A 72,089-nucleotide genomic window follows, 5' to 3' on the forward strand; every position below is an offset into this window, starting at 1 on the left:
AGTTTTAAACATAAAATTAATAGAAAATAATTTTATATAATTAACATAACGAGGTAAATGCTTTGTAATGTTACATAACACAAAGCTAACAACAGTATATAGCAGATCTTTTTGTATTAAAATAGTCAACCATTAAACATACTAACCTCTATACTGTTATTTTATACGGATAATAATAAAACAGATCCACCATTGTTATCAGAGAGACAAAACGCCTTCTAAACCTAAAATGATTCATTTGGTTTTATTATAGCATATTGATGTTATATCAACTGAACTGTATACTATGTACATACTTTTTAGTTTGAAACAAAATAAAAAAATATTCTTTATGGAAAAATAACCATGAATACAAAACCATCCATTGATGCTTAATTATTACAACATAATTCTCTGTACATGTGCTTAAATTTCGAATGTCTTTGATTTCATGTAATTTTGATTTGTTAAAAATTTCTATAAGTGGTGCAAGCTTCCTGAGCTTTATTATTTCCAAACAATATAAAACAATTTTAACACACGATAAAATATTATACGAGACTATATACTATATAAAAAATCAACAAAAACAATGAGATCATATAATCGTTTTGATATAAAACAAACGGATTAATGTGCAGGATTTCCCTTAAAACACTTACATTAGATTAATAGTAAGTATATCATTGATCTAATAATTATGTAATAAAAACACTATCAAAAAAATAATAATATATTATGTCCATTGATATATGATATATATATATATACTGTATATATATTAATATATTGTATCTAATAATCCTATATGTGACAGCTCTATAGTCTATGAATAGATTTTGTGTCACCATGGCAATCTTTCTACTGTGTTTACTGTAAGTCAGACATTTAATTATGATTCCAATCTTCCAACGGATTACACCAACAACCAATCATTATATCTACTCTAGCTGTAAGATAGTAGCCCAAAATTTCTAGACCTATAGTATCATCTTTTCTGATGGGAAATCATAGGCCGGATAAGTATGTTCTTTCTATATCGTCCCATGCTAGCAGCTGTTATTTGTTTTGTATTACCTACCAGCCTTTAGGGTTATTTGATCTACCTTGCTACCAACAAAGTTTGTTCTAACTGCTACCAGTTTGTAATATTATTTTATCTACCTACCAACCTTCTTTTTGTTCGAACTGCTGCCAGTCTTTAAGATTATTTAATTTACCTACCAATTTTGTAGGTCTAACTTCCATCCCTTTATGATTTTTAGCAACTTTTTCATACTAAAGTATTGAAAACTTCCAATCCAAAAAGCAGAAAACAAATTCTCTTGCAATTATTTGGAGGTTATGCCTCTAATTTTCGTAATTGTACTGAACTGCTAAAAATAGGTCCTTTAGGGTTTGTTTTCAGTCTTTTGTTCCAGCAACAATGTCTTTATTGTAGATAATAATCGTCAAGGTTTTTGTCCTCGCTAGTAATTTTTAAAAAAGTATTAATTATACAACAATAATATATAACAGTAATGAGGCAATAAGACTGATAACACATCAAATCTACGTGTATAAATAAAAAATAGAATATATTCTACAATTGAGGATTTGTTCAATTATAATAAAAAATAACATTTGTTTTGATATGCATACAGACAATTATAATTTTGTGTTAGAGCCACACATTTTATTTATTTTAATTGAAATTTTAAATAATATTTGTTTTGATATGCATACAGAGAGTTCATAGTATTTTAAATGAAATTTTAAATACTTTTTGTTTTTATATGCATACAGAGAGTTCATGGTCTTTTTGAAATTTTAAATAACATTTGTTTTGATATGCATTATGTAAATCATTAATGTTTATACAGTAACAAACTACAGTGTATTATCATACATTAATTGACTATACATTATTCATTAGTCAACCATGAAAATGTAATTATTTTATCTTATTTGAATTAACATATACAAAATACTAATTTGATAAAGCAACTACAATAAACCAGGCAATAGTAGCTAAATCTGTATAACAAACACCTGTCTAAAAGATCATCAATAAGCTATGAAGTTCTAGCATTAAATTGGCAAAAATATATATTAATATGCTTTGATACCAATTATTATCTCCATAAAATTTCCTTAATTACATAATCTGATTTGTAAACGAATTCAAAAATTTGATTTTTAATTCTTGAGATGTCCAGATTCAAATAAGATTTAATTAAAAGTGCATGATTGTATTTATCACATAAAAACACTTTAAGGATATTTCACTAATCAAATATTTGTGAATCTGTGCAATGTCCACTATCATAGCAATTCCAACATGCAAACTTTAGAAACAATTTGAAAATGAAATACTGCGTCATTGTGCACATATTATATAGAGCTTCTGACATTTGATGTACGCCATTTTTTCAACAAATTAATGCTATCACTTTTATGATATCAAAAGATGTCTTCTATCTGTATGATTGATCAAACTTTAAAATTTAAATGATTTAAATGATTTTTTTTATAATTTGACAGCATATTTAAAGATAATCTGACATATCATTAATGTCTGTACACATGTATAAGATTAAATCCACATTTTTCATTCCTTTTTAAAACATTTGGGGTTTTTTTCGAAATAGAAAAGCACTTTTTTCAAATTTGAGGGGCTTTTTCTTGGTTGCCTTAATAGCATCTAGACTTTTAAATTTGACCTTTTAAATCTTAATTTACCAGTTGAATAAAATTTGTGGGATACCTGATTTTTCTGGTTATTTTACTTATTATTACATTACACTAGGCCAGAAAACAAACTTTAACCCTGGAATCATTTCATCTTCATTTTCTCTCCACTCACTTGGACCTCTTTACCTGTAATGTAAATATTTCATTATTTTAACTGTAATGTAAATATTTCATTATTTATGTACAGAAAATACAGGGAGAAAATGAAACATTTACATATATTAATGAATGGTATTAGAAGATTGATTTGTTTAGCATCCTATTAACCTCCAGGGTCATTAGTTAAGGACATACCAGGTTTACAATATATAAGTGGAGAAAAAAACCACTGACCAAAGGTCAGTACCTGGCAACTGCCCCACATGGGATTTAAATTCGCGACCCAAGCCCTCCCATGACATTACATTGAGAGCACAAGCTGTACACAATGAAAGAATTAATAAAACGATATTTGATACAATGTTCCTGATTGCATACCATATCTGAATAATCCAACAAGATGATGGGTAAGCATTTTTATTCATACATAGGTACTCAAGGAACAGTCCAATCATTGACCTTCAGTAGCAGTGAACTGCTGAACTCTACCGTCGACATTACGGAGGTCTTCCCTGCTACCTAGGGTCAAAGCATCCTCAATATTCCAGGGGTTCAGATCACTTACGATCTCTACACCCTGGACTATCTCATAGTAAAACTGGAGGCAACAGAATAGAACAGGTAATTTTGTCATTTTATGTACAAATTTGATGTAAAAAGAGCCGTATAACGGTACACTCTGGTTGACTGTGTGGCTTTGATGTTAGACGTTGCCCTCTCTGTAGTCTTCAATGGAAATCCTTGCTAGCCTGTGAATGGTCAAATGTTTTCCGCTGAGCTGCCTTCAATTTCACTATGAAATAGTCCAGGGGTGTAGAGATCGTAAGTGATCAGAACCCCTGGAGTATCGAGGATGGGGTCAAAGATCAAATTAGATTTAGACTTGTGATTCCACTCCACTATAAACCTCTATTATACACTCCAATAAAAGATCTAAAAACTCCCCATTCGAAGTCACCTCAGCATGACCCCTGGCAAAGAATCGGAACATTTCATGACATACTGTTAGCCGTTGATACTTCGGAGAGAATCAACCATACCAAAGATTTTATAGCTGACTCGCTGATTGGCTAACCATAGGAGTCGTGGTGAGGCAACCGCGAAGAGAGTTGTAAGATCTTGTATTAAAGTGTATCATAGACCATCCTAGTGGAGCAGAATTACAAGTCAAATTTTATTAGATTTGGTCAAAGATTTGACTGTACCCTCAGTACCATGATAGTATAATTATTCAGAACAAACCCCAGAGGATCCTGTTGAAGAAGTCTCCTATCAGGTAGAGGAAGGAGAAGAAGACCAGCAGAGTCCCGATGAAGATGACACGATGATGGCCGTGCATCACCTTGAGGACGGGGTAAACCCAGAAATCTGATACGTAGGCAATCCACAGTATCCTAGTAATTAAAGTATTTTTATTATGGTTTCACGGACCCATAAATTAGACAAACTGTATTTGATCAATTATGTGCACAGTGCTAAAAAATTGAGAAAATCGATAGGACACTTTATTGGACCAAATTTGACCTTTACAAAATAATTGCACAAATGCAGACATAAATCAATTTGTAACAGCGATAAAATAAAGAAACAATATGGTGGTCATATCATAAAATTCAAATTAAGTGAACTTGAGCTATCAAAAATAGGGGAAGGCACTTACAGGTACTGGGCACATTGGACAAATACAGTACCGTACTCTAATAGCATCAAAAGAATATCATAATCAGAATAATATCTATGAAGTCTGCATAAAAGATGAGCAACTGCAGAGTAGATTAATTTAAATTTTTGTGTTACTGCTTGTCTTTTGAACAGCTAAACCACAGGTCATAATGCAAGTTGCTGGCTTAAGCTACATTTTGGCTTTTAAAAAATCCTGAATCAAATAAATCCAGTTCTTTAATATTCATTTTTTGTCATGGAATCAATAACATTGTTTTTCAAACTTACCAGATCAGATAGGCTAAGGAAAAGGTACTTAGAATACCAAGCCCGATACGTTTCCGTGGAAACTGGTGATACACCACAGCTAACTCCACTAAAAGAAGAGGGAGAACAAATGTGTGCTGAAAACATAAACAAATGATTATATGCTGGTGGCAATGTGTGATGTTAAAGGACAAAAAACATAAAGAAATGAGTATATGCTAGTGGAAATGTGCCATGTTAAAGGACAGAAAACATAAAGAAATGAGTATATGCTGGTGGCAATGTGCCATGTTAAAGGACAAAAAACATAAAGAAATGAGTATATGCTGGTGGGAATGTGCCATGTTAAAGGACAGAAAACATAAAGAAATGAGTATATGCTGGTGGCAATGTGCCATGTTAAAGGACTGAAAACATATAGTGACATGATACCAATCTTATACATATTTCACCAGGAGTGAAAAAACAAATTTTAAACAGGGCTCCTTGTGATGCTTCGATAAAGTGTTTCAAGATAACGTGGACCGAGTTCAGTGAGTCCTACCATAGGGAATTATGACATCAAAGAAACTACGTCAAAACATAACACCTCATTTACGCGAAGGTGGGCTTAATTGATATTTCCAAACTACAGCAAAATAAGACATGAAAGGAGGTAAGGACTAATCGACAGTCACAGCAATTTACAAACATCGTTTTTATATTTAGAAAAGTCAATTGTTACATGGTATATTACTATAAGTACTACATATGTGTATTATTACTAATATATTACTATAAGTACTAAACATGTGTATGATTATCAATATTTTACTATAAGTACTACATATGTGTATTATTATCAATATTTTACTATAAGTACTACATATGTGTATTATTACTAATATATTACTATAAGTACTACACATGGTGTATTATTACTAATATATTACTTTAAGTACTACACATGTGTATTATTACTATATACTATAAGTACTACATATGTGTATTATTATACTAATATATTACTATAAGTACTACATATGTGTATTATTATACTAATATATTACTATAAGTACTACATATGTGTATTTTTATACTAATATATTACTATAAGTAATACATATGTGTATTATTACTAATTTATTACTATAGTACTACACATGTGTATATTACTACTAATATATTACTATAAGTACCACACATGAGTATTATTACTAATATATTACTATAAGTACTACAAATGTATATTATTACTAATATATTACTATAAGTACTACACATGTGTATTATTACTAATATATTACTATAAGTACTACACATGTGTATTATTATTACTAATATATAACTATAAGTACCACACATGTGTATTATTATTACTAATATATTACTGTAAGTACTACATATGTGTATTATTATAATATATTACTATAAGTACTACATATGTGTATTATTACTAATATATTACTATAAGTACTACACATATGTGTATTATTACTAATATATTACTATAAGTACTACATATGTGTATTTTTACACTAATATATTACTATAAGTAATACATATGTATATATTATTACTAATATATTACTATAAGTACTACAATGTATATTATTACTAATATATTACTATAAGTACTACAAATGTGTATTATTACTAATATATTACTATAAGTACTACACATGTGTATTATTACTAATATATTACTATAAGTACTACACATGTGTATTATTACTAATATATTACTATAAGTACTACACATGTGTATTATTACTAATATATTACTATAAGTACTACACATGTGTATTATTACTATATATATTACTATAAGTACTACATATGTGTATTATTACTAATATATTACTATAAGTACTACATATGTATATTATTACTAATATATTACTATAAGTACTACACATGTATATTATTACTAATATATTACTATAAGTACTACACATGTATATTATTACTTATATTACTATAAGTACTACATATGTGTATTATTACTAATATATTACTATAAGTACTACACATGTGTATTATTACTAATATATTACTATAAGTACTACACTGTGTATTATTACTACTATATATATAACTATACACAAGTATACACATATGTGTATTATTACTAATATATTACTATAAGTACTACATATGTGTATTATTACTAATATATTACTATAAGTACTACACATGTGTATTATTACTAATATATTACTATAAGTACTACATATGTGTATTATTACTAATATATTACTATAAGTACTACACATGTGTATTATTACTAATATATTACTATAAGTACTACATATGTGTATTATTACTAATATATTACTATAAGTACTACACATGTATATTATTACTAATATATTACTATAAGTACTACACATGTGTATTATTATTACTATATTATAAGTACGTATACTACATATGTGTATTATTACTAATATATTACTATAAAGTACTACACATGTATATTATTACTAATATATTACTATAAGTACTACATATGTGTATTATTATTACTAATATATTACTATAAGTACTACATATGTGTATTATTACTAATATATTACTATAAGTACTACACATGTGTATTATTACTAATATATTACTATAAGTACTATATATGTGTATATTATTCACTAATATATTACTATAAGTACTACATATGTGTATTATTACTAATATATTACTATAAGTACTACACATGTATATTATTACTAATATATTACTTAAGTACTACATATGTGTATTATTATATATATACTATAGGTACCACACATGTGTATTATTACTAATATATTACTATAAGTACTACATATGTGTATTATTACTAATATATTACTATAAGTACTACATATGTGTATTATTACTAATATATTACTATAAGTACTACATATGTGTATTATTATACTAATATATTACTATAAGTACTACACATGTATATTATTACTAATATATTACTGTAAGTACTACATATGTGTATTATTATTACTAATATGCTATAAGTACTACATATGTGTGTTATCATTCGCAATATATTACTTACTAAAGCATGATTTAACCACACAGGTATGAGTTTATCCAAACGCTTGGGATAGATAAGTTCACGGTCCACTGCATAGATACCCCAAAATGTACAGACGACAAACTGAAATGAGACAACAGGATTAGTGATGCATTTGGTGACATTGGTCCTATGTTATTATGGTTATATCAAACATAAAATACAGTGGCAAATCTAGTGGGGCTGGGGGTTCAACCCCTACCCCCTCTTCTCTCCCCATATCCTCAAATCAGCAGTAAAAATCATGTCTAATCACCATTTTTTACCCTCATGGAAACTCACTACTATCCTAGGAATTTGGAAACCATCCTTGACATTTCATTTTTACAAAAAAAAAAAAAAAAACACACAAAAAAAACCAGTACCTTTTTATAGATTACTACATGATAATTATCAATATTGTAAAAGACAAACAAAATTGAAAATTTTTTTTTAATGAATGATTTGATAGTTACCCTTTTCTCTTAAAACTTTGTTCAATGTGTACCTTTTTACAATTTTGTTGTTTTGTTCTTTGCCTCTCATTTTCCCCCTAAAACATGTAACCTCTATTTCTATGTCATTGAAAAAATCACTGCATACATTTGTATATACAGGAGCTATCCAAAACTTTACAGATATTTTACAAAGGATTTAGTAGTAAGGAAATGTGGAGGTGTCCTTATCTTTCAAATTGAAAACATACCACTCCTGCTGGAAATGTGACTGAGGCCAAAAGGATGTCGCGAAGTTTTTGTAGAAAAGATTTCCTGCCTTGAGGTTCTTTTGACGGACGGACATCACTGCCACAAAAATCATTTAAGGTAGCGATTCCAAAATACAGAAGCTGAAAAACCTATAAAACAATTCAAAGAAAATATAAACTACTTAATTGATCTATTTACAAATAAAATGAATAATGACAGCAGAAACATACTGTACAACCATATTTATTGTAAACAGTAAAAACCTGACTCAGCGACCACCTGTGTATAGAGATCACCTGCTTCATAAGACCACTTTTCTAGGATCTCAAATGACCAATTTAACAAAATATTGTATAAAGCCCATCTGGCTATAAAGATAATTTTGCCTCTGTCTCTTGATTGGACTTTGTAATCAGGTGTTTCTGATGACAAAAAAAAAAGAGAGAAAAAATCAATCATAGTATTGTTCTATACAAAAATCACTATTAAAGATACCTTAGGCCATACAAAAAAATATTTGTGTTTCCAGTCAAGGATCCTATAAAATCATTGCCTACTCAAAAACTTTTTATATGTTTTGTCCTCAAGCAAATAAATAACAACCTAAATTTTGTTTGGTTTTGCACACAATCAGGAATTTTTGTACAAATTCCGTAAATTTAAGACACCAATAATCCCCTGGGAATCACATCCAACGTTTATATAAGGTCGAATAAAATCTATTTCAGTTTTTCTTCACTGCAAGAAACTTGGATGAAGAGAAAAAATATTTAAAAAAAAAAGAAACATTTTTTTTTTTATTTGGCCTTAAGTACACATGTTGAATAATTTATTCAAATATTTTAAAATTGCTAAGAAAAGAAATTGAAACATGAAAATCTTACAATATTTACATGGCTAACATAAATTCTAACGTTAAAAGGAACATCAATATCATTTACTAAGAGTTGCCTCCCTTACCTGGTTATCGATCTGCATGAAACGGTCTCTATAATGTACCGACGAATTGGGTATCAGTGATAGAGTATCAGAATATCATTATCAATGAACCAGACTTTGCAACCCGAACACTAACCAAGTATTCACGATCCTGGTTTTACTCTACAGTTATATGCACAGTTGCACATTACATTACTAAACTAAAGGCCTAAACAGAAAATAACTTCCTGTACATGTTTTACAAGCCAATCCTACCACGTTCCAGATGGTCAGGAATTTAAACTTCCCTCCGTAGCCTGCTCTTCCTTCCTCTATGTTTATCAGGTCGTACGTGAACACGTACAGATAATACAGGTAAACAGGCAGGTGATAACATATCGCTTTGGACACCATTTTGACCCCAACACAACATAAAAAGCAGTCATGTGATCGTCACGTGATATACGTACAAAGTAACAGGTTACTGCCCCTGAAATGTTTCTATCTGAACAAGAAAGAAACATGTATCAAAAAAAAAAATGAATAATTTTATAAGTGTTTTATGTTTAAGTTACAATACGTATTCAAAGCGTTAAATTTTGCAATTCGATACTATCTACATACAAAATGTATATACTATATGTAAATGGATAATTACACGGTAAACAAACAATCTGCAAACAATCTGATAAAAACAATTACTAAATCTCAATTCATCATTTTTTTTCAGAAATTATAGACAGTCTGTCTACGTACGAGTTTTAGCGCACGAATTCAATCTTTTTTATCTTAATTTAATCAACGATATGTGTAACTGAATAGTGTAGGTATAACATCGTTTAAAAGAATTAGCAAGAAATTATAACTTAAACCAACTAGGAGAGTCTCATCTTCACTGTACATGTACGTCCTTGCTTTATTTTTTTTAATTATTTTTTTTTTCACTTTAAGACATTATTGCTTATTATTATTTTATTTAAAGACAATTATCACCTTGATTTGTTTAAAATTCCCGAGTCAAAGTTAATATGTTACCTGGATACGCAATGTAGTACATATATATACCTGTAATTATGCTCTTTCATAGCCAATCTTCAAAACATTTAAATACCACTCTGAATATAATCTTACACACTGAATATAAGCTGACAATCTTAGTTTAACCTGACAACTCTGAATTTTACCTAATACGTTGAATATAATCTAACACTATAAGTTTACGATTTTCACACTAAAATAATCTGACACTCTGAATTTAATCTTACACCCTGAGTTTACCATTTTCACACTGAAAATAATCTGACACGCTGAATTTAATCTTACACTATGAGTTTACGATTTTCACACTGAAAATAATCTAACCCATTGAATTTAATCTTACACTCTGAGTTTTCGGTCTTTACTGTGAATACAAATGCAACATACTGAGGTTTTGGTTACAATTCTTAATATCATGGAACCTGACCAGACTGAATATAATCACTGATAATCGTGACACACTGAAAAGCTCAAAGTTGTTGGTGAAAAGTACACAAAAACGTGGAAATTCAGAGTTTTATATTCACCAGTTTATAAACTTAATAAATAAAAAAAAACAGCTTTATTGTAAAACCATAGCTGGATCTTATTTATAAAATTAAGATTAATCCGATCATGCGACAGTAAACATTTTGACTCGGAAGGGACTTCCCAATAATCTTGTTCTCATTTATGTAACTAAATATCGCATTGTTAGGAAATGATAAAGGTAAACAAAAATGAGAGATTAAATATCCTTTCTATAAATAAATGGACATCTCTATTGAACCATGAAACACGCGTCATTCATGGACTACTAAACGAAATACTGTCGAGTCATGTCCAGGACAGAGATGACCCTTGTCAACCCGGATATACTCTCATCTTTTACTGCAGGCGATGGACAACATATACAAATACTCCTAAGTATTTAATCCAACCAATTTCATTTGATGAAAAATTTCGCAAAGCCATTCCAAAATAGCCTACGGTAAATGTACCATGGATAGCAGGTGTGATGAATACTGGTCGGTTGTTTAGTATGTTTACGTCCAACGTATCGAAGGATACTGTAGCCAATATCTATCTGAGGTCAGCGCTACATGTATCTGGTGTGTTTTGGGAGGCTGCGGTATGCTGGTGTTATGTTTTCTTGTATTAGATGAACTCTTGATCATTTTACACAACAACAACACCACTGAAGCATACGTGTACCGCCAAAGATTACCCCGTCACACTCAGTCAAATTAAAATGATAACGAACAACGCCTTTGATAAAAATCAAAAATATTCACGAAATATCAAACCCACTTTTTCACACAAAAATGTAATATGATACGTTTATCCTAAGAAACCAGCTGAAAATTGTTTGTTTATTAATGTATTATCAAGTATCTGTCTGATCAACCAAGCATAGAGTAAGCGTCAATATAAGTACACTTTAATATTTTATGAGAATCGAGTACTCGGTATTTAATCACAGGAAAAATGTTGAACTGGAAAGGATCCTCCAAATAAATGCAGTAACTATAAAATGTTTAATCTATGGGAAAGAGGGCGCTGATACAAAATTTAGAATTCGGGATGAAAATGGAATGATCCGGTTTAGCATGCTCATCTGTACTCAATAATGTTATGGTGTCTTGATATCGTAATGCATATGGTTACATTTTATTGCGCATTTAAAATCGCTAGTAATTCGAGAGTTATGACGTAAATACACCACCAATGAAATCAGTCATTTATTTTCATGTAACCACAAGCTTTGATGACAATCGTCAAGGTGAATGAAGTTAACACAAGATGAGCTTGTACACATTGAAACACATAAGGGTGTGACGGTGGACATTAACATAAAATACAGGATCACTTAACTACAGAACTGAAGAAAACTTACTGACGTATAGTGATTGACTATATAGTTATTATGATAAGCTATAAACAAAAGTAAGACCTGGTGCGTCTCTGAGAAACCAAATATTTCAAAAGGAAATAATTCCTACAAAAATATTCATTGTTGCATTAGACTTACATTTTCACGACATTACAAAAAATGTTCCATTTTACAGATATCGACTGGATTGACTGTGGTTTGGAGCCGCGGTGGCCGGATGGTTAAGATGTCTCGACATATCACCACAAGCCCTCAGCCTCTGGGAAACGAGTTCGAATTCCATGAGGGACAGTTGCTAAGAACTGACTGCTGGTCCGCGATTTTTCTCTGGATACTCCGGTTTTCCTCCACCATAAAACCTGGTACGTCGTTACATGACCCTGGCTGTTGATAGGACGTACAACTAAGCAACCCTACTCAATCAAACAGATATCGAGCAGTCCCAATATGCCCATATCAACCAAGTGATGGTGTATATACAACTAATATTTCACAACACTGAAAATTATACATATTAATCATCTGGACCCAGTTGTTCAAAGGTAATTAGTTTACACATCGAAAACATCTGATTACATTTTGCTTATTTCATCGAAAAAATTCCCGATGTCATAAAGTAGATAAGTTGTATGACCTTTTACGGCGCTTAGTCTGAACTAGCATACTATTGGCACATGTAGAGATATACACCCATTTTAGTTACGTACGGATTAAATTCACAATGACATTTCTCAGAACAATAAAAACATTGTCATTGTCATTATGTAACACATCTTTATTTCTAAAGTTAAAACACGGTAAATCGGTTATTGGTTTAGATGGTATATTTATTTCATTTCAGAATATGCCATTAAAGTTAAGTTTCCACTCCACAAACGGCCATGAAGTTTACGACACTGATAATGCGTAGAGGTCAGTGTGATATTCTGTATTTGTGTTTGAGTAATCTTCCCTTGTGGGTAGGCATTGATTGTGACGTCATATGTATGCAAGCTTAACGTCATACTTTTCGAAGACAACGACGTAAATTTGGTTCACAAGATAATGACGTCATAATGGATACCTACGCGCAAGGGAGTTAATTCTGTAATGTGGAAAGACGGAATACATTGATATGTGAAACTGTCATCACCAACTCCCGGTATTTGATCTAAATAGCTACAGCGAAGAATCTTCGGAACGGCCATAATAACCATTTAAATTGGCTTTGGAAAATACAGGAAAAATAGAATTCAAGTGAATACTGAATTCCAAATACTGTACATAAAAGATCAAAGAGACCCAAAATATAGGCGAAAATGCAAAATTTAATAAAAAAAAAGAAGTCTTTTTTACTCCATTTTGGCGCTGTACTGGGTTATAACTTAATATAAATGGGTTACAACCTTGACAGTAAATCAGTCGCGCTATATACATTATCTATACAATGTCTTTCACCTGTGAAATATAATATATCCGCCTGCGGCGCTTGACCCTGAAAGAGGAAGTTCGTTTCGCACAATGTTTCAGAGAATGCGACCATACCTCATTGTTATGCAAACATGTCCGGCTTGGAATGGTTGGAGGGTACATCATTAAAACAAAATGTGTTAATTAATGTTGATGCATGTTATTTAAACCAACCACTGCTAAGCTTATAGTATTTGATTCAAACATGCATCAGGAGTGCCAATACTCTGTCAAAGTCTTATGGTGTCAAGAAACTGTAGTAGTTATCAGGAGTGCCAATACTCTGTCAAAGTCTTATGGTGTCAAGAAACTGTAGTAGTTATCAGGAGTGCCAATACTCTGTCAAAGTCTTATGGTGTTAAGAAACTGTAGTAGTTATCAGGAGTGCCAATACTCTGTCAGAGTCTTATAGTGTTAAGAAACTGTAGTAGTTATCAGGAGTGCCAATACTCTGTCAAAGTCTTATGGTGTTAAGAAACTGTAGTAGTTATCAGGAGTACCAATACTCTGTCAAAGTCTTAGTTAAGAAACTGTAGTAGTTATCAGGAGTGCCAATACTCTGTCAAGTCTTATGTGTTAAGAAACTGTAGTAGTTATCAGGAGTGCCAATACTCTGTCAGAGTCTTATAGTGTTAAGAAACTGTAGTAGTTATCAGGAGTACCAATACTCTGTCAAAGTCTTATAGTGTTAAGAAACTGTAGTAGTTATCAGGAGTGCCAATACTCTGTCAAAGTCTTATAGTGTCAAGAAACTGTAGTAGTTATCAGGAGTGCCAATACTCTGTCAAAGTCTTATAGTGTTAAGAAACTGTAGTAGTTATCAGGAGTGCCAATACTCTGTCAAGTCTTATGTGTTAAGAAACTGTAGTAGTTATCAGGAGTGCCAATACTCTGTCAAGTCTTATGGTGTTAAGAAACTGTAGTAGTTATCAGGAGTGCCAATACTCTGTCAAAGTCTTATGTGTTAAGAAACTGTAGTAGTTATCAGGAGTGCCAATACTCTGTCAAAGTCTTATGGTGTTAAGAAACTGTAGTAGTTATCAGGAGTGCCAATACTCTGTCAAAGTCTTATAGTGTTAAGAAACTGTAGTAGTTATCAGGAGTGCCAATACTCTGTCAGAGTCTTATGGTGTTAAGAAACTGTAGTAGTTATCAGGAGTGCCAATACTCTGTCAGAGTCTTATAGTGTTAAGAAACTGTAGTAGTTATCAGGAGTGCCAATACTCTGTCAGAGTCTTATAGTGTTAAGAAACTGTAGTAGTTATCAGGAGTGCCAATACTCTGTCAAAGTCTTATGGTGTTAAGAAACTGTAGTAGTTATCAGGAGTGCCAATACTCTGTCAGAGTCTTATGGTGTTAAGAAACTGTAGTAGTTATCAGGAGTGCCAATACCATGTCAAAGTCTTATGGTGTTAAGAAACTGTAGTAGTTATCAGGAGTGCCAATACTCTGTCAAAGTCTTATGGTGTTAAGAAACTGTAGTAGTTATCAGGAGTGCCAATACTCTGTCAGAGTCTTATGGTGTTAAGAAACTGTAGTAGTTATCAGGAGTGCCAATACTCTGTCAAAGTCTTATGGTGTAAGAAACTGTAGTAGTTATCAGGAGTGCCAATACTCTGTCAAAGTCTTATGGTGTTAAGAAACTGTAGTAGTTATCAGGAGTGCCAATACTCTGTCAAAGTCTTATGGTTAAGAAACTGTAGTAGTTATCAGGAGTGCCAATACTCTGTCAAGTCTTATGTGTCAAGAAACTGTAGTAGTTATCAGGAGTGCCAATACTCTGTCAAAGTCTTATGGTGTTAAGAAACTGTAGTAGTTATCAGGAGTGCCAATACTCTGTCAAAGTCTTATGGTGTTAAGAAACTGTAGTAGTTATCAGGAGTGCCAATACTCTGTCAAAGTCTTATGGTGTTAAGAAACTGTAGTAGTTATCAGGAGTGCCAATACTCTGTCAAAGTCTTATGGTGTCAAGAAACTGTAGTAGTTATCAGGAGTGCCAATACTCTGTCAAAGTCTTATGGTGTTAAGAAACTGTAGTAGTTATCAGGAGTACCAATACTCTGTCAGAGTCTTATAGTGTTAAGAAACTGTAGTAGTTATCAGGAGTGCCAATACTCTGTCAGAGTCTTATAGTGTTAAGAAACTGTAGTAGAAAAACAATGGCGTTAACTTCCTCCTTTTCAACTTGATTGGTCATTAAATAAATATAAAATTCATTTAATTTACATGTGGCATAACTGTAGCTGATCTACATAGCTGCAGCGAAGAACTTTTAAAACGACAATAATAACATTTTAATGTGGTAATTGAAAAAATAAAAAAAATAAAAAAATAAAAAAATTGGAATTAAAGTGAAAGAGGAATTCCGTATATAGCACATGAAAGACCCAGCAAATTCAAAACGATAGGTGAAAATGCATTAGAAAAACATTTTTACCCAATAATGGCGCGATACTGGGTTGTAACTTAATGTAAATGGGTTACAACCTTGAGAGTAAATCAAGTGTTAATGGATCTGGGGATCATATATACAATGTCTTTCACCTGTGCTTGTGTCGTATGATACAGAAAGAGAAAGTTCGTTCCGTATGATATTTCAAAGAATGCGACCATACCTCATTGTCATGCAAACATATCCGGATTTTTATAATTTGAAGGTACACCATTAAACCAAAATAAGATCAGTCTTATGCATGGTATTTAGACCATCCATCGCTAAGCATATAGAACAGGATACAACCATGCGTTAGGGGTATAGGGGTATCAGTTACCAAAGTCTTATGGTGTAATAGGAAAACAATGGCCGCAACTTTCACTTTTGCAACATGATTGATAATTGAACAAATATGCATGTAAAACGGACAAGTTGTCGTTTTTTGTCTTACAAAATATAAAGCATTTAACAAATACACAATACATGTATTAATTATCGTTTTCTTACAAAATATTATCTTTAATAATAAAAATGCATAGAGATGATACATGTTAATTATAAAATTTTATGAAAGATATACTTTGAAGCGGTCAGCGTATGGTCCACTTATCAGCCCAAATTATGTGATCTGCAGTTACTTCCTTTAATTTGGGTATGTATGTCGGTTAAGTGACGTAACCATGACAACAGACCCCCAACCAGGAAATAAAACTACAACTGTATCAGGACATCCGGCTCACAACAGGGATATAACATCAGTTCATTAGTTGTGCGAGACATATTTATATTTTTACTGATGGGATTAAGAATATCTCCTTGTCAAAATAAACTACATTATTATTTTATAATACACAGTTTACACACATAGATCTTTCGGTGAAGTTTTGTTGTTGTTCACCCTGTTGTCTCCGGTGACGTATTTTCTCACATAGTTATCCATCTTTTGTTATCATTCTATTGTTATACATAAAGTACATTTGTTTTAAGATGGCTTCTACAAAATTATATTTTGATTTTTGGTTGATGGAGACGTTTCAACCTTAGCTTAACAACTTCAGATGATATCAACAAGTGCATGACAGCGTGTGTGTCTCTGGTTTAAATGGCTTTAATAGGTTAGCTAAACGTGAAAAAAAGTCTCTTAGTTTTTAATTAAGATAAGGTCAGCGTAATTTAAATGAGGTGGAATTCCAATGCCTGCATAAAAGTATATGTTTAAAATTAATTTGTCGATGAAATAACTACGTATTACTTTGACTGATATCACATTTTCGTTTAAGAGACGATTGATCAATTCATGTGACCAAATAAAGGAGTTCCCATAGTGATACGTACTGTAACCTACCTTATATTCGATATAGAGTTTCGCGTAATTTCGCGAGAGCGCTCTAAGGTGAATTTAAATGGATCACATAAACGACATATGAATGCCAGTAGGTGCCTTTGCTCGCGAATTAATGTGTTCGTGTTGTAAATAATATTAACGCTGGCGAATGGTTAATTTTCTCTAGCAAAGATTAGATGAATTTGTAATTGTTTTGAGAAACAAAAGTCGTTATTACTACCATTAAAAAGATAGCTTTGTTTCGAGAAACAATTTTAAACCTTAACCCTAAACCTAACATATGGAATGAAGTGCTGATCGTACATTGATTATCGTTTTTGCTCTGTCGTCGATTATATAAAACATTTCGATAATGTTTCCATACATATTATGAAGACATCAGGATTAAAATATTTTCCGTAACTATTACGTGTGAATTAGAGAAATACTGTGAGTAAAACAAAATACTTATACTTAGTTCTTAAACGTCACTCTCGGAAACAACAGTATCTAAACTCGCACTTGGATAACCGACGATGCTTAAAAATATCTGATTTGAGTTCTTCAAAGCGACAGAAATTATTTTCATAAGCAAATACCTGATCAAGCGACTGGCATCACTGATATTCCCTGGGTAACTGGATATAATGGCAGTGAAAGTAACCCATGGAATATCGCGGATAGCCACTGGTTAATGACGACATTCCCCTGCACCTCTTTGTGTTTTGAAAAAAAAACTAATTTAACTAATTTTGATTATTCTAATATTTTAATTATTTTAATTATAAATACGATAAAATAAATAAGAAAGAATACAAATGTATCTTTATGTATACAATGATTGAAAGTTAGCGTTTCTCAAATGTATCGAATATTGCGTGGTAAATATTTGTATTGTACTACGATCGCCTTTTTACCAACATATGAATTTTAAATTGTTTTTATTTCATTATTGAGGTATTCAGGTATTCCTGCATGTGCATATCTTATATAAAATGGACGTGGTGGAAATGTACGTTGAAATGTTGCGACGATTAAATGTCACTTCCCAAGTTAACAAACTATTGGTCTGACTTGGATGACTTCCTATTATATTTGGAAAAACCAGAAACTAATAGTCAGCTACGCCCTGATCACGAAATAGGAGCTAAACACACCATTATATGATGTTTTAATACGAACACCAAGAAGCTGAAGTATCCTGCATTGTTACCTACATGTTTTATATGAATAACTTTTTAAGGCTTTTCATTTGTAGTTATTCAATACCACATTCTACTCCTGTCAAAAACATATCCGTACCCGGAAGTAAGGGAGTCAGATCGTGACAGCGTTATTGGTCCTTGGCCTACCTGTTTAAGCTCCGTGCACAGGGGGCCAACTCAATGGAAATGGATGTTGTCATACATTTCTGTGTATTTGGTAGTTGGACTGATGAATACATATAACAGTCATGTGAGAATACGAGATTGAAAAATTATTTTAAAATCGGGATATTCTCTGATTTATAGTAAATATCCCGATTTTTAAATAATTTTTCAAATTTCGTATTTTCTGAAAAAATCACATGACTGTTATATATATTCATCAGCCAACCACCAAATACAAAAACAAAATGTATGACAACATTCATTTTCACTGAGTTGGCTTGCTGTGCCTACACACACACACACATAGAGAGGTATAATGTCTATCTACGTCACTGGGGTTTTGTAAACAGTAACCTTGGACGGGTAACAAGGGACACAATAATTTTAGGTAGTAAACTTGATAATATCAAAGTTTAAGTGGCCTATTCATCTGTAACACAATACAAACGCCACTTTGGTGACGCATGCATATAATAAATACACAATATATTCCGTAAGAAGCTGTAACAAAAATATGTAATTCGATACATATTTATGAATACTTTATCTTGTAATTTTACTTTATTTTTAGACTTTTCGAGAATTCAAATTGGACATGAGATATCTTACGTCATTGTAGACGTTACCATGACCACAGGTCACCATAGACAAAGTCTTGGAAGAACGCCAAAAGAAATATGAGGACAAAGGAAAGACGCCACAACCGCATGTTTATTGTGTCTTGTTTCTTCCTCCGGAGACTTCATCACACTGATAAGAACTTCTGTTAGATAAGAGTTGTATGGACGATGTAAAAGACGTTGGACGCAATATGTGTGATTATTTGCCACGAATTCCATTTTTAATTTGATACAATTTATCTATCGTTATGTAAATCTACATATGATATTTTTCTGCAAATAAGATACGAAACATTTGCACAAGTTTTGTGGTCTGGTCTGTGTTAAACGCAGTTATACTTTTTCTGAAAAAGTTTTATTGATGGATATATTGAGTTATGGTACAGTGTAGATGGATGATAGGATATTAATACTTCATTATTCTAGTGGATGCATTTCAGCTACGAATTGAAACACAATGAAATGTTGTACATAAGTTATTAAAATAGCTCCCATATACCAACCGTAAATCTCTCTACCCCCAAAACCACGAAACAAAGAACACAGGAACATTTAATGTTATAAGATTGTATCCATTTTAATGTTATGTATCAGCCTGTTTTCATTTCAATATCTCATTATGTCCATGCGACACGTCATTTGAGAACGATTTTATCAATGATACTGCCACTGATAAATCCCATACAAGTATTCACAAATATATTATTTACTAAATGAAGAACTAAAATGAAATACCGTCAAACATTTCGTATTGTATCTTTGTATGAGCGCAAGTTCTTTTTAGTGGCTGGCTGACATTTAAATCTAATAAATAATTTAACATTCAAATGTGTATTTTGTAGATAGCGATATCAAATGTATAATGTAAATGGGCATGCTGAATGTATTACGGAACGCTAATATGAAGTGAAGTGATATGGAATCAAACTTAGGCAGTGCTTCATACTAAGAAAATTCAGACTTGAGATTGTGATTTTGATATTTTACCGTGAGATGTAAGACAGGCTACGTCTGTAGCCACAGCAGACACATATTCCCCTTGTCGTCATGTGGCTTTATCATAGTTTACTGGTGTTATTCGACCTTGAGATAGGTTAAGCCGTGTCCTTATAGAGGTTAATTCGTAAATCTGTTATGATTAGGAAATATGTTATTTAATGATATGTTACTGCAATAAAAGAACCAGAACATCACTGTTTCTCTTGCTTTAGAAATCTTCAAATTTAATTTATGTTTAAGTCCGGAATCCCAGTGTTATTTCACTCTCGCCGTTGTCAATTCTGTTATACATGTATAGACATTTCCCCTATATATTTCTCCTCATAACTATGAAGTTATTTTTTATCTTTAAAAAGCAAAAAAATCCTGGATATTGCACGCAATGCACTTTATCTTGTGAGGCTTCGATTACTTATTTTTATTTTCATTTTATGTCAACATTCCTGTGTCATACCTACGAATCTTATCATTAACAGATGGAGACATAATCTAATTTTAATATTTATTTTATCCGTTTTGTTTTGATGTTGTGTATTGGGGCTTATGGATATTTATATTCGTTCCGCCTCAGTGAAAACACTGCTACAATATCGATACCGCGACACCCACACCTTTAAAACACAAAGTTTATACATAGAAACCGATCCCACACGCTAGTTTAAACACTGATACGCTCCGGTGCACCGTTTTGTTTATCTGCCATTCGGCGAATACACGCAGTTTCATATATTACTGTCTGTGGAGGAGAACGGATCGCCACTTGAGAGTGTCGTACTTGTGTGGTTGGGGATACAAAAGTGGTTCATATAACAGTGGACACAACAGTTGAACAGCATATATGTACTTACATATGTAAAGGAGCTAAACATATCAAGGAGACGAGAAAGATTGGACCTATTCACACCAATTCTTTTCATCAGTGAATCCTAATCATGTGTACGAATGGAATTCAGAATTTCTGTTGGGAATAAAACTATCAGCGAAATAAGCAAGAAATATCACTAGCATAAAAAAAGCATTGATTATAACTATTTAGAACGATTCATTAGCGTGACATGACAGACTCCTCGTAGCTATATGTAGAAACTACATTTGAGCTAAGGGAGCGACGCTAGTCATCTAATAACTTCAGTACAGTGTTACAATGATATAGACAATCTAAGTTAGTTAAATATTCGCACGGTAGGAAATAGTCAAGACTACAAGCTAAGTGATCGCGAAAAAGAAAGATATATAATTATACATCTGTGACTATAAGTGCTTTTGACCCTTGTATGAGCGTATCAACAGTATATTTATGTGACCTGTGAGACTGGACTGACCTTAGGGTAACACTCATTGAATCGTGACCGGTGTTAAACTTCCGATTTCCCTGTGTGTATATAATCTACTGTTTGTGAAAATACGACCACGTTGATGTGTAATGCGTTTTGAACCAAAGTAGCGTATTTGTAATATATAATACAGTAACAAAAATATAATAATATCAATCAGCGGGTTTCTATTAAGAATATGCATCCGGCAAATTGTCTTCTTCTTATTCTTACGGTGTTTAAGATCGGGTATGCTGAAAATGTCAATTGTACTACCAATCCATGCGACGAAATTCAATCCTATTGTTTAAATTACGGGACATGTTACCATAACAACGTCACCTGTGTTACGACTTGCCACTGTAGTGTAACATTCTCTGGGGAAAGATGCGAATATCCTACCCAGACAGCAACTTCAACAACACTACGACCGACATCAGAACGCGAGTGTATTTCAGGATTTGTGTGTATCCATGGTATGTGTGACAGACGTGGATCGGGCTTCAGTTGTTCGTGTGATTCTGGATGGGAAGGTGTCTTCTGCGAAACATCTACAGGTATGGTTCAATCAACATCATCTTCAACCAAAGATCCTATAGTTGCCGTATCTACAACCCCAACAATTTCTACAACTACCCCACCATCGCCTACGACCCTTAGACCACAGTCAGAGCGAGAATGTTTTCCTGGGTTTGTTTGTGAACACGGTTACTGCGACACAGAGGGGTCAAGTTTTAGCTGTTCGTGTGATATTGGCTGGGAAGGGTTCTTCTGTGATGAATTTAAGGGTGTAGTCATATCAACAACTTTGCCTACTACATCATTAACCACAGGTACGTGGAGTTCTGCAACACTACAACCTACCGCAACTAATAACATTTTGACTACGACCTTGAGATCACTGTCAGAACGTGAATGCCTTCCAGGATTTGTATGTGTCCATGGTGTCTGTGACAGAAGTGGATCGAGCTTTAGTTGTTTATGTGATGTCGGATGGGACGGATACTTCTGTGAGACAGCTACAGTAACTACACCATTGTCCTCTACTGACAAGTTCAATACAAAATCTACAACCCCATCATCCACCACGACCAGAAGCCCTCCTACTACGACCTTGAGACCAATGTCAGAACGAAAGTGTGTCCCTGGGTTTGTATGCGTACATGGCTACTGCGACAGAGAAGGATCAAGTTTTAGCTGTTCCTGTGACCTTGGATGGGAAGGATTCTTCTGCGAAACATTCAAATGTCCGCTGAACTGCCCATCCAATACTGAATGCACTATGGAAAACAATACTTTCCTATGTCAGACTGTGACATCTACAACTCCACCATCATCGGTGCCAGGTAGGTTATTCTTTCTATGTTTCATTTATTCCATAATTTAACTAATACTTAGGGAAGTCATTTCGTTCTTCAAATTCTAACATCTGACATCTGTTACCCTATCATGTTGGAATATTCTGTAATTCTGTTCTATATCCAAGTCTTTTCTTCACATACCGATCATTATCGTACAACGGAATTATATTTGTATGATGTACAATACATGAATCGTCTTGATTTAACAGTTTTATCTGTTGCAGTATCTTCTGTACCAACCACGCCCTCTACCGCGACATCTGGAAACACCGTAACAACCACACTGAGACCTCAGTCAGAACGACAATGTATTCCCGGATTTGTATGTGTCCATGGTTACTGTGACACAGACAGGGGTACGTTTAGCTGCGTCTGTGATGTCGGATGGGACGGATACTTCTGTGAGTCAGCTACAGTAACTACACCATCGTCCTCTACTGACAAGCTCAATAAAAACTCTACAACCCCATCATCCACCACGATCAGAATCCCTACTACTACGACCTTGAGACCAATGTCAGAACGAGAGTGTGTCCCCGGGTTTGTATGTGAACACGGTTACTGCGACAGAGAAGGGTCAAGTTTTAGCTGTTCCTGTGACCTTGGATGGGAAGGTTTCTTCTGCGAAACATTCAATTGTCCACTGAACTGCCCATCCAATACCGAATGCACTATGGAAAACAATACTCTCCTATGTAAGTCTGTAACATATACTACTCCAACATCAACTGTGCCATTCCACCTGACAACCACTGCATCTGAGGATACTTCCTCAACACCACACGCCTGCTCGGATGACTACAAACTAAGACCTTTGTCAGAAAGACAATGCATGTCTGCATTCACGTGTGTCTATGGTACGTGTAAGATGGACCAGGGAGAGAGTGGGACTATGTTGGAATGTATCTGTGATGCTGGCGGGACGGGAGGTTTATGCAGTAAGATTTGCTGTAAGCCATGTTCCGAGTTTGGTATGTGTAGAATATTACCAAATGGAACTGAATATTGTCGTTGCCAGTTTGGATACATGGGAGATCTATGTGATGTGAAAATAGTTTCTTCTTCCACGCCAGGTAGGTAATCGTTCTATGATTCGTTTGATCCATATATTTTACAAATGCTAAAGTAAGTCATTTCCTTCTTCAAATACTGACAAGTGAACTATTTTATTAAGTGTTGTTAAACGACGTCATGATATTGTAAAAGAAAAACGAAGCAAAGAAATGAAAAATTAAATAAAGTTTCAGTTGTTCATGTCACCCCATTTTGGTTGATTTTTTTGTGATAAAGTTCCCGGCCTTTTTCCTTCATTGGTCATTTTATTCCAACGGAATTGTATGAGGTACAAGAATCGTGATCCAATAGTGGCGTCATTATCTGTTGTAGTACCTTCTGTACCAACAACAACCTCATCGACAACCCCTGGAAACACCCTCACAACCACACTGAGACCTCAGTCAGAACGCCAATGTATTCCTGGGTTTGTGTGTGTCCATGGTTACTGTGACACAGACGGGGGTACGTTTAGCTGCGTCTGTGATGTCGGATGGGACGGATACTTCTGTGACACATTTAGATGTCCGTTAAACTGCCCAGATTACACCGATTGTGTTTTGGTTAGTGATTCGTACGAGTGTAAAGTGAAGGACATATTTACAACCACATTGTCAACCACAAGTGTTCCTACATCAACACTGAGGCCTGTGTCAGAACGTGAGTGTATTCCAGGCTTTGTGTGTATGCATGGCTACTGCAAAATGGAGGGCGATACATTTTATTGCGCATGTGACTTCGGATGGACGGGGAGTCTTTGCGGTGAATTTGCTTGTCCAATAAACTGTCCCTCCGATACTGAATGTACTATGGAAAATAACACCGTGGTCTGTAAGGAAACCAAATCTACAACCCTAGTTACCAGTACGGCATTGTCTCAGCCCACCACACAACCTACAGATAATACTACAGCAATAAATGCCTGCTCGGCTAATTACACCGAAAGACCTCTCTCAGAAAGATACTGTATGCCTAATTTTGTGTGTGTCTACGGCGCCTGTGAGACGGTTCCTATAGAGAATGGTGCCTTGTTAGAGTGTGTCTGTGACGACGGTGCACTAGGAGGATTCTGTCAGGATCTGTGCTGTTTACCTTGTTCCGAGTTCGGTCAATGCAAAACACTTAAAAACGGGACCGAGTACTGCCAATGTCAGTTCGACCACGAGGGGGATTTGTGTGACGTGAAAAAAGTCCCTTCAACGGCAGGTATGTACAAGTTCTAAATGTAGGCAATATAGACAATGAAATCTTAAGACTAATAATAATAATAGTCTATTTATATTGCATTCGGGTTGAAAAGTTATGTAATGTTATTTGTTTCACAATCAGTGACAAACTAGATTATGAGGTATGACAGTTACCAGTTCTTCAAACTAAGAAAGATAGTAAAACTACGGAATAAATCCTGTATACTTATATTAATCGTACGACCCTTTTTCAGCTTCCATCACGACCGTTTCTAAGGTAGACTTGTGGCCTTTATGGGTAGTTGCCATCGTCCTAGTGTGTATCATAGTAGCCACAGGTCTGATGTTCTTCTGGATGTGGAGGAACAGGGTTACCATAGTGATGAAGATCGTCCACTACTTCCAGGCGTACGAGGATGACGGTAAGTGTTATCGATAGCGACATCACACAGCGGAAAGTTTTACAAAACTGTAGTGACAAGTGAAGAGAAATCTAACCACACGTTTCACGTCTTTGCATAATACAGAGTTAGCTCCCTTGTGGGTAGGTATCGATTATTTCGTCATTATTTTGTGAGCGCAATTCACGTCGTTTACTCCGAAAAGTATGACGTTACGCTTGCACACACATGACGTCACAATCAATTCCTACAAACAACGGCAGGTAACTTTGTAATATACAAATGCAGAATAACAAACAAAATATTGTAAATCAATTTTCTTTCGCGTGCGATTTGCTGACGCGAATGTCGCGATCTAAGTAAATTCAAGTCAGTTTATCTCTGCGAATTGATATATACCTGTTTTTTTTATTAAAGCTAATTTATTGTTGCAAATACAAACAAGGGATTAGGCACAAGGTCTTACAACTTATCAACGCATACTTCCATCGCTACTTATATGAAATATCATTCTATTTTGAATCCACGATTGTTTATCTTCTTGAACTTGTTTTGAAATAGAGATTCCGTTTTCATGATTCAATTTTTTGAACCAATGATTTTCAATTTTGGATTATTTTGAATACAGTTATTCACTTTAATTATGCGTTTTATGATCAATGTCTTTTTCAAGACGATATAATTTCGGGATACACAGTTATGAATAATATTTCTTAGTTTTTCTTCCAAAGCCGATTTTCTGTTTGGCCGATGATTTTTCTTTATACCTTTATCATTCATTTTCTTTGTTTCTGGCTTTCTGATTGGCCTATTAATTTTTTCATTCCACGATGAAAAAAAAACCACCCGAAAATGGCGCGGAATCCCGACGTTATCGTGACGTCACAATAGAAACATTGACGTTGCGTATCGATTTGGAAAAATAATCCCTTGGAAAATATCAATGGAATCGTACTTGTAAACGTATTTCATTTTATAAAGTAGCCTTGAAAATTAATTATAAGCATTGAAGTCACTATTTTTTAATTTCATCGGGTTATGAAATAAATTTCGTTTGCAAACTTTTGTGAGAATCCGCTACAGTTTGCAAACAGAATTTCTTTCATACCCCGATGAAATTAAAAATAGTGACTTCAATGCTTATATGAATAATAAATTTGAGAATGGCGCGAAAACCCGACGTTATCGTGACATCACGATAGAAACAACAACGTTGCGTATTGATTGGTAAAATTATTAAACATGGGTTTACTGCATCGAGTAGCCTAAATTAATTAGAAGTATTGATGTCACTATTTCATAATTTCCTTCGGTAATAAAAAAAAAATGCACACATAAATCAAAATTCAAAAAAGTTTCTCTTATCCCGATGAAATTTATAAAATAGTGACAATCAATGCTTAATTAAACTGCATTGTACTACTAATTGATATGTCTTTGTGCCTGTTCATTTTTGTTAATTCTCCCGGGTTATCATCAACGCAACACGCAACTTTTGATCGAACGCAAAAAACCCATTTTGTTTGCAGTCTATCTACACATTTTAAACCATGTCACAGATAGAGAGTGAATGTGTCATTATCAGGCCAACATTAAAACACATTCTGGGTAATAATTACAGAGCTTTTAGACCCTCAATGATAAAAGGACAATAGATATTTACACTCAGTACATGTGTATCAACTGACCCGGGAATAGAATACAAGAGTTATCATACAAAGATCTACCATAAGTATGTTCAACTTTTGATTTGAAGTCTGAATGATAACAATGAAAGTATATTCCGCCATTAATGTTCAAATTAAACTTTATATCTGATTAAAGTTATATGTGCCGTAACTGGGCGAAAAATTTTGCATGTTAATTGTTCTCCAATAATCTTTTGAAAACCATAAAGTTTGATGAATTACGCAATGAAAACCATTCAAATCGTTTCATATGCCTTATAAACGTTAATTACAAAACAGAAATTATGTGCTGTAAAATTGTTGTTCTTATGCCTTATGTATGTTTAGATGGGAACATTCCTGCAGAAATCACTTCACAATTACTAATAACACGATAAAAATGTGAAGTGAAATTGTAGACCACAATATGGCTTCATGGTGGGACCGTAGTTACTCATTTCGCTTCATTATAGATGCACATATATTATTTTGGCAGTACTGCTAAAAATCAGTTTTTGCTCTCATTCGTATTTGTAAAATTAAAACCAATGCATTAAAAGTACTATGATTTTCAAAATGTTAGTAACTTTTGGTGATGAATAACATATTAAAAGCTTATCTTGATTCGTGAGTATGAAAAATACGACACATATAACTTTAAGCTAGATAAATCCTACAGATAAGTTACTGTCATGCTATAACGTTTAGTTAAAGATACATGTATGTGCAACTAACTAGGTAACTACCACACCAAGTGCTCACTCCCCATACTCCGTTGAAATAGATTGTTTTCTTTGTTCAATTTCAATTTCAACAAATCTTACTGACATATTATTTACAGTCAAGAGGATTAGACAACAGGCAAGGCCTATCTAGGTCTTCTCCTTAAGGTGAAAAGTGGCAAGAAGTATAGACAAATATAACAGTATATATACAAGTACACATTAATACAGATATTCAAACAATTCCTTGTTATTTTGGTTGTCTTTATAGACTAATTTGACTGTATCTTAATACAGTAACTTACTTAATGATGATCGTAATATCTATTCTGTAATTCTGTTGTTTTAGATGAGAAAACCTGGGATGCCTTTGTTTCATACAAATCAGCAGACTTTGATGAGAACTTCGTAGTACACAAGTTGTTTCCCAAACTGGAGAAAGAACTGGGATTTACATTATGCCTGCATCACAGGGACTTCGTACCCGGGGAAAGTAAGTAGCTTAAAACTACTGCGCATGTCAGAGTTCCTATTCAAGCTGAAATAAATTTAGCAGGGTTTGAGTAGCGAGATCGAGTAATGTTAATAATCCATTATAATACCATAGCCTAGTGCAGTTGAAACATTTCATCCGCGAATTATTACTTTTATAGCGAAAATGGAAAATCGCTTAAAACATTTTAATATATTTTTCTCCTTATTAAGATCGTTAAAGTTTTGACTTATGTAAATAACCTCCTATACTATATCAACCTTACGTGATACAACCTGACAAAATGCAATACTTAGAATGATGTTGGTGTTATTAATGCTACATATGTACATGATAGCAGGGGTACTACGAGAATCCTACGTATTATTTTCAACATTATGTCGGTATTTTTTAACTACGTCTATATATAAAGACATTAAAATTGCGTATCTTTCTATGCATTGACAACACATCATGTTTATAAATAAACATAAGCGTTTAACAAAAATACCACTTTATCAGTCATAGCTGAAAAGTCTAGTTAGCTGAACGAAAAAGAGAAAACATAAAAAGGTTGTGGTAATGTAAAAGGCTAAAGAGTCGTTCCAGTTAACGATTCAAGAACTAAAGATAAAGCTTATCACTTTAATGAGTAGGAAAAGGTTTTTAATGTGTTAATACTGGTGTTAGCAGCAGTAGGGCAAATGTAATTTACACTTAAGTAAACCTTATCTAACTTAACTGGAAAGAAAGGTTTAAAAGGTTATGGTATATATATATACATGTGTACATATGATATGAATATTTACGTACGTAAATGGTCGTAAGTTTTGTGTGGTACTGTCCTTTATAGCGAAACTCTTTGGGGAAGGATACACTCTAATGCTACAACAGTATATGATATTCATATTGTAAACCATTTTATTCTCAAGTACATTCGTTTCGTTTTTCTTTCAACCCATACCATACATCCATCCATCCATCCATATACACTTTAAACTCTCGCTAAACATTTGAAATCTCGTTTGAATTCACTCGCAAACTGCCGCCATTTTTTTATCTCTTTGGTTTGCAGTATATAGTTTGATGGACATTTATCGACAACAACACGCTAGTTGTATATTTAATGCATTTTGAAATAAATTTTACATGTATTATCTTTAAATCTAAAATATCTATATGTATTATCTAATCGTCTGTAAATAAAGCGTGGTCTCTTATGTGTATCACAAAATCTGCTCTTAATGCTGGCGAGAATATTCAAAAAAAGTCGTGATATCTTAAAAGAGTCATGAGCCACACCCATCCTCGATATTCCAGCAGTTACTATCACCAACGTTATAGTAACCCCTTGAGGATCGAGGATGCGGATATTACGATAGAGATAGTAAAACCTGCTTTATAGAGGAGCATGAGAAATATGCTGACAAAACCTTTTTAGGGCATTAACTCCGGGAAATTCAGTGAGAATCTCGTGTAAAGTAAGAGTAAATCATAAGGAAGAGAACGCTGGTAGTTCAAGTATAACGATTATAAGGTAAAAAGGTGCGGCCTATAGTCCGAAATATACACTCCCCTATTTGATAACTATAGACAGCTATGCATTTTCGTAGTACATTTTTGGCTCGAATTCTACAATTATACGAAAATGTATTACGTCTCCCGAAATCACTTTTATTTAACTTAAACTATGAATGAAAAAAAAAAAAAAAAAAAAAAAAAAAAAAAAAAAAAAAAACTTGTATCGGAATCAAGTCTAACCTAATCTTAATATGATGTGAAACTACGCAAGAGTGATACCAGGTGGAAAAACAAAATGGCTATCATTCTTATGAGGAAAAATATGTGTGCATCAATAAAAGCTTTCCGAGAAAATGTTGTAGATTTTGAAACCGTTTTCTGAGAATGAAGTAATGCATCCTTAGAATTCTAGTAAGGAAGAAAACGTACCGCAAAAATAACACACAATATGTCTGACAGCGGCCTTACAGCATGTAATACATAAATTGCACAAAGTTATATACATATGTACAAGAATATGTACAAAATGACACAAGTACAAAAAACACTTGAATTGAAATAATGTTTACTATACACTTATGTGCAAATAACTATACGTCAAATTTTAACATTGACTTCTATTTATATATAATGATTTTTTAAAATGTTTCAGAAGATTATCATTAGGCCCATTTTGATGTGATGTGATATCTCCCTGCTGATCGTAGTAGTGAAAGTAAAATTCGCTATTCTTGTCTTTTAATGTAATTTTCGTTTGTAAATATTTTAGTTTTAAATGTTTTAATTGTACATACGTGTATTTCTGTACATATTTATGAATAACGTGGTACATAATATATACGACCGCTGTCGGCCATCGTATTATATTGAAAGCTCTAAGATAAAAGATACCACTAGGTTGTGTAGCGCTATCCTAATTACGCAAGAGCAGTATCAAATTCCACATTCCTATACAGCGTTTAGTAGGAAAACCACCACAGTCTGAATGAAAACATATATGTATGATCACGTTGACAGTAACACCATATAGGAGTGGAATGAATTCCTAAGTACACGGATCTTTAAAAATTGCTATGTAAAATGACACAAGCTTCTCAGCGAGCGTTATATCAAATAACTGAACCTGTGTAATAAATTCTACTTAACATTTACAGGAATATAAGATTCTGTTTATAACATACCCTGCATATTTGAAAACACATTTGTAAACAATATAGTGGATGAACAAAATAAGACGCATGCTTATAAATATGATGGCTGATTTCTGTCATTTCGTTGTTCGTTCTGTCATCTTCAATGTTTTCATTATTTCGCGTTGTCATGGCGTCTTTTTGTCGCCGTGAAAATACGCTGGTAAGCGGGACGACACATACGCTTATTTTCTCTTTGTGGGAGGGACAAAGAGAAATGGCAGAAAGGCATTTTGCGACATAGATTCATATATACAAAAGTACATATATATATATATACCAAATACTGCACAGAAAGGAATGTTTGCGCTAAACAATTAGTGTAAAACTCCTCGTGTAAATTCCTGCAATAAAAGTATGTAAATTGACCGTTAACTAGAAAATGTTTTTTCTCATATTTTTTTTCAATTTATTCATTTTTGTTTCAGCCATTGCCAACAATATCATCAAAGCCGTGGACAACAGTCGTAGAACCATCCTGATCCTTACGCCACGCTTCGTTACCAGTGAGTTCACCAGATTTGAGTACCAGATAGCACAACAAGAGATGCTGAAACGGACTCACAGAATCATACCTATACTACTGGAGGACATATCGCACCTGTATGACAGCATGGACCCCAACCTCAAACAGATCATCAAGTCAGTGACCTACTTATCGTATCCAGGCGAAGAGGCCAGTGAGAAAAAGATCAATAATTTCTGGAAGAAACTCTCCCTTTCTATGCCGAAGAAGCGAGCAGTCGAAGAGAGGGAGAAACAGTCAAATGACGTCGTGCAGGAGAAACGTGAGAAAACTGTTAAAGTTGTTGATAAATATAAAAATGACGTGATGGAAAAACCCGAAAAGAACGGTATTTTAAACCCAATATTTATCACAGATGTCGTATTAGTTGTTGACGAGAAAATTGTCGAGAATGACGAGAAAGAAGAAGAAATACTTTGCGAACAACTCCAAGGAACTAATATATTAGAATGTACACACTTGTAAAGAGTTGCATTATCGTCTAGGATACTACATGTATGTCCATGAACACGTTTCTGGTGGGTGAATCATTTATGCAAGTTCGTGACATAGTTTCTGGAACTATGACGACTAAACGACATTTTAATTTCAAATCAAAGATGTGTAAGGTGACATTCCTCTTAGTAATGATACTGTATTTTTTAAGTTTTAAAGAAAATGGATTAATATAATCTTACCTGGGTCTTTCACGTGGCCAGGGATATCTCAACTCGAGTGAAAAAGTTTAGCTGGTAAAAACGAGGCTTGTCGAGTGCTGACAGCCAAAATCTTTCATACGGGTTGAGATATCCCTGACCACCTAACAGTCCCATCTTTGCCATATACATCCCATATAGTTACTTTAACAAAAAAAATAACGAAGAAAAGTCTGTGATTTAGAAACATTTTCATAAAAACCTTTATCACAGAGACGTCGCAATATGTACAATTAATGACGACCATGGGCACCATTGAAGACGTCATGTCATTGTCTAGCACATGTAGTCGTGGTATAACCCTATTATGTACGGGAGGAGTTAGTATTTCAGGATCACAAACAATGTGTGTCGCAAAACTGAATTTAACCGATATTACTAATTTATCAAGCAACCCATTCACTCATCTCTCCTGTCATCCACTCACTTCATCACAAACATATCCGTACGTCCGTCCACTCATCCATTTGTTATTCATTTTACCATATGTTCATAAATCCATTATTGAATCAAAAGTCCCCGCATTGTTCAATTTTATGTTGTTTTTTGTTGTTGTTTTTTTAAATCATTGCCTTTTTGACTAATGTCTTTGTTCGTGTATGGAAAACGTTAAATTTTGGAAAAAAAGCAAACTAAAAACTCTATCTATGTGACATTAGTTTCGAAATAAGGTTTAAATGAAACTTTTTTGATGACCTGGATATAAGCGCGAGATTTTTTTTCTTCTAAAAACAGAAAATCAAATTAGAAATGGTTTTAATTTAGTCTAAATGTGTATATATTAATCGTATGATATTGGCAATATCCACTGACTCAACGCGTGTCATTTTTTGCGTATGTCAATGATATAATATGACCTAGTTTTGTTTTCCATTGATGATAATTTGACCTAGGTTTGTTCTCCATTGATGATGATTTGAACTACTTTTGTTTTCCATTGATGATAATTTGACGTAGTTTTGTTTTCCATTGATGATAATTTGACCTACTTTTGTTTTCCATTGATGATGATTTGACCTACTTTTGTTTTCCATTGATGATGGTTTGACCTACTTTTGTTTTCCATTGATGATAATTTTTCCTACTTTTGTTTTCCATTGATGATGATTTGACCTAGTTTTTATTCCATTGATGATTTGACCTAATTTTGTTTTCCATTGATGATGATTTGACCTAATTTTGTTTTCCATTGATGATAATTTGACCTAGTTTTGTTTTTTGATGATAAATTATGAAGAAATCCATGGAAGGTAGGGGTAAAAAATCCAACATGACGTCAGCAAATGGTTTCTTTTACTTGAGCCTCGGTAACAGACTATTGATTATGTTTATGCTGTGGAGATTGTGTGTTACAAGCAAGATGGAATTATTTTGATAACGTTATCAATTCTGATTTGATTATCTTATAACGATACGTTACTCTTGCTTCGTCATTTCTCACTTTGGCACTACGTCGACACCCCACGAGCCCTCGCTCTCCCATTGTTTTACCATTACAGTAAAACATGTTTATAACGAACAGGCTTACTTCACGGTAATAAGTGTCGGTTGTGTTGACATAAGCTTGTTTACTATGTACTTCCATGTGCCTCAGATATTTTATTTGGAGAGGGTTCCTTGGTTTTGCATGTGCTTCATCCCTTGATACTCCAGGGGTTTCTATCACTAACATTACATCTACCCCTTGACTATATCATACTTAAACTGAAGGCATGGATATAACGTCAGTGATAGTAATCCCTGGAGTATCGAGGATGAGTGTGATATAGAATCTCGATTGTCCGGATATCCTAATATTCCGGGTGTCTCATTGCGCTTTAGAATCCCAATATCCCTGATGCCACAATGCCAAAATGTACGTGTTTCAGAATCCAGATCGTCCGCGGTGTATGGATGTATAATCTCGATGGTTCGCCATAAAGTAGTTCGAAATAATATTTGGTATACTGGTGTTTAATTGGACCACTGTACTGTATCTTTTTGGCGTTTTTATCCTAGAATCTCCTTTGTACTATTCATTGTTACGAAGCAAATAAATCAAAAGTCCCCGTACATAACATAATAACACGCTCCTTTATTTACATACGATTCTCTTTCTTCTAACATTTACAGTTGTTGTTTGTTTTCCATGCTGTTGTATGAGATGTGTTGTTCAAATATTTCGTTAACATTATGTTGTGCAAATATCGTTATCATGTGTACAAGAAAAGTAATTTCATTTGAAGACTAATGACTCAATATTCAACGTAAACATGATTAAATCATCAAATAATGTGTTGGACACCCCATCTAAAGATGATTGTATTATTCTGTGTTATACAGTTATGTACTGTTGAAAAAACATGTGAAATCCACAGAGATATGTTTCTGATATGAGTTGTTGTAGAATTGTTTGCTATCACTTTTATATCTTTATGTTAATAAACAGGCATGACAATGCCGGTAAATTACTCTGTACGTGACAGATACTGTTTCTTTTTATTGGAAACTTGTTTCTTTCCAGTGAATTAACAGAGCAGCTTGGTTTGGAATCAATAATGGAGGACTAACCTGGCCATGGTCTTCAAAATGCCGCAGTGCTAGAGAAGTTAAGATGTCCAGACGTATTCATTCGGAACTCCTCGGGGCATTCTCGGAATGATACCCGATGAGTTCAAGATGTAGACATATTACCATAAGCCCTCCTCAGCTTTTCGACAGCGGGAAACATAAAACGAGTAGTGTACATTATAAAAAAATAACATTTAAATACGAATTCCATTGTTCAGAATGTGATGATAAATGTAGTACTAACGGTAAGTTAATAGCTTTTGCGACTCTACAAAATTATTTATTTATTTTTACATTCCAATTTAAAAAATAAAATAAATGCCGTTTCAGAAAGGTGATGGGCTTTTAAATCCAATCAGAAAGATTCTTAATTACTATTGACATCAATTAAGCACGAGACGACTAATTTTATAAAGATGTGATCAATGTGATACAGTATTTGACATCAGCTATTCCAAACCTATGATAGAAAACCCAATAATTCATATCAATACGCACCGATACCTTTAAACCTTTTAAAAACGATCTCGCAATTTCCGTGATAAGTCAAATCGCACCAAGGTTTTGAATTCCCTGCGGTTATGTCCAATGTAAATGCAGGCATGATGTCTATGAAATGCGCTTCCCTGTAATATGACCTTTCATTAACCATAACTTGATTAAGCTAACGTTATTTCCCGGATCCCGGTAATCCGTGTTCTATTTTATGATTCTTTAAACTTTTCCGGCTAAAGTGTCAACATATAGTGTTACAATTTCTCCCAGGAATCACCGCGCTCCTTACCTCCTTGGAACTACAACGAACCCTAAAATTTATTTTATAACAACAAATAAATGTGATCAATTCATTTCGTAGAAATTTTGTTTTCTATTTTGTTACGTAGTGCCCCAGTCCAACTTGCTGTGAGACGGTGGAATGTGAAGTGTGTGGTATGAATTTATAGCCCTTACAATATGAATAAGTTGAACAATAAGTTTGAGTCTGTAACCTGTATTGTTTGAGCTATCAAAGGTAATGACTGATTTTCTGACTGTTTTTTTCTTGGTTTTTCTCAGTCGAAAAAGTTGTCTATTGAGCTGAATATGGTTTTCTATTTATCCTCATAACGTATACTATTTACAAAACTTTAATTACCTGACCGATGTTTCGTTAGGCTTTTTCCCAATGCTTATGTCAAATTCTTGTAACTGAAAGTTTTGACGATAATACATGTTTTCTTTAATGATTATATGGCGGGTGGAAGTTAGTATTTAAGCAACCCATATATATAAATGTATATATAGCTACAATAGCAAATGGCGCTATATTATTGACGCTCGGTTTAAATTACACAATATCACAGCGCATTCGATTAAGCGCACAGTTCGTATACAGTTGTAAAGCATGACTTCTGGTGATGTGTTTGACTGAGTATTGTTATCGGCGTTCACTCATATAAAGCTTTAAATGGTTTAATTAAATTTTCAAAGAAGTGTGAAACATTTCAACATACTAGCAGATAAATAATTTACTTGTCCGTAAAAAATGGTCTAGTATTAGATAACCAATGCGTTAGTTAAATCGTTCGTATCGTGCACTGATTCCACAGAGCGTTCCAATACAGCGGACACCTAATTTGTTTATGGAAATCATGATACAGCGAATTCTGTGGTGAAATAAGGACCCAATTATATATAATTAGGTGACGTTATGGAGCAAAGGATATTGCACAAGCCACAGGTTGTTGATACTATACGTAGTCATACAGACACCTCTATCTGTGTAATTGTGTGATCACACCAAAACATGGTGTCTAGACGGAGAGTAGTCCGCTAAACCTGCCTGTATTTATTAGGCTTTTTTTCATGTCTATATATATATATATATATATATATATATACGGTAAGTAAAAAAAAAAAAACACTAATAAAATATGCAGGTTAAGTAGGTTATTACTGAGTAAGGGGAGGTAATTCAATGATAAGTCAATAGGATCCCCAGGAAAATGATAGATTATTATTATGTAAGGGGAGGTAACTCAATGATAAGAAAAAGCTTTCCTTTTCACATTTTGTTGGTATTCACTGTTTACATAAGCGTTCAGTCTAATTTTGGCAACGTTGATCTTATTCTTTGCAATAGAAATATTAACGAATGAAAGAAAACAGCAAAATCTGAATTTTAACTCGAGTTATTAGAGTAGTGTAGTAAAAAGATCTGAAACCACCAGCAATTAGTGGATTGACACGTGGTTAAGATGTCCCGACTTATTATCACAAGCCATCTGGGTCGCGAGTTCGAAACTGATATGAAAGGCAGTTATTACGTATTGACAGGTGGGCGGTGTTTTTTCATCTGAATACTTCGGCTTCTCTCAACTCTTAAACCCGAAACGCCCCTAAATTACCCTGGCTGTTGATATGATGTTAAATCAAATAAATCGAGCTAAGTGCTGTTCCATGAGTGAGAGCTCTCTTTTTTTCTGATACCTTCGATTTATACAAATCTAGATCAAGTTTGGGAAAGTTACAATCACATATAGAAATCGGTCAAATATATCGACCCGCGCGATTTGTTAAGAACAAACCTGACCCCCTATCGCAAAGAGATTCTGGCTTGATAAATGTAAGCTGTTGTTTTAAGGGCTATTGGACTTGACTACATGTATGAGATATGATATCGACCGTAAGCCTCTCTAATAGCATTCAGCAAGCAATTTGAGTTCAAAATAAATCGAAACTACAACACGTGACGGAAATCTACTTTGTCTTTTTCTTTGTTTTTATTTTTTAAAACAATGAAAAGGCTTGGTTTGTACTTGATAAGTTGTGCCCAATCCTGTTGCATATAAATATAATGACAGGAATTAAATGAGGACGAGTTACCAACTACTGCTTGATATATGTATGTCTGTATGTAATTTTAACTGAGAGAGAGAGACTTAGCGTACACAGTTTTTCATCCAAATATGGTATCTAGAAATCAATCAATACACGCTATCGATCTAATTAAAAAAGTAGACTTGTAATTCCGCTCTGATACTTATTTTGAGAATTATGAAACCGATTTGTAGATTCTGTGCGGGAGTTATCGCCCTTCCTACCCTTTCTAAACAGCATCGAAGTTTAGATCAGGTTTGTTAAATTTGTTTCAATCCTATTAACTCTGTCAATTTTGAACGTTTTAAGTTTTCTAAAATTAAGTACGAAAAATGTGCAGGAGGACCTTTTTTCTTTCAAATGTGCATTTTTAGAACTTTTCACTCGACGAAAATGCGGGAAGAAGGGGGGGGGGGGGGGTATTAAATTCGTTTTAGCTTTTTGCATTTCCAAAATGTAGCATATGAGAACGCATTACCAATTTTGTAGATTTTGAAGTTTTTGACGAATTAACCAGAACTCATAATGTGTGAAGTGATTTTTTATCTTGGGTTTTACTCTAAAGAACATAATTATAAACTAATGATAATGGAATGGCGATTAAAGAACCTTTATAGATATCTGGTTACGATTACTTCGATAAAGTTGTTAAAAGCCAAGGGAGGATAATTCGTTTTATTTTATCAACGAATGACCATGTGGTTACTATTCAGTATTTGAATATAACAAAGTCATCTGCCCTTGCAGGTAGGTATTGATTGTGACGTCATGTGTTTATACTTTTCGGAGAAAACGACGTGAATTGGGCTCACAAAATAATGACGTAACAATCGATACCTACCCGCAAGGGAGGTAACTATGTAATAACGGAATACGCATATGGTTGTAACAGAGACCACAGGGACATTTGAATCAGTAACAGTTATACATTCAGAATGATTCTATATATTGCATTATGTGGATCTGTTGCATATTGTTAAAATCAGGAGTGGTCAAACACTTGTATATATAATATCTTACATGAGTGATCATTTTATATGAGATTTTATGAAACGAGTCTAAGAAGTTTTTTTTTTAGCGAGCCTTGGCGAGCAAAAATTTAAACTTCGCGACGAGTTTCATAAAATCTCATGTGAAATGAAAAAAATAAGATATTTTTATCACATAACTACAAATACCTACATAACAAAGAATTTCACGTCAAAATGTATTCCGAAAATCCAGCAGAGACCGCCATTTTGTCCCGCCGTCGTCGTAATCCTGACGTCACGTCATTTTTCCTGTCATTGTTTCTGTCTGACGTCACAATGAATTTCCAGCCATTGAAAATCGCTCCAGGTCATATTACACAAGTGACATACGCAAAAATATTACACGGGCAAAATCACTGGATATGAGGCGGATTATGTGATAAAAGCGTTACTAAGTACCGGTTCTCCATGTACATCTTCCATACTCAAGGGATTGCTATCACTGTCGTTATAGTCATCCCTGGAGTATTTCAAAGCAAAACTGCAGATTCTGCGGCGACAAAAGATGAGAAGGTAGTTTGGTCATTTGATGATTCACCAACGTGATGGCTTGAAGTTTGGCTCGCTGTCTTGTAATCTTCAAAAAAAAGCCTTTAAATGCTAGTGTTTGGTCGGTTTTTTCCTCCTGAAAACCTCCACGAGTTGATATCTAACGACAGTGATTGTAACCCCTGGGGTATTGAGGTACGTAACGTATACGCCTTCATGACTCCGCCTTTACTAGGAGTGCCAAGCATTTCGGTTTGTTTTCTTTTTTAGAGTTAATATATTTATGTATATAAACGCCTACATGACTCCGCTTATTACTAGACTTTGTCTCGCCGATTATTTATAGTCAGTTTTCTTATGCACAAGTTACACAGGGACTATTAAAAGATAAAGAGTGAAACTATCCACTGTCGGTGTATGTGATCAGAAGAAAGGCGAGGTGATAATTTATGGTCACTGATTACCCAGTGGTTTATCACTCTCTCATTACTATCATAGTCGGGGTCATCAGAACGCTTCTTCAGTGGAACTCACGCCGGCGCATTCGATTACAGCCCAGTAACGGGTGAGTGGCGCGACGTCTTCTAACGTTTGAACTTCGGACTTCTGTTTAAATTAAGCTACTATAAACCGTTTATGTAGAATGTGTTTAATTTATTACTGCTGATTAGCGACAACGCGTGCAGAGTCGGTGGCGTCTTTTGTCGATCTGTGGTGGAATAGAAGCGAACGTAAGTACATTATACGATAAAGTTGTATAGTTTCAATGGGGATTTAGATTTTAGACTTTCCTTTTTGCTACAGGCTCCTCTTCATTATCGCGATGATTGATTTTCTTTCGAAAGATCGAATCAGTGAGAAATCCTTCGAGAGTTATCGTTCTTTCCGGGAAAGTCGTTCAACGATGATTTGTCATCCGCAAGGATTTATTTGTACATCTACGTCCTTGGTCCTCCGCGATCAAATTAAAATTTAGCACGAGAATTTTCTTTTATTCCGTAAGATCCGGTCAGTGAGCAGTCATTTAGAGTTGTCGTTCTTAACGAAGAAAGATAAGTCTGTTTATTCCCCCAAACACAGACGTTCTTTTACTTTGGTTCTATTTATGATTTATATCAGAAAATTATATTATAGAACACGGAAAGATTATTTCAAACTAGAAAAAAAATGAATTGAGAATAAAATAATGGAATCATCCAGAAGTGCGTCTACAACAAAATTATAGTTTTACTTAAAACGCCGATTGTGTGAGAATATGCCTATAATAACTGCAAAATCTTCCAAACGTCACATATAAGAGATGAAGAAAAAAAAACAAGATTAATTCTACTTCAAATAAATATACTGGTTTATTAACGATAAAGAATTGCAACTGTTTAGCATAACGAAATAAACTTACGTTCTCCCGCGTATTTTCCTTTTGCTACGATGGTTTTCGCATGGATGAAAACACTTTGTAGATGGACGTATCCATTACTATATTACAACAGAAACATATATGAGATATGTATAATGATATGTTTCAGATTACAATAACCGTTATTTCGCAAATTAAAAGCATATTTACTTTTTCCAAGATACTTGTTATAACATATGGCAATATATACTTGGCACTCGTCTAACTTTATTATACATTGTACAAGTCTATTGTACTCTGTTACTTAGCACTGTATACTTTAGCGTTTATGACAATACATAAATAATTGGTTAAAGTAATTATAATGGAACTGCCAAGGCAAAGTTATTATCTGTTTTACATTACGACCTCATATGATCAGAGTTACTCCCCTTCATTTCACTCCGTGAGTGCGTCAGTTATTGCGCGGAATGTTTCGAAGGAGAATACTCTTCAATCTGATTAAAATCTAGATCCTTATCATCACTACGTTTGATAAGAGGGAACGGAGTGGGTATAAGGATATGTATTTCAATCAGATTGAATAGCTTTTATAAATCAGAATGGATATATCACCATTGTTCTTTCGTCTTTGTGTTTCGAGAATTTCAAGTAAGGTAGTTGCTAAGTGTACTAACCGTAGGTTTGTGTTATTGTGGGTACTCCGGCTTTTCCTCGCTGTGCGTCATTATGACCATGATCATCAGTTAATAGGACGTTAAAGTGACTAGTCGGGCAAAGAAAACCAGTCTAAATGCGTTCATTGGCCTTCCAAAAGTTCTCACATATCAATACGACGGTCAAGTTCTGCTTAGTTTCCCAGTTCTGACCATTAAAGTAAAGGAAAGTTGAAAGCATTGAAAGCGAGGCTGCATGGAAATGTAACCACGGACATAGTCAGCCGGGAGGACGTTTTAGGATTCCTATACTTTAAATTAATTTCTTCGTACGTAGACAGATTTTGACGAGAGATTTTTATTTTTCTATTTCATAAGAAATTATACTGGATACATTCACACCATTTTTACCGACTTTAGGCATCCTTGCCCGACTGTTCACTGTAAGCAAAAACAAACAAAGATGAGTTTATTGATATCAAAATATCGGCGATAACTGTTTCTATTACCCCATTTTTGACGGCCCTTGAGTAGTATATACGTGGTTACGATGACTTGCAAATGAACAAACAATTATGTGTATTGTGATTTTGTAAGTTGTGTGTAGGTATATAATGTGGTTTAACCAGCAAGCCCGGCCGAGTACTAACCACAAATAGATCTTGGACAACACAAGTAGGGAAAACCGCCACCTCAAGTGCTACTTGTGGCCTCTTCTGTATGTCACATGACTTCTGCACGTGAGAATTTGTCTCCGAGAATTTCCAGTCTGGAGTCTTCTCATTTCCAAACACAATTAGATCTTATGTTTTCCGTGTTGTAATCTTATGATTTTCAGTAACTTTGTAGAGGGCACTTGCTTTCCATGAAAAGTAACGAGACGTTCATAAGCAGTAATTTTGTTGTTACGATATCAATACGGTAACGGAACAAGGTACCGGGTCACATCACTGTACACTTGTAATAGCAAAGAAGGCAATATACCACCTTTTTTCTAAGTGTTGTCGTTTTGAAACGTTCAAGTTTTAACATCTTTTTTGTAGATTTGCCTATTACAGGCACAGGGGTCAACTTAATGAAAATGAACGTTGTCATATATTTTTTCGTGTGTTTGGTAGATGGACTGATGAGTATATATGACAGTCATGTGATATTTTTTTTCAAGAAAATATGAGATTTTTTTTTTCTTTTTTTTTTTTTAAATCGGGATATTTAGAGTATATATCCCGATTTTCAAAATGATTTTTCAAATCTCATATTTTGACATGCATTGGTGTGCAACATACATTAGGTGCTACAGCATATCTAATAATGCACGTTAGCGCATTATAATAACTTTATTTTCATCTATAAACCTGACACATCCTTACATGACCCTTGATATTTATAGGACGTTTAACTAATTAAACCAATTATGCTCAGCCCCATGGTGATTATGAATTGTCAATAAGAATGTTTAAATCAATGTTTTAAAGGCTCAATAAGTGTCTGAAACAAAATTTTAAAAGTTTAAAGGGACAATTCAATCTAAGACAACATTAAAATTTGTACATCGGGAAGAAATCGGTACCAATGGAAATTAGATCAGTCGGTTTTACTGTGATATGCTCGAAAAGCCCATGGTGGTGTAATGTGTGGGAAACTTTCAAACTCGCTCGTTGTCCGCCATTACACATTGTGGTCGAACATCTTGTTTGCCGAACCCTGTCCCTTGCTCGTAGAGTATGCAACTTTTGTCTAGAACTGCTCATATCGCTCTGACAGTAGTGGTTTACCTTATTACATGAATTGTATTGCCCAAGAATCATTTTATTACCTCCTCAGTGGTTATGAAATTCATTTGTTTAAGGTGCTTGACTTTGGCTCGGGTATGGGTACAGAGTACATACTGTACCTGCTTAATCGTATTGATCAACGATTTGTAGTTACAAAGATATCAATTAAAATATTTAACAATGACGTGGAATTTGTCAATAAATTGAGTTAAATGTTTCATAAGAAATGTAGAACAATACATTTATGCAATATTTTGCTTCTTGGTTATGTAAAAGAATTAGCCTGAGTGAATTGTCCCTTTAAAAATAAGAATTATATTGTTAAAAATACTGTATATATGGCCTAAAATGAAGTTACAATACCAAATAAATGATTCTTTGTGTAGATGTTGCTGATCACCAGTGTTAATTCTGATGTTATTCGTGTGGCTTTAAATTAATCTATATAAAGTTATCCAGGACGTGATATCAAGTGTAGTAATAACGGTCAGCTTATAGCTTTTGGGACTTTACAAAACTATTATATTTGTTGTATAGTTACATTTTGAAAATCCAAAGTGATTTTTGTTAGGTATTATATATCTTTTACAGTGAGGAAAGTTGTTTTCCATCTAAAAAGTACATTATGTATATCAATGGTTTTTTCCTGAGACTTCATCAAATCGGGAGATTTCGAGTTATCATCTCGACATTTTGTATCAAGAAGCTACATAGAAGCAACTTAGTGTCATATTCAGCTGTGACATATTTAAAGAAAAAATGTTAAGTGAAGTACTTCGATAAACTATGTGAGTCAGTTTTGAATCGGTGCCAGACTTATTTACAAATACGTTGTCATCCAACCCAAAGTGTCCTCTTTACACCAGACTTGTTAGCATCGACAAATATCGAAAAAATATCAATATGAATGCTTTCTTTTTTATTGCTATTGGAAATCGTCTATTGTCTTTTCCTTACTCTGACACCTTTATTCTGAATATGATATCAGATCCAGAGTGCCCTTAACCGGGCTTTCGTTATTTGCATCAATATAAACACAAACTGAGTAAGCTAGCAATCTTGGTAGTTTCACAGTGGAATTTTAGGACAATGTGTCACCCTTGGAAGTCAGAAGGAAAACAAAAAAGGCGGGGCATATTATGCAAATTAGAACAGTATGTTATGGACCTGTTTGACAGTAGATTTGCACAATACTAATTGAGTTTGTTCAAATCGATAACTGATTGGCCGAGTGTCCCGATCAGAGGGCGTGGTTTATTATGCAAATCATCGGTCAGTAAGGGGCAGTTTAGGTAATGGTCATCAGACTCATCACTTAAGACAATAGAAACTGACCAAGCCAGCAGGACATTGTTACCTACACTGAATTACTACATACACAGTGCCCAGCAAACGAAATAGGTAAGTAAAAGGCATGGTTGTTATAACTATACGACACCTAGTGTTTATAATGCATGGTAACAGATACGGTATCTAAGCTTTAAGAGTACTTGTTTGACGTCTGTGTACGTCCCCGGGTTTGTACAACATATAACATGTCTATTATTTGACAGGTACACATGTCTAATAAAGATTAATGAAACTTGAAACTTTATAAATTAATACACAACTACGATTTTCTTTCTGACTGAAGAAGTTGACACTTTGATCGCATGTAGAAATATTAGCTAGATTAGTGCGTTGCGAAATCGTTACATTTTCTTTTTTTCTGTATCTACGAACTTTTAAAGCAGTACAGATAACAATTTCGTTATAAATATAAAATGAAATATATGATCGGATATAGAGATAGCAACGTAGCAAAAATATTTGTATATTGTATATATTTGTATTTGTAATCGTACTTTGACAGTTAAAAACCACAATAAAAGAAAAGCATGAGGATAGTTATATGAAAATATATATAAACGAAATAAAATATATGAAATGATGTCACTATATGAATGAGTTTCCGTTCGTTTCCATAGAAACATAAGATTGTTTGATTCCCTAGATTCGCATTTTCAAATAATGGAGTGGACTGAATAAGTCAAAGTGTGTATTATTCTTTAAATCTTAATACAACAATCACATCTAGCTGTGAAAGGTTTCCATTTTTTATTTTTATAGATTAGCATTATCATATTCCAATTTGAAAACTGATACACTTTCAACGGGACATTATAGAAACATTACCGTAGAAGGCGCTAAAATAATCAGTATTAACTTAAAAACATAGTTTTAATTTATATGTTTCTTTTCAAATCCTAGCTTCGAATGTATATGTATCAGAATTAAATATTGTTTTAACTAAATTTGAAAACAATACATTTGATTTAAGAAAGACATGATAATTTGCAGCTTTAGTACAAAAATTGGATTTATAAATCCTTGTAAGGATTACCGTTCATGGTTAGGTAGAATTTTGTTAACTTCTTTAGAAAAAGCTATCTTCTTAATTCTGATATATTCACTAAATTGATTATTTCCTGTTATTGTAAAGTTTACACGTGTAGCACCATGTGCATACGTTATAAAGATGGTTATAAAATTAGAGAATAGTCCAGACTTGAATAGTCAGGACTTCATAAGGGGAAGTTTTCGTTCCATCTGCTATCCGGTCCACTTAGGGCGGTGTAACTTTTATAGACAATGTTTCCGGAAATTACGTACATCTACACGGTAAAGAAAATCGTCAGAGTTTTGTTCTATGCAACTTGATATGAAGTGTTTTTTGTTAAAGTGATAAAGAAGGAAACAAATTTCTAAGAAAGATGCTTTTTCAGTGTAAATCGACAAATTCGTTGAATACCATTTTTCAGAAATAAATGACTTTTATTAAAACAAAACCGTGTTTTCGACAACAAAAGACTATATTTCGTATGCATGGTTACAGTTTTTATTTCTTCTAGGAGGAAGTATTTGTCATGATGTAAAATAAATTTTCAAAAATCAATTTAGATATTTCTTTATTCAAATTCTAATTTTGTATTCTTTGGTACTTTTGTTTTATATATGATAAACGCTATGTACAAAATCAGGAGGATTTTGAAAGGTGGATTAGATTTAATATAACTGTTATACTTTCTTGTACTCAAATTTAACAACTGTACCTTAACCGAATCCCGGCTTAACCAACCAAGGAAGCAGAATTGTGAAAAAACCCTTTTTGTATGTAGGTAAGAAATGTTGTATTTATAAAATGTACTTCTTGCATGGTAAAATCTTGCATGGAAAAAGTCAGGCGCTAGCAGTTATGAAACTTCTGCTGTAGATAGGAACTGTGAACGCAACGTATCTGTATTAAAAGGAGTATATCTGACCAAGGACGTATAAGAAAAAACTTATAAATCCTTGATCTGACGTTAAGCTCATGGAGGAACATTTTTGAAAAAAGAATTAATATCATATTTCCATAAGTAAATACTTTATAATTAACATTTTTTGTCGCAAATCTAACACCTAGTTCTCTAAATGATCGCTTACGACACCTAATATGTCATGGTCAAATAGTAAAACATAGCGTACACATATTAGCGTCATTTGATATTAAATATTTGAAGACTCACACCAGCAGAGTTGATACATTTTTCCAAAATGATTTTTTTTCTTCACAAATCAATTTAATTGAAGTGCAATAATTAAATTACACCTTTTCTTAATCTGTCGAAATGCATTCGAAAATACCTTTCACAGTTTCTTTGACAAAACAATGACATCCCTGTTGTAAATGACGTACACTATAATCTAGCCGGAGACAAGTCTTATTTCAAATTTCTGATTACTTTTGTAAAAGATTATATATTGTAGTTACTTTTGTTTGCTTATTTCCCATGAGATTCAGAAATTCCTGTGTGCATACTGGCATGTACATATATTTGTAAAATTTAATGACAGATTTTAATTTATTGTAAATCCGTATATTTTTAATGATTCAAACCATTGATGCCTCCAAATTTCAAGATATATAGCCCCTCTCCCACTCCAAATTTCTCTCTTTTTTTTTATGGACTATTTTTGGTGGATGGAGAAATAGCGAAAAGTTATAAAAATGTGGTTCGCATCGATTTAATATCTTGTTGAAGTTTCAACTTCAAAGTTTATCGAACATTGTATGTCGTCCAATGTGTCGAAGATATTTGTCTGTGGCCATAAGTTCTCGACTCTGTTTATAAACCTAATACTACACCCATGTTTTCTTTTCTCTGTAAGTGAGTTTGTTTATTTGGTGTAAATATTGACGTTCGGATTACACTTCTCCTGTCTGTCTTTAGGAATGCCTCGTGTTTGTTTATGAATATGTATAGCTCATCATTGTCCAATGTATCGGAAACATTCCGGGTACGTTAGAATGGTAAAGACTTCATTTTGTGACACGTAGGAACCTGCGGATAAAAATAAGATGAATTTTAACGTCTAGTGGAATGTGAAATCAAACCAGTAGAAAACCAGCCTGAGAGAAGAATATACATGTACAATGTTGAGTTAAATACTTAATTAAATAGATAGTAAAGTCTTGTTTAAAATTACATTATGTTTGATTTATGTTCATCAGAAAGTGAACATGTATCAGGGTTTTATAAATGAATTATAAATAATTGCAATTGTATATATGTATGCAATGTTTTTTTCTTCATAAAATACTTTTTTCACACAAGCAAAACATATAACGGGAAATCAATCGCTACATAAGAAACAAACTAAACTGGGATATTCACGAAGAATAGAGACTAATAAAAGTAGAGCAATACGATATTGTAATATAAGGAATAATATATTTTATAAACGTGACACATATTTTTACACAACATATACAATTTAAAAGCATTCTACAATAGTAAAAATGCCCAGCCATTAATTGGCTTATTGGACACGAATGTACTAAAATTATGGACAATATATTTGAATAAAACAACATTTTCAGTTATAATTATAATAAGTTAAAGATGCTCCACCGCCGACAGAGCATAAATGATATTCATCATTTGAAAAATTATTGGTGTTTAATCGTGTATATATATGTCTAATTAACACAACAGATAATATAAAATAATTTATTTTGCCTTTGGTGCATGCGCAATCAGTACTTCATTCCATATAGGATAAAGTGCCACGGATTTTTTTCGGGATGCAATTATTATGTATTTTTTTAAAAATTAGAAGCTCAAACTTTTCAATTGTGGTAATTGTGTACCTGAAGAAAAATAATAAATCGTCTTCTGCTGTTTTTTATAGTGAAAAATACCATTTGTCAGCGGTGAAGCATTACAATAGATACAAATGTATCGCCTTCTCCTCATCGCTGAAAAGATTTATCTAGCAAGACTAACTTGTTAAACTTCACAATTCATTAAAAAAAATAAGATTATCTGAAGAAATACTTTCAAAATGTGCACACAAAACAGTAACTCTATCAAATATGGAAGTTTTCCTTAAATCAAAATACGCATTACAGTTAAAAATAAAATGAACTTAACACTCAATGATATCTTCACAAAATGGGCAAGTTCTTTCGTTTAAAGGCATTTACTACTTTTTTTGCTATTTTAAGATAAGTGCTTTTTTATATTTATTAAAATGTCATTTTCATATAAATACTTGACATGTATACATTCGCACGCGGCTTTGTTTGTTTGACAAGAACACAATAGTATATAGACATTCACGTGACATCAGACACGAGACGCTGAGTGAGGTCCAGTTATCACACCTGACTCTACAGATCAATGTCAAAAACAATATACAATCTACCGTATTGTCGAAACAAAACTTATAAAAAAATATATATAAAAATCAAGCTCATTAAAATCCTGAAGTAATATTTGATGGTTATTTTAAAGATTAATTTTGTTAACGAGAATTATTGAATCCTAGATAACAATATAAGCACAATATATCTTAATGAGGTGAAAACGGTATAAAGCTAGTATATAAATAATCTGAAATAAAAGGCCAAAATAATTCAAAGTAAAATCAAAATCATTACTATAGAATATATATTCAGCCACTATAGGGCCTTCTTCAGTCCAAAATAACACTAACACAACGTCATATCAGCACAATGTTTATTTTGGTAATTAATCAATTAAATAAATTCGACAATCAATTAATTTCTCCAATGATATCTCGCGTGCTAATCTTTTTACAACAAGTCATAGCAGAGAATAATTCCAGTTTCATGTTTGTAAAAGTGACTGGATGTTATTCTAAAAATAATCTTCGTCGTAATTTAAAATTAGTTCGTATTTTCCTGAGATTTTGTGTGTCATTTAAACATTTAAATATAGTTTGACAGAAAAAAATAAAGGAAATGGAAAAATGAATTGATTAAAACAAAAAGACAAAAACTTCAAGATAATGAGGTATGTAATTGTTTTCGAGAAAGCCCAACATTTACAAAACCAAGTAATATTTCTTATTGTCATTTCGAGATGTTCCCTTTTCAGAAGCACGTGATGTCAATCAACATCCATACACATCCTAGTATACAACTTACCTGTCTAGATGTTGTTTTACCTGTCAATCAACGTGTGTCTCAAACGGAAGCAATCGCGGGAGGGGGGGGGGGCTGAGGGGGGGGGGGCGCTATATCTACACTGGTATACACGGATCTAACACCTAGTTCACTACTGATCTGTCACCTGTCCGAAGACAAAAGATGAAGCCATTCATCTTCATTTGACCATTGTACAGTAGTCACACCTGTTAATTACAGTAATTACAGGTAGTTTGATGAGGAAACATGTGTACGGTTTAGTGTACAGGTGTATTTAGTATACAGGTGTGTTTAGATAGCAATTAAAAAGTGATTGACAGTTCAAAGGAAACATAGGGTAGTGATTTTTCGTGTCTTCAAACAGATGCAAAGTCAATTCTCTTATTACCAAAATACTTACAACTTACATTAGTTTTACTTTTGATTTATATATTATTCAGATGAAGTTGTTTCGATAAGACATTTATACTCTACAATTAAGATGGCGTTTACAGGTATTATTAAAAAATAGTATGTAAATCTGTAGATTATGATATAGCAAGTGGGGGAAAGGGCTAGCGATTGAGACGATTGAGAGAAGAATGGGGAAGAGACATTGCTTATTATATATAAAAGTGAAAATAATCTTGTGCAGATAAATATTTCAACAAAGCCGCTGAGCTCAACAAAATCTTAGTAATCAAACACTATATTTTAAAGACAGGTATCCATGACAAGAAAAATCAACTTACAAAATGTTATTTTGAAAAGGATTTGATGTAGACAAAAATAATTGATTAAGGTAAAACTTCTATACGCAGGTTTATCAAAAAAGGGAGGTTCACGCATACAAAAAGGTGAAAATATATCTAGACTGACTTTCAGCTTAAATGTTCGTCTGTGTAAATGTGTAGACTTCCATTTTTGTTCTCGATGCTTATCAGCTTTGTACATCAATAGCCAAGTATTTTCGAAATTATTTCAATTCGCAGCGTTAGTTATCTACGAGGGTAATTTACCACGAAGCTGGGGTACATAAGGCGACCCGCGTTATGGAAATTAAAATTTGTAGTATTGTTCTCTTTATTTCCTTCAAAAGTTTTACATCCATATTTAAAAAAAAAAATATTTCGAACAGTTTTCAGTATAAGTTTTTTTTAACTCCTATATAATTCGTCTTGACTCGCCGTTTTCAATTTCGATGTCCAAGATATGGTCAAAATATTTTACTCGAAATTTTTTTCAATAGTTTATTTATTCAAGGCATGGTCCCCCCTTTCTAATAAGTTTGCTTTCTGTGATATTCAATGATATTTCGGTCCAATACTTATGTCTCATTACATTGTACTTACAGTACATTGATAGAACTGCTATTTACTAAAGTTTCCTCCCCTTTATCTATTTTTGTTGTAGTTATCTCCCTTCAATAGAGTTTTCTCCCTTCACATTTTAAAGATGATCCACCGTCAACAGAACATAAACGATACCAAAAATTTAAACAATAACTAATGTATAGTTGTGTTTATATGTGTCTTATTAACACAAAAATGCATAAAACATTATTTATTTCGCTTTTGGTGCATGCGCAATAAGTACTTAGTTCCATATAGGGCATAGTACCATGGAACTTTTTCGGGATGCAATTATTTTTTTTCAATATTTCCATTTGAAATAAAATAAGAAGCTCAAACTTTTCAATATTGCTAATTGTGTTAAGTACGTAACTTTTGTAACTGAAGAAAAAATCTTTTTCGCTTGCTCCTGTTTTTGATAGAGAAAAATACCATTCGTCGGCGGTGGATCATCTTTAACATAAATGGTCAGTTTGTAAATATCTTTTCACATTTTCAGGAATTAGTGGAAAGAGTGTGTATTTTACATCGTTGAGTTCATTCGATATTAAATATTTTAGTGCAATTAAAAAAAACCTGCTTGATGTATATTTCTCTTGCCTTTCTAAATCCGCGTCTGATACTATAGGGCTAAAGTACAAGGATTTGTTTGTCATACGATATTGTCTATAAGATAACATATAACTATATAATATTGATGATATCTAATATATACACCGGGATCGCATTGCATAATAAAACCAAGATACTATTGCACTCAAATACTAATTATACTGTATTGTAGATACAACGGAACCAACACACTATCACAGAAAAGAGAAATAAAATTGAAAAAAAAAAACATGACACAAATCAGAGATAATGATTTATTCTCTTATACAAAAGAAATGAAGAAATAAAACCATAAAACCATGACAAATCCTGTTGGATGTTAAAGACTCTGTAGAATCACTAATATTTACGAAATTCGTTTTGAATAAAGATACTAATTGACCTAAATGACGGATGATGGTACTTAGACACCGATATCTCCCCTTGTAACTCGCGGATACCCCTCAACTCTAAATGAATGAGTGATATCATACAAGGAAGCCTAATTTGCTTTCTTTTCCACAAAATTCTTTCGTTTCACGCTAAACTGTCCAATTTCCTGGTATCAGAATTCCCCCGGGGCTGTGGTTCTGTGCTTCACCCAATAACCTAGGTTTGGTGATATTAAGGACCGTTTAGAACCATACACGATCCTGCACGTAGATAATTGACCTATGAGTGTAATTTTAGTCCGTCATGGGAACGTGACCCTTGACCTCGGTTACCTGATCAAGTGATATTTTACATAAATAAAAATGAAAATTAAAAGACTCATTCATTCTACTGATCTAATTTGAGCAGTTTTCGTGTTTAAGTTGAAGGCCCACTACCTTTCCGAAACGGCTTTCAATTTTTTTAAATGGGAAAGTAAAACGAGATCGATAATTTTGTAGAGTCATATAAGTTATTAACTTACCGTTAATACTACACGTATCATCACCTTCTGAACAATTTAATTAAAATAAATAAAACGTTAATTTTCATAACGCGGGTCGTTTTATGTTTCCCGTCGTCGTCCTAAATACCGCGCGGTATTTGAATATCATTGCGCCAGACGGCAAAACAGCGAAATAACTCTCCACTGTTATCAAACATTACGGAGGGAATCTTGCAAATGTTTGGTGTTGTAACCTCATCTTAGGCCATCGATATATATTTTCTGAATGTATTAATGTTTTTAAAAACTTTCTAAATTTCTACTTTTCTAAATAGAGATCCTCTTCACCGGATAGTACAATGTACATGGAAGTGACATTACTTAAACTTTTTATATAATTTCAGATGTATAATCATAAAGGAGTTCCTGATTCTCCCAATGCTTATCTAATCTGTTTATAAAGACGTTTACATTTGGTGCTAAAACAACGGTAAGCTTGTTTACATTTGGTGCTAAAACAACGTTTACATTTGGTGCTAAAACAACATTTTCGGGAAGCTTGTTCCTTAGTTTTACAATTAAACCTTAGCACGATTTAAAGGGACAAGTTTTCAAGTTTTCCAAGTTTTTTTTTATATCATCCAAATGCATAACAAGCATATAGGGAACAGTACAATTATTATCATCATAATATGACATACAATGTATACAAGTATAAGATGGCGGAGGACAATATTTCAGTATTTGAATATACTAATAAGCTACATCTGTATAAAAGACGTGATCACAGAACCCACGTTGATGCTGACGGCAAATAAAAAGCAATTTTATCATTTAATTAATTGTGAGCAGAGTTTTTCTTTTCTCTGTTGCACGAAACAAAAAGTTACCCAACATATTCAAAATTTTAACATCTTTACTAGAGAAAAATTCTATAAACTTATGCACGCTTGGTCTATGATAAAAATATCTGTTAATATATTTTTCTCTTAATTCAGAATATGCCGGACAGAGAAGAACAAAATGTACTTCATCTTCGACGTCATTTTTATCACATAATGAATAAGTCATTTGATTTCTAGGAATATTATTATAACGTCCGGATTCGATATTAAGACTATGACATTGCATACGGAATTGGCTTAAAAACTTCTTGAATTTATGATTTACAGGCTTAATTAAATAGAACTGTGTACAAAAATTATCAACAATATGTTTATACAAATAACATTTAGGAGATACATCAAACGCACTATATAATTCTTGAACAAAAACATCATTAATACGTTGGTGGTATATTTGCAAAAATGATTTTCATTTAAAACACATTGATTTTTCCAAACATATCCAAATCCCAAACTACAAAGTTCGTGCTTAATATGATAGACCCAATTCGTTTTACAATTAGGTTTTCTGCTATTCAATTCGACTAGTGCATCATAACAAGATTTCAGAATGCAATTGTTTGTTTTCAATAGTTTTAACCAATATTTCATAACAGCTGTCTTACGTTGAACATACAATGAATATCTACCCGTTTCTAAAAACACCATAGATGTATTGACTGTTCATCTAACATTAAGTATGTCTTTAAGGAAAAGGAGGTGATTTTTTTCAACTTGGGGCGAAACATCTTGCCCCCACACTTCACAACCATAATTTAATATGCATGTAACATATGTATCAAATAAGGATATTTTTGTTTCTGTGTTAAGACTAAAGTTATTCTTTTTTCTTTTTAATTGAAAGTATACTTTCCTGCCTTGAGACGCTAATGTATCTTGTGCTACAGCAAATCTTCCATTAAAATTAAAAACCAAACCCAGGTAACAAAACTTATCAACAATTTCTATAGATTTATCATTGAAAGTCCATTTTTCACCAGGCGCGATTTAAAGGGACATGAACCTTAAATAATTTGTTCTGTATGCTTAGATATGGTTTTCAGATGTTTATTGAATATTTTATTACAATGATTGGTTATCTAAAACGACAGGAAAACGTGGGGAATACCTACCTCAAAAAATGATGAAAATAGATTGTGCAGTGCATTGTGGGAGGTCACTAAAGTTCAACACTACTATACTACCGTTACAAAATTCCACCGGGCCGGTTAAAAATACAGCAAGATGGAATTTCCATTATAGTTATTTTATTTGACACATTTGCACAATAACTGATATATATTACTTAGTAAGGTATCTGACACGTCTTAAATATGTATTTTACTCAAATTTACATGGTTAATTTAGGTTCATGTCCCTCTAAGATAAAAAGTTATACTTTTATCATACTGAGCTCTAAAACAATTTAAAACAATCTGTTAAAGTTATATGTCCCATAACTAGGCGAAAATTTCGACATGTTATTTTTTTCTTCTGTAATATATATTGAAAATTATATGGTATGATAAATTGAGTTGTGAAAATCATTGGAAGGCACAGACAAAATGTATGATGCCTTATGATATGATAAAATTATGATATTTTGCGTTATAAAAGTTTTTGTTTCATGCTTTAATATATATGTTTAGATGAAAACATAACGGCAGCAGCCGCTTTACAATTACTAATAACATTTTAAAAAGTGTACATGACCTGAAGATATGATACTATTTTCACTGCAATGTACTTGCAAAGAACATTGATTTTTTTTTTCAGTACTGTCAACATTCACTTTTAGATTTTTTTACATTGTAGGTTTTATAATTCTAAAAATGTTTTTAAATTTTTGGTGGTGAATAGCATATAAAAAGGCTTTTCTTTATTCGTCACTCGTCAGTATAAATCTACGGAACTGATGGTTTAACGTTATGCTTATACATGCAATCCAATTCACTGGAACTTTTATGTTAAATTTTTAAAAAATGCAGTTAAGAATCTTTTTCTGGGAAATCATGACGTCATGGAATCAACCAATCAGAAGCGACGTTATAAACGGCATTATTTTTATGTTATGATACAATATCACCATTATTTAAAAATCTGACCAAGAAAGAATTAAGTCAACATTATTCCAGTAAAACAAAAGAGTTTTTTGTATTTTGTCTCACAAATGTACTAGTTTGCGTCACACATTTGTCACAATCATCGGACGGAAATGCGAAATGACAGTAAACCCGCTATAATCTGTCAGAGTTACTTCCCTTCGTTTCACTTGATTCGGAGTCAAGCGAAGGGAAGTAACTCTGGTAGAGCAGACTGCGGTTGATCTTACTTCACCAACATCGTTTTGTAGTATCTCTTGTTCTCATTATCATGAAATATCATAAATTGCGCGAATTGGAATATAATAGAATATATATGCGAATAAACATAAAAATGACATTACGAAAAAAATATTATGCAGAAAAGTTGAACTATAAGTCAATAATCAATACCTTTGTGATTTCATCTTTATGGACCTATTTACTTATACCCTTTCTCAATATTCAACAATTCGGTTTAATGTTGAATGCTAGCTTGATTTTGATTGTAACAATCGTATATGTTATTGTGTTTCGTTTTGAACAGTCGTATGCAATATTACTGTTTCCAAAATATTAGTCTACAAAATTTATATCAACCATCCCGGATTAACCGAGTTCATTTTCAGTACACAGCGAAAGATCAATTAAGCATTGATGTCATTGATCAATACTTAAAATTAATTTTATACTCTCTTTGATAAAATGAAGTATGTTTAAATGTAACATTATAGTGGTTTTTCAAGGGATTCTTTTTTCCGAATCAATACGCAACGTCAATGTCTCTACTGTGACGTCACGATAACGTCGGAGTTTCGCGCCATTCTCTGATTTTTTTTCATAGTGGTATGCAAAAAAAAAATATTGGCCAATCAGAAAGCCAAATTTGGTATGAAAACAAAGAAAAATTAATTATTATGCTATGCAATCATGGACATTAAATTCTCGAAATCGAATTAATTCGATTGTTAGAAAATATGTTTTATTTTGTACTTTTCACGCCTCCTCTTTAAATTACTTTTATAATCTGCAATTTTTATTCAATTCAATAATGAAATATCAATAGAAAACTATAATTCTTAACAAGATTATTTGTATCACTAGGTTTTTGACAAAATTTTCCAACCCGAGGATTCCCCATAGTTATAAAACAAAGGGAAATTACTCTGATTTAACAGTTAAAGATGCTCCACCGCCGACAGGGCATAAATGTTACGTCCATCATTTTAACAATAATTGATGTTTAATCGTAAACATATATGACTAACATAAAAAATATTTTAAAATAATTTATTTTGCTTTCAATGCAAGTGCAATCAGTTATGCATTCCATATAGGATATAGTGAAACGGATTTTTTTTCGGAATGCAATTAAAATCTTTCTATTAAAGTAAGATTGGAAACTTTTAAATGGTGGTAATTGTGTAAAGTAATTAACTTTTGTGACCGAAGAAAAATATTAAATCGTCTGCTCCTGTTTTTGATAGAGAAAAATTATCATTGTCAGCGGTGGAGCATCTTTAAAATAATTAAGAAATTAATTACACAATTAAATCGCTGGTGTTCAAAGTGACGTTGTTCGTTTGTAAATAGATTTACGGGATATCAAATTATATTGATAATGATATAATTGGGTTATTATTGATATAACACACAATAGATTATGTTTATACTCGAGTAGGGAATGGATATTGATACAATCATTAAATCAATATGTAATTTGCGGCCTAGCGGCTCATATAACTTATCAAAGCATACAAAACTATTATATCCCATAATATATCTACTTGACCATAAAGTATCGGCTAGTTTTAGCGGTTGTTGAGGGAGCCTGACCACTGACCGGTGTACTGTGTAGAGGCGTGATTCCGTGACGGTGTGATTATTTGTTATCACCCGGATAATTAGTTCCGTTTATTATTATCACCCCTACAATTAGGCCCGGCTTTCTCCTATTAGCTGACAATTGGTTTATGATTGGGGAGATAAGGGCCATCAAAGGGGTTTGTGTAATCCAATAAAACATCCCACAGTCTCAATACTATCACAATACATACACTAAGTGATTAGATAAAGTAGGCTTAAGTAAGTATTATTTACACTAGCACCGTAACATTCTAATACGAACGCGCCCTTTATGATCTGTAATGGCTGTCAAAACTTGTCGAACGCGCCGGTTATGTTTACTTCCCTCTTGTTTGTTGTTTTCTCTGTTTCTACTCGGAACATTTTATCCGATTCTGTTTGTAAGTTTTGATAAATCGAGCAGGAAAAAGGGGTCATTCAAAGTCTTTGATTACTTCCGAAAACCTGCAGGTTCCCATATAAAATGGCTTACGAGTATGAAAATAACCCATTACATTTAATAGATAACTAATGCAAGGACGTAGATAAATTCTTGACTAATGAAGCTAAAAAGATATTTAAGGAATCATTTAATTATTTTGTGTTATAGAGATAATTTGATTAAGACTCCACAAAATTTCATATATTTCTTGATGGACTCTTTTCTCTTAGTAATCTTTACGCGATATCAGTCAGAAAATCAACAGTCCTCCTCACAAGTATAGGGATGCTATTTTTACATTATGGGATGAATTATTAAAGCAAGGATTTTTTAGTGAGAAACGTCCTTGATTATAGCAATGAGAATATTGCCGTTTCAATGAAGACATATTGTAATGAATACAAGTATTAGTCTAACAATGAAGTCAAAATTATAATAGATAGTTCTCAACATTAAGTGGTTACTAAGTTTAGAGTCGATTATGACACGCTATAATAAACATTTATGGTGAGGTGTCTGTAAGCTAATTACCGTTCTGTTACGGTGTATCTTTAGAGATTTGTATACATATATAGGAGAGAACTGGTCTCCCTTACACAGCCCATGTATTATCAAACCATAAACGACATCGTGTTACATTCATAGCGGTATGAACTCCCATTTAATTCATTACTGTAACCGGATTTAGCGGCGATAAAATCCGGACCATCCGGGGCCACTCTCTCCCTTGGGAGCGGTAAAGATCACACAGAAACGTGACAGGTAAAAATCATCCAGGTATCACCTGGGTGTCGTGGTCAGTCACAGATAAGTGTTGGCTGACCGCTCTACTAACCATTCGGACAAATTGATGTTTCACACTGGTCAATAAAGTCAGTTCGTCAATGTCAATTTGCTTAATTAATACAAATAGTCCTCTTCTCACAGGAAATTGTGTCGGTTCTCTCACAGTCCGGGAAAGCTGCGATAGGCACAGTGTAAATTTAAATATGTAGGCGGTGAATAAGTTAAAAAATGTGTAGCTAAATACATCTATACCTGAAACTTAAATCAAACGCACAACTCTTCAAAGAAATATCTCATATTAACAATATGATCTAAGGAAAAAAATATCATGCCTGTATAAGATATTGCTTGTTTTCCTATCATAGCACTAACATTTGATGTTTACTTTAATAAATAATATGTGTAAGCTCAAAAAAGACCATTCACTGAGGAATGAAGACCTTGCTTTCTAAGAGATTCCACCACTGACGACTTCACTTTTATGAAATTGAAAACGTTAAAGACGCCTTCAATCTATGATTAATAAATTACTATCAATCACCACAGATTAAAGTGAATAGTCGGTCAAAGAAAACCAGTCTAAATGCGTTCATTGGCCTTCCAAAAGTTCTCACATATTAATACGACGGTCAACTTCTGCTTAGTTTCCCAGTTCTGACCATTAAAGTAAAGAAAAGTTGAAAGCATTGAAAGCGAGGCTGCGTGGAAATGTAACCACGAACATAGTGAGCCGGGAGGACGTTTAAGAATTCGCATACTTTAAGTTAATTTCTTCGTACGCAGACAAATTTTGACGAGAGATTTTATTTTTCCATTTCATAAGAAATTATACTGGATACATTCACACCATTTTACCGACTTTAGCCATCCTTGCCCGACTGTTCACTTTAATGTCTGAAATGATTTAAACGTTATAAAACGTTTTCACACTGACGTTGATTTGAAGAGCGACGATATCGTTATAATTTGGACTATAATTAAAAACTTTCTCAGTAAACTAAATCAATAATTTCCACGTGGCTAACATGTCACAGGTGTATCATCTGTCACAGTGTTCGTCACAGTGTATCATCTGATTGGGCAATCATCGATGTCAGTGTGTATCAATCTGATGGACAGATTGGTCAGGTATTCTGTTGGCAATCAATCGATGTCGGTGTATCATCTGTTGGGCCAGATCAATCGATTGGTCAGGTGTATCATCTGATTGGGCCAGATCATATGATTGGGCCAGGTGTATCATCAATCGATTGGTCAGGTGTATCATCTGATTGGGCCAGATCATATCGGATTGGCCAGATCAATCGATGTAGTGTATCATCTGATGGCAGATCTCGATTGTCTGCAGTGCCAGATCATCGAGTGTGTCTGTCAATCGATTGGTCAGTGTATCATCTGGCCGATCTGATTGGCCAGATCATCGATTGGTCAGGTGTATCATCGATTGCAGATTGGTGCATTGGCGTCAATCGATGTCATATCAATCGATTGGTCAGGTGTATCATCTGATTGGGGCCAGATCTATCGATTGGTCATCACAGACTGGTGTGATTGTATACGGATTAACTTTTCAGTGACTTATAAACATGATACATATACATTTTCTCCGAGTTTGATTGGCCATTATCTGCTGTAACGTATCATACTTTACTTTTGTCTTCATCATCTTGTGTTGTTTATGACGTCACATTTTTTTAACTGTGATACCTATACTTTGTATAGATGATAAAGCTAAATATTGATCTAGTGATTTCATAATTATGCCTTCATTACAGTCATATCCACGCTTCGTAATAAGTATTTGTGGCTGAAACATCAACCCACAAATGTTTTTTCCACGTGCTTAACCGCAGAAAATATATGTATATACACTACTTAGATAAGTATCGTATTAGATAGACGATAGGACAGAAACTTATCCAGTGGCTGTTTTGAAGGGTATTCATTTGACACGCAGTACTCCGAATGACGAGTTTTTTAGTGGCTAGTGTAAATTGAGTTCATATTGCGCATGTAACACAAATACAGGGAAGCTAAAGACACTAGTATCGCTTTTCATTTCATTTGATACAAAGGTCATTTTGCGACTTTATGTCGATGTAGATTTTTATGTACATTTTTTTCCAGCAACTAAAAATACAAGCGTTTTGTCTTAGAATGTTTATATTGAAAATGACTACATATGTATCTGAATTATTCTTAGACTACAAATCTTTTGAAATGTGCACATTATAAGGGCGCAGCCCTTCGTGCCCGAAGCGCCCTTATAATGTGATTATAATGTGATAACCCGAAATTAATCCCTAAGGGCACGAAGTGCAAAGCACTTCTAAGGTAACATGTACATGAAAATATAAGAGAAAAAAAAACAATCTTCAAAATCCAATCCTATACACTGACAGAAACTTAGCAAATTCAGTTTGCGGAAGCCATTTTCATACTTATGGGGGGGGGGGGGGGGATCATTGGTAATCATCATGGACATAATGCTTTGAAGTAAGCTCATTATATAATCGAGCGGTTCAAACGCTCTTATGATCAGACAAACGAAATCTTCATGAGACAAAAGCTCAGTGCTATCGCTATTCATTTGTAAGCGTTCAAGTGATTTAGACAAATTTTCAATATAATCAACCGTCCAAAAATTGAATATCTGTTACGAAAATAAAATTTCTTCCTTCTCTAAAGGGTGTTTCCTTCTCATATAGGGGTTTGGGGACAAGGATAGAGTGTGGATATATGAAAAAATAATGGAAAAAAAGTAGAAAACTAGGCTCCGTTATTTTCTTAAATTGTACTTTTTGACATTGCGTAATTAATGATTACTGAAACATCTGGCTGCGCCCTTAAAGGCCTTGCCTTAAGTCATATTATTTCCTTATATTTTTCACCCTGTATTTACGAAGTTGTCCGCTCTTGATCATTAGAATAAGTATTGTTTGTTACGTCATTAGTTTGTGTGCGAGTTTACGTCATTTTTTCCAAATGTTTCGTCATTTTCTTTGGAAAAATGACATTGCTCACGTTACTTCATAATTAATATCCACCAACACGAGCAGAAAACTCTTTGAAGTGCAAATTTTGCACTTGCATATTACATAGTTATCTGTCCTTGCGGGTTAGTATTGATTTTTACGTCATGCATTTGGGAGCGTAACGTCACATGTTTTAGCGGAAACGTGGTCATTTGTGCTGTTAATGATATTACAATGGACTGTAATATGCAAAGACAGAATACAGAGTCGTCAATTTATTGCATCGCTCCTATGTAAAGGGAAAAATATAGTTTCCCCGGACTGTCGATCTTACGATGTGTGTATTAATCCCGAGAGACACCTAGTAAAATGTCCGTGGCCTAATTCCACACCTGTCCGACTCTTTGTTTATTTTCACTCCACGTGATGTGATCAGTGACGTAATCCGGATCTATCCGGCCCGTTTATTAGTTTATGTTCTTAGTTTATCCACCAGAAAACAACTAGTACCTAGTGAATGGATTTGTCACACTCACCCCTATTGTCACTATAACGATATTTGCTTCTTTCAGAGAATCTGTGTCAATATTTTGTGTTGATATAGTGGTATATCCACGCCATTCAGTAACCCTCAGTCAATCCCGCCTCCTAGCTTTCTGTAATATCGAAAGGTAGTAAGGGTTGCTTCCCTTGGTTGGAAGTCCGGGGATTGAATGGATATTTATTGAATGATCACAAATGATTTTTAAACGATCGGCATACGGTGCCAAACAAGAAATAATACACTACTAAAGGAAAATGTTATTTGCAGAAGACATCTTTCCAGGATGATAAACAACGCTGGTTTCGAAGACAGCTTGAATTTGTAGCTCTTTTATTTTTAAACGTTACCTGGGCAAAACCACATCTCTGTAAGAATATTAAACTTTTCTCAAATCTTTAATGGCTCAATTCAATAATATCCACTTTGCTAGTTAAATTCTGTACCACCTCAATGCGATACGAAGGGAGGCAACTCCTATATAGCCGAGGGTACCGCATAGCCAAAATTTTTTGCGGATCGTTTATTTTCAATATTTCGCGAAACATTTAAATTGTCTGGAAATGATCAAAGCAATTATTAATTTTTTCGGCTTTACCTCGAAAGTCGATTTCGGTATATCACTTTAAACGAAAATCATATTTTAACCCGCGGAAATATTAACTGACTCGATTGCTAAACTCGCATCAGAATTCAGTTAACCGAGAATATTAAAATACTCTGTTTTATTCAGAGCGAAAAGAAAATTCTTATTAATAATTATTTTTATATAGAAATAGTGACAAGAGCACGAGTACATGTGTATAAATTTGCAGGAAAATTTAAGTTATGTAACGGACAAATTTTGTTTTCCAATGGAACAACTATTTGGTTCGTGTTAATGATGAAAGTATAGCATGATAACGTCAATTTAAATTAAAATGAAGCGCTCAGCCAAATAACAGAAATACAAATACACTTTAACTGCAAACACTCCCACATTTAAGAAACACATTTTAACAGCACTAATGTTTCTCATATCTTATTTTTTTCAAAATCGCTCTCAGTAGAATACTATTTTCTAAAAATTGAAAGTGCTACGTGTGTGTTATTTCAATACTAACAAAATGATTTCATGGATAACTAGGCTTAGATGAAGGGAAATGTTTGTTTGCATTGCAAACTAATTTTTGCATCAATCATAGTGACTTTTACTGTATTGATACATTTCATCACCACAATTCATTCCGATATTTTTCTAAAAAACGCGCGACAAAATTCCACAAAATATAACATAACAGTTTACCGTGATGTGAATATAATAAATATAATGGATTTCATTCTTATGACCTTTCTTATAAATCCGTGAAAATAACAAAGGTATGTAACTGTTTTGCCTAATTCGTTTGACGATTGCCGTGGCTTTGTCGCACCCTAATCACCTATCATGTATATTTATAAGCTCGCACCGTAACAACTGTTTTAACACCTTAATCACACTGTCGGCCCAGGTAACTCTTGTTTTATGTTTTCATTAAGGCTTTGTTCTCGGTTGATATTGTTAACACCTAGGTCTATAAACCTTTACAATATCATCACCGGTAACAACACAGGTCTATAACAGTAAGACCCAAAAATAAACAGACTGTTGACAAATAAGATTTTTTGTAAGAAAGCAAGGGAATAAGTAGAAAACAATGATACAGGGAAGTTGATGGGTTGAGATTCACTGACAGGGCTGTCCGTAGTCATCATGCTCTTTTATCTTCCCGACGGCCCCGGAAACCGGTACATATATAAACATTAGCCGGCGTTACGTGTCACGCATACACACGCTGGCCGGTGCAGCGCGAGATTGGCGGATACTGACTTAAGGATTTTACTTATTGCATCAAGAGGTAAACTTTTAAAATTTTAATTCTTTATTAGTCATTTTATACAAAAGTATAGGGTTCTTATGTATGCATACATAGCTTTAGGTTATGTAAAACTTTTTTTTTCGCTAATTGATATCTGCTAACTATTCCCAAAGATCAGCATGTTTTTAATTGATTTCCAATCTTTAAATTTAAACACCGCGTAAATAACAAAAAATAATTGTTATATTTAAAAATCGTAATACCACTACAAAGTGGATGGTAACAACAGACAGGGAGTTTTTAATAATTTTCTCTTTTGATATTATAACATCTGTAAGATTTTTTATAATAAACATAAGAGATTTATTCATCTAATACTAACTCATATCAAACAGTCATGTATACAACATGCAAACTACGGATTATTATCAATGTAATATCGAAAAAAATAACCACAAAGAGTTATTGGTATACTTAATAAAATACTTCTTCAAATTAAAATCTTTCTTGAGATTGCGAATGCTTATGATTCTCTAATATGTTTCTTTAATAAGTGAAGTTTCTTAAATACAGTTGATATAATTATATCCGGTACAATATAAAAAATGATAAACTGTTCTTTTACTCAACTAGCTATTTTTTTAATTTATAAACCAATATAGTAGATTGGAAATTGTTTTTTATTATGAACTAAAATTCAATGCTTTTAGCACGTGTGTTTATTCTAAAAACTCTATGTTGTCTAATGTTTTAGAATCATAATTTTATCAAAGGTACATTGAAACATTTAATGATCATAGATCATAATCAGATGAATCTACAATCTTAAGGTGAAATTTCTATAATTTGCATAATCATTCTGTGTAGTCTGTTAATGTGACCGGATGTATATGGGCTAGGGTTTTGGATTAAAATAAACTTATTTAGTCATAATCCCAATCATAATGACGAAATAATTTGATTAATATGATATAACAAACATAATCTCGCAAGTGATGGAATGAGCGTGCGCATAATGATTTATAATTTAAAACAGATACTGTAATTTCTGTGGATTTGAAATAATATACGTTACGTGAACAACATATATGTTTTACCTACAGACATAACAGGGAACGAGAATTTATTCCACCGATTGTTTTATTTCACCAATGAAAGAAAAATGTGATCGATGGTGAAAATAATTAGACTGCAGAAATTATGAGTTAGCAACAATGGGTATATTTCAACTAGTAAAAAAGACATTTTTATTGTATTTTACAGTATTCATTAATCAAAAGCATTCCATAAAACTTGATACTATAACTTGGTAGCATTGTAACAACCTTACTATGGCGGTTTAAACAGTGAAAACATTGGAAAAAGAACATCATTTCAGGAAGATGATCACTGAGTGTTAGCCGGGACAAACATTTAAATTTCAACGGTTTACCCCTTAAGAGCTGTTAATTAGATTAAAGAAATTAGTATACGTATCATGATACTTATCAAATAATAAATATCAAATGGGTGAATTTTTTACGTCATAAGCTAACAAACACAAATAAATAATCTAAAATCGTTGTCATCAATTGAGCTACGTTTCACGCCAGTAATTATTTTATCTACAAGAGAAAAACAACCTGTTTTAACACCATCTGCTTGAAACACTTACTTATCACAATAAGTATAATCATACAATGTAGATTGTATCACTCCATACTAATTAGGTACAGAGATTACGTAGAAAACATTTCAAACATAATACTAGTGTTTCTAGTGAACACTGTAGAAGGCGGAAGAGGAGAGGGCAACGGTAGACATATGTAAACAATTGTTTTTTTTTTTCGAATACCAATTTTTAAAATTGAATACAAATGTACGCGATTATTTAAATCGACCGGTCAATTAACTTAATTAATCATTTTAAAAATTCTCATAAAAATGTAATGTAAATGTATTCCGTTTGTGCTTATATATTCATCACAACCAAACTAATTGTGATCAAATAGGAATGCTATTGAATCTGATTAATAAAACAAAATTCAATGACTTTTTCTTTTCACATTAAGTGATTTTGTATGTCATCAAGCATTTTGCTGGGCCGAAATATTTTGCCGTGCTATCGTCTTTTTTTATATGGTCCTTGAGCCGATGAGCAGTTCACAAAAGTCTATATAAATAGACCACAGATCAACAGAATTAGTATAAGAGTATAAGACAGAAACAAATAAAAAAAACTGTCGTAAGCAACATAACATCTGTTTTCAGAAATTACATATTTAAGAATGTTAAATCATCAAGCACTATAGCAAATGATATTCGCTGTGGCTGTCGTTTTAATATACATGACACTAACGTGAGACAATTTCTCTTACCTTTCCAATAAAGATTTTCGAAAAATGGTCAATGTTGTAAAATGTCACGCTGAGTAAAAAATCTTGAATCCTTTATTAATATTACTTCAACTGGAATTTGAAATTTAGCCATAAACTGCGACTTAGCTTCAAAAAAGTAATTATGAATCATAACCGAATAGTTAAAATAATACGCATTAAATATCAAAAATGAATATTTGCCTTAATCAATTCTATAATTCATAAGATACCCTATTCTGGCAGTCTTTACATTATCAGGTGTAATCTCATATTCAGGTAAATTCTAATGCGACGTTTAAATCAAAGTTTCTTTATGTGTTGAACTGTGTTCAAAAATGAAAAGTTTGCAGAAATAATTGATGTTGATAAAGAAAGAAACACCAGTAATCACTACTTGTATATAATCACACTGAGACACGTTACACATATTTATATGTAGTGACATAAATAGTAAAGTCTATAGAAAAGAAAATTCTATTCACCAAAATATCCGCCATCAATACCACATTGTACCATATCTATTCTACCAAGATTTTGTATTTTAAAAGTATATTGAATTATAAGTGAGCTTAGTAGTTCATTATTAGAACCTGTATTTTAATATCATATTGATTATAGTAAGTGAGCTTTGTAATTCATTATTAGAACTTGTATTTTAATATCATATTGATTATAGTAAGTGAGCTTTGTAATTCATTATTAGAACTTGTATTTTAATATCATATTGATTATAGTAAGTGAGCTTTGTAATTCATTATTAGAACTTGTATTTTAATATCATATTGATTATAGTAAGTGAGCTTTGTAATTCATTATTAGAACTTGTATTTTAATATCATATTGATTATAGTAAGTGAGCTTAGTAGTTCATTATTAGAACTTGCCTTTTAATATTATGTTGATTATAGTAAGTGAGCTTTGTAATTCATTATTATAACTTGTATTTTATTATTATATTGATTTATAGTAAGTGAGCTTAGTAGTTCATTATTAGAACTTGTATTTTAATATCATATTGATTATAGTAAGTGAGCTTAGTAGTTCATTATTAGAACTTGCCTTTTAATATTATATTGATTATAGTAAGTGAGCTTTGTAATTCATTATTAGAACTTGTATTTTAATATTATATTGATTATAGTAAGTGAGCTTTGTAATTCATTATTAGAACTTGTATTTTAATATCATATTGATTATAGTAAGTGAGCTTTGTAATTCATTATTAGAACTTGTATTTTAATATTATGTTGATTATAGTAAGTGAGCTTTGTAATTCATTATTATAACTTGTATTTTATTATTATATTGATTTATAGTAAGTGAGTTTATTAATTTATTATTGAAGCTCACAATTCCTAGTTGATCAAGATAAGTCATAATGAGCATAGGCTATGTAAACAAGTCACAATCAATATAATCATACATCTTATTTTATTTCACCATTCCGAATATTGTAATCAATGCTATATTATGGTGCCATGCTAGTTATTTAACCTACCTTCTGATTATTTCTGCAAAATACGAATATTTTCTTATTCTGTTTCTTACTACTGTTGGTTTAAGTAGACAAGGCCTTAAATTAGTTATGAAAACATCCATCTTTGCTGTAGTATTCTCTTCGCATTTTGAATGGTTTTGATTATGATATTAGGTTAATAGATTTCTCATGATGACATTTTTTAAACATTTTACCTCTCTCAGTACCCCCTTACTACCTACTTAGGGACAAAAAACTTAACATTCCCCATATTGTAATAGATTAACACACAATTTCATATCTCTAATGCCTAATCACCACCATGATGATTTGGCCCAGGTTCATACTGTGTAAGTTGTGGTTACTTTGTGAGGATAGCTTTCACTCCCTGTTTGAGTGTCGGGGACATTCCACTGTTCGTAGAGAACTTTTACTTTTTTATTTATAGAATTGATATTGACTAATAAAATTTTTAACTCCCTTTGGGGTGAGACAGCAGATTCTCAATCCCTGTCCAGGGTAAGCGAATAATAAACCTATATCTATTGAATTGTTATTGTTTGAAATGGAAGTATATCTTTGTAAATTAATCGTAATGTACATTGTATTTAATAAAATGCATACTTTTTATTAGTTTCAACGGAAGAATTTAGCATGTATTCATATAATATAGGCATATATTATGTTTGTGTGTGTAGTTTCCTTTTACTGTAATTCTCATATTGTATTATCTTATGATAGGTTTTGTGTAGTACGTGAATGTAAGTTAGCATAGTTTTAACATGATGTTACCAATGTATATCGACTATTGTCTCAGTAACTGTAGTAACGTCATATGTCATATCGTATATCAATTCCTTTTATCCTATGGATTAATAAAATAATGCATGTTTAAGATGAATGAATGTAACGACGTTATACATCCTTATTGTGTTGTTTAAAGTGAAAAGTCGGGCAAAGAAAACCAGTCTAAATGCGTTCATTGGCCTTCCAAAAGCTCTCACATATTAATACGACGGTCAAGTTCTCCTTAGGTCTCCAGTTCTGACCATTAAAGTAAAGAAAAGTTGAAAGCATTGAAAGCGAGGCTGCGTGGAAATGTAACCACGGACATAGTGAGCCGGGAGGACGTTTTAGAATTTCCATACTTTAAATTAATTTTTCGTACGCAGACAGATTTTGACGAGAGATTTTATTTTTCAATTTCATAAGAAATTATACTGGATACATTCACACACCATTTTTACCGACTTTAGCCATCATTGCCTGTTGTTTAACCATTTACTGTGAGGACATACTTAGGTGTTATCTAACGTATTTTGTGTTGGCCATTTAAAATAGAAGTCTTAAATCGTACTGAAAAGAAGCTTATTAAACTCAATGAAATTTCGTCGCATTTTATTTAAGAACAAATACATAAACTTTGATTTAATGGACTTGAATACCAGATATACTGACCGTATTGCAATGTTGTAGTATAGATATAAATATGAATATCCCCCCTGGGCATAAAAATAAGAACAAATACTATCTGTTTTATACTTGTCGTTGCCAAAAATTCAACGGATTAAAAAGTTAACCTTATAATTGTGCACATGGTTGGGAATGTAATGTTGTGGTAACATTATGGAAATTCATTTTATAATATTTTATCGTCTAACTACATACAGTTATACAAGAAAAAGTATTTATCAACAAATATATCAGACAAGCTAGGTATAAAGTTGTCCTTTACATATTTTTTTTTTGCGACAAATCATTAGTCCTACTCTAGTTTTCGTTGTATTTTCAGTTTATTTTGGAAATATTTATACTTATTTAGGAATTATTTACTTGTTTTTTTTAGACAAGATGGCGAAGACACTGAGTTCCTTCCCGTTCGTCGCCTCGACAATGTCTGCCTCTGAGTTACAGCTTTCTTTGTGCCACATGCCTTATTCTTTTGACCCCCGGGGAGTGATGCCCCTCCCTCTGGACCTGTCCACCTACAGCGCCCTCTACTTTCAGGCACAGTCTCGACATCTCCATGGTTACTTTGGTGCGGGATACCCCTCGGGTGTGCTCGATTTATCCACTCGCCATAACCGTCCGTTCTCCCCCGGTTCTGAGGAGGATTCACCGAAGAAGATTGTTGCAGGTGGGTTGAATTAATTAGCCATTTATTACTTTTCAGAGAAGGCATACATCCCACATTTTCAAAAGTAAGCAGTTCATTAGACTAGAACTGTTTTAAACATCACATGCAGTATTAGTAATCGGATTTTACATAAATTTGAGAGTAAAATAAAAATAATGAACAAGTTATCAAGCGCATGAACTTTATGTATAATGCTGAATGAACAAAATAATGCGTCCAAGAGTTATTTTTTGTAAAATTTGTTATGCAAATGCCCCTTAATATGAATAACGCAAATGATTGTATTATCATTCTGTCTTGTAACAATCATGGGTTTGAAAATTATGCTATCATCTCATAACGTAAACAATGACGTCGCCATTTTTAACGTCAAATGTAATTGCATTTTTTGCTGATGCAACAACTTCGTTATATTGTAGCAAAAAGAGTCCCTCAAAATATCTGGAAATTCATGGGATAAGTTTGAATTATAAAGATCGATTTGATTTTTATGAAGCACAACAGTTAGCATCTGTCGGTATCACCATAAACCGTGCTGATCAGTATATCTATAACATAAAATACATCGTGTGTATAGAGTGTTATACAATACTGGCAGAGGTGGAAGTGTATTTTAGTAATATGCCTATATGTATCGATGTGCTGATGTATGATCAGGCCACGGTGTACGGATAGCGGGGATTTACACACTTACAACTTCCGCTCTATTGGTTACTGCCTATAGATCATTTTCCGAAAGGGATACCATCACCGGAAGTAGTAATATCAGTAGTCTTGCGCGCTACCATCCTCTACCGTCGTAAGCCGAATTCACACGCTTACGTGTGTATTCGAGGAATAATTTATATATATGATCAGTGTAACTAAGAATATGAAAACATATGGGCTTAACAATCGCACATGCTGGAGGTGGTCAGAGTATGAAGACAACATGAATGTATATATAAAAAGAGTAAAAACAATTAGAGAATGAAAAACACTCACATACAATGCGACGTACGAAATAATTAATTCTAACTTCATGAAAATGTTTTGCCCAAATAAATTTGACTCGCAGATGACAAAATGTAAAATAATTTTGCATCATTAACATTTTTGAATAGATCGTCCTTGAAAGTGTGCAAGATAACGTGACTTATAATCGTTTTAAGTCACGTGATGTGTATATCATAGACAGTCACGTGATGTTATGTCATGTAAGATCACGTGAATTGTATATCGCGTAAAATCATTTAACTCGTATCGTGTATGATCATATGAGATAAATACCTGTTAGATCATATAACTAGTGTAAGATCATCTGAATCCATATCGTATATGCATATCCTGTTGTCTATTTGCATATGATAGAGTTATCTGCCCTTGTGAGTAGGTATTGATTGTGACGTCATGTATTTGCAAGCGTAATGTCATACTTTTCGGAGAAAATAACGCGAATGGTGGTAAAAATATTGACGTGAATTGATACCTATCCGTAAGGGAGCTTATTATGTAATGTGCAAAGACGGAATACTGCACCATTTTGTTTGTAAATCATCTTCTTAATATTTTTAGTATTTTAACTTTTTCTCATATATTACGGTGCTTCTAATACCCGTATGTATCCCATGGTTACTCTCATAACTAGAGTCTTTCTTTTCATCCTAAACGTTTATAAAACATACTTAGATTTACACGAAACCGAGGAATCAACAAACGCATGAGTGAAAAGAATTCCCGCCTTTAACTTTTGATATTTTTTTTTGCATTAATGCGGCTTATCTGGGCTACATTTTTAACTCTAATCTTGAGAACGTAGACATGTTCTGATCAACAGATTATGAATACAACTTATAAATATTTTGACCGACATAATTTGAACTTTGGTTTTAGTAATGATATATGCTTTGCTACTCAGAATAATCATGATATATGTTTTACATAATTATTTATCATTTATTGTAGAGTAGTCTGTCAGTTATATAATAAGTCTATTTTACTTGTAACTAGCATTTTCATTGACTAAAAATTTACTTTATCACCCCATGAAGGTAAAAAATGACGTCGTCATTAATAACGTCACTTTTGATTGGTTGATATAGCGACATATTTATTTTATTGAAAAAGAGTCCCGAAATGAATGTT

The 72,089-nt window shown here is 33.1% G+C and overlaps 3 protein-coding genes and 1 long non-coding RNA gene across 5 annotated transcripts in view; 3 read left to right on the forward strand and 1 right to left on the reverse strand.

Annotated features, from left to right (window-relative positions):
• Positions 1-298: 298 nt before the first annotated feature.
• Positions 299-9,845, reverse strand: LOC138309059 (androgen-induced gene 1 protein-like). Of its 2 annotated transcripts, none has more exons than XM_069250185.1 (6): positions 9,673-9,845; positions 8,478-8,627; positions 7,775-7,876; positions 4,762-4,877; positions 4,054-4,205; positions 299-2,838 (listed from the first exon to the last, which is right to left on the reverse strand). In XM_069250185.1, exons 1-6 carry the CDS (start codon positions 9,808-9,810, stop codon positions 2,795-2,797), a joined length of 702 nt encoding a protein of 233 aa, XP_069106286.1. In that variant the 5' UTR covers positions 9,811-9,845; the 3' UTR covers positions 299-2,794. The 2 variants fall into 2 exon arrangements, with proteins under 2 accessions (XP_069106286.1, XP_069106287.1); XM_069250186.1 differs by lacking the exon at positions 9,673-9,845 and adding an exon at positions 9,439-9,647.
• A 2,540-nt stretch (positions 9,846-12,385) lies between these two features.
• Positions 12,386-20,758, forward strand: LOC138309659 (uncharacterized). Its single transcript, XR_011206303.1, has 3 exons — positions 12,386-12,849; positions 13,149-13,219; positions 19,456-20,758. It is a non-coding gene; the product is annotated as an uncharacterized lncRNA (long non-coding RNA).
• A 392-nt stretch (positions 20,759-21,150) lies between these two features.
• Positions 21,151-35,079, forward strand: LOC138309657 (neurogenic locus notch homolog protein 1-like). The gene is made up of 6 exons (XM_069250874.1): positions 21,151-23,162; positions 23,402-24,250; positions 24,564-25,436; positions 25,672-25,839; positions 28,557-28,700; positions 31,819-35,079. Exons 1-6 carry the CDS (start codon positions 22,016-22,018, stop codon positions 32,379-32,381), a joined length of 3,744 nt encoding a protein of 1,247 aa, XP_069106975.1. The 5' UTR covers positions 21,151-22,015; the 3' UTR covers positions 32,382-35,079.
• Positions 35,080-63,912: 28,833 nt separating this feature from the next.
• The window catches only part of LOC138308462 (protein odd-skipped-related 2-like), a 15,887-nt gene continuing 7,710 nt past the window's right edge, over positions 63,913-72,089 (forward strand). Inside the window, exons 1-2 of the mRNA XM_069249442.1 lie at positions 63,913-64,033; positions 69,675-69,965. Coding sequence (XP_069105543.1) covers positions 69,680-69,965 — 286 coding nt within the window. The 5' untranslated portion in view covers positions 63,913-64,033; positions 69,675-69,679. The remainder of the gene's footprint in view (positions 64,034-69,674; positions 69,966-72,089) is intronic.

The sequence above is a fragment of the Argopecten irradians genome, chromosome 15, assembly GCF_041381155.1.
Source record: "Argopecten irradians isolate NY chromosome 15, Ai_NY, whole genome shotgun sequence".
NCBI lineage: Eukaryota > Metazoa > Mollusca > Bivalvia > Pectinida > Pectinidae > Argopecten > Argopecten irradians.

Excerpts from the sequence above, each read along its gene's own strand:
- LOC138309059 (XM_069250185.1), bottom strand. The coding sequence starts at position 9,810 with ATGGTGTCCAAAGCGATATGTTATCACCTGCCTGTTTACCTGTATTAT. Across the intron at positions 8,628-9,672 it reads TCCTGACCATCTGGAACGTG|GTTTTTCAGCTTCTGTATTT; the intron begins GTAGGATTGGCT and ends ATTGTTTTATAG. Across the intron at positions 4,206-4,761 it reads TCCTTAGCCTATCTGATCTG|GATACTGTGGATTGCCTACG; the intron begins GTAAGTTTGAAA and ends TTTAATTACTAG.
- LOC138309657 (XM_069250874.1), top strand. The coding sequence starts at position 22,016 with ATGCATCCGGCAAATTGTCTTCTTCTTATTCTTACGGTGTTTAAGATC. Across the intron at positions 24,251-24,563 it reads AGTTTCTTCTTCCACGCCAG|TACCTTCTGTACCAACAACA; the intron begins GTAGGTAATCGT and ends TATCTGTTGTAG. Across the intron at positions 28,701-31,818 it reads GGACTTCGTACCCGGGGAAA|CCATTGCCAACAATATCATC; the intron begins GTAAGTAGCTTA and ends TTTTTGTTTCAG.